This window comes from Hypanus sabinus, unplaced genomic scaffold (genome assembly GCF_030144855.1).
Source record: "Hypanus sabinus isolate sHypSab1 unplaced genomic scaffold, sHypSab1.hap1 scaffold_1713, whole genome shotgun sequence".
NCBI lineage: Eukaryota > Metazoa > Chordata > Chondrichthyes > Myliobatiformes > Dasyatidae > Hypanus > Hypanus sabinus.
In genome coordinates this window covers 1-71,786 of record NW_026779798.1, presented here as the reverse complement: position 1 = coordinate 71,786, position 71,786 = coordinate 1, and the positions used below count along the sequence as shown (strand labels likewise).

General features: G+C 47.1%; 1 protein-coding gene across 1 annotated transcript; it reads right to left on the bottom strand.

Moving 5' to 3' along the window:
- Positions 1-22,077: 22,077 nt before the first annotated feature.
- LOC132387303 (uncharacterized) lies at positions 22,078-69,630 on the bottom strand (the record flags this gene model as incomplete). Its single annotated transcript, XM_059959660.1, has 7 exons — positions 69,527-69,630; positions 52,234-52,392; positions 50,740-50,836; positions 46,784-46,950; positions 41,539-41,710; positions 41,366-41,431; positions 22,078-22,412 (listed from the first exon to the last, which is right to left on the bottom strand). Coding segments are annotated over exons 3-7 (750 nt in total), but the record flags the coding sequence as incomplete, so codon positions are not given.
- Positions 69,631-71,786: the final 2,156 nt, after the last annotated feature.

Below are 71,786 nucleotides of genomic sequence, written 5' to 3'. Positions count from 1 at the left end.
CGGGGCAGAGAGATCCCACAGGAGGAAGGGGGACGGGGAGGGGAGATACCACAGGAGGAAGGGGGACGGGGCAGAGAGATCCCACAGGAAGGGGGACGGGGGAGGAAGATACCACAGGAGGAAGGGGGACGGGGGAGGGAGATCCACAGGAGGATGGGGGACGGGGGAGGGAGATCCCACAGGAGGAAGGGGGATGGGGGAGGGAGATCCCACAGGAGGAAGGGGGACGGGGGAGGGAGATCCCACAGGAGGAAGGGGGATGGGGAGGGAGATACCACAGGAGGATGGGGGACGGGGCAGAGAGATCCCACAGGAGGAAGGGGGACGGGGTAGGGAGATCCCACAGGAGGACGGGGGCCGGGGGAGGGGAGATAGCACAGGAGGAAGGGGGATGGGGGAGGGAGATACCACAGGAGGAAGGGGGACGGGGCAGAGAGATCCCACAGGGGGAAGGGGGACGGGGGAGGGGAGATACCACAGGAGGATGGGGGACGGGGCAGAGAGATCCCACAGGGGGAAGGGGGATGGGGAGGGAGATACCACAGGAGGATGGGGGACGGGGCAGAGAGATCCCACAGGAGGAAGCGGGACGGGGGATAGCGATCCAACAGGAGGAAGGGGGACGGGGGAGGGAGATCCCACAGGAGGAAGGGGGATGGGGTAGGGAGATCCCACAGGAGGACGGGGAACGGGGGAGGGGAGATAGCACAGGAGGAAGGGGGATGGGGGAGGGAGATACCACAGGAGGAAGGGGGACGGGGCAGAGAGATCCCACTGGGGGAAGGGGGACGGGGGAGGGGAGATACCACAGGAGAAAGGGGGGATGGGGGAGGTAGATCCCACAGGAGGACGGGGGACGGGGGAGTGGAGATACCACAGGAGAAAGGGTGATGGGGGAGGGAGATCCCACAGGAGTAAGGGGTTCAGGGAAGAGAGATCCCACAGGAGGAAGGGGGATGGTGGAGGGAGTTCCCACAGGAGGAAGGGGGACGGTGGAGAGGGATCCCACAGGGGGGAAGGTGGACGGGGGAGGGGGGATCCCACAGGAGGAAGGGGGACGGGGAGGGGAGATACATCAGGAGAAAGGGTGATGGGGGAGGGAGATCCCACAGGAGTAAGGGGTACAGGGAAGGGAGATCCCACAGGAGGAAGGGGGAGGGGAGATACCACAGGAGAAAGGGGGACGGTGGAGGGAGATCCCACTGGAGGAAGGGGGACACGGGGGTCAGATCCACAGGGGGATGCGGGACGGTGGAGAGGGATCCCGGTGGGGGAGAGGGGGAGGCGGGAGGGAGAACCCACAGGGGGAAGGTGGACGGTTGAGAGGGATTCCACAGGGGTGAAGGGGGACACGGGAGGGAGATCCCACAGGGAGGAAGGGGGACGGGGATCCCAAAATGGGGAAGGGGGGAAGGGGAGGGGGATCCCACAGGGGGGATGGTGGACGGGGGAGGGGGATTCCACACGGGGTAAGGTGGCAGTACAGATGGATTCCACAGGGGGGATTGGGGACGGGGATCACAAAATGGGAAAGGGGAAAGGGGGAAGGATATCCCACGGTGGGAAGGTGGACGGGGGAGGGGGTTCCCACAGGGGTGAAGGGTGACGGGGCAGAGAGATCCCACAGGAGGAAGGGGGACGGGGCAGAGAGATCCCACAGGAGGAAGGGCGACGGGGGAGAGAGATCCCACAGGAGGAAGGGGGATGGGGGAGGGAGATCCCACAGGAGGAAGGGGGACGGGTCAGAGGGATCCCACAGGAGGAAGGGGGACGGGGGAGGGGGGATCCCACAGGAGGATGGGGGACGGTGGAGGGAGATACCACAGGAGGAAGGGTTACGGGGGAGGGAGAATCCCACAGGAGGAAGGGGGATGGGGTAGGGAGATCCCACAGGAGGACGGGGGACGGGGGAGGGGAGATAGCACAGGAGGAAGGGGGATGGGGGAGGGAGATACCACAGGAGGAAGGGGGGACGGGGCAGAGAGATCCCACAGGAGGAAGGGGGACGGGGGAGGGGAGATACCACAGGAGAAAGGGGGATGGGGGAGGTAGATCCCACAGGAGGACGGGGGACGAGGGACTGGAGATACCACAGGAGAAAGGGTGATGGTGGAGGGATATCCCACAGGAGGAAGGGGGATGGGGGAGGGAGTTCCCACAGGAGGAAGTCGGACGGGGGGAGAGGGATCCCACAGGGGGGAAGGTGGACGGGGGAGGGGGATACTACAAGAGGAAGGGGGACGGGGGAGGGGAGATACATCAGGAGAAAGGGGGATGGGGGAGGTAGATCCCACAGGAGGGACGGGGGACGGGGGAGTGGAGATAGCACATGAGAAAGGGTGATGGGGGAGGGAGATCCCTCAGGGGTACAGGGAAGAGAGATCCCACAGGAGGAAGGGGGATGGTGGAGGGAGTTCCCACAGGAGGAAGGGGGGACTGGGGGAGAGGGATCCCACAGGAGGGGGGACGGGGGAGGGGGATCCCACAGGAGGAAGGGGGATGGTGGAGGGAGATACCACAGGAGGAAGTGTTATGGGGGAGGGAGATCCCACAGGAGGAAGGGGAACGGGGGAGTGGAGATACCACAAGAGAAGGGAGATGGGGGAGGGAGTTACCACAGGAGGAAGGGGGATGGGGCAGAGAGATCCCACAAGAGGAAGGGGGACGGGGGAGGGGAGATACCACAGGAGGAAGGGGGACGGGGCAGAGAGATCCCACAGGAAGGGGGACGGGGGGAGGGAGATACCACAGGAGGAAGGGGGACGGGGGAGGGAGATCCCACAGGAGGAAGGGGGACGGGGGGAGGGGAGATCCCACAGGAGGAAGGGGGATGGGGGAGGGAGATCCCACAGGAGGAAGGGGGACGGGAGTGGGAGATCCCACAGGAGGAAGGGGGGATGGGGAGGGAGATAGCACAGGAGGAAGGGGGATGGGGGAGGGAGATACCACAGGAGGATGGGGGACGGGGCAGAGAGATCCCACAGGAGGAAGGGGGACGGGGGAAGGGAGATACCACAGGAGGAAGGGGGGACGGGGGGAGGGAGATCCCACAGGAGGAAGGGGGATGGGGTAGGGAGATCCCACAGGAGGACGGGGGACCGGGGAGGGGAGATAGCACAGGAGGAAGGGGGATGGGGGAGGGAGATACCACAGGAGGAAGGGGGACGGGGCAGAGAGATCCCACAGGGGGAAGGGGGACGGGGGAGGGGAGATACCACAGGAGAAAGGGGGATGGGGGAGGTAGATCCCACAGGAGGACGGGGGACGGGGGAGTGGAGATACCACAGGAGAAAGGGTGATGGGGGAGGGAGATCCCACAGGAGTAATGGGTTCAGGGAAGAGAGATCCCACAGGAGGAAGGGGGATGGTGGAGGGAGTTCCCACAGGAGGAAGGGGGACGGGGGAGGGGAGATACATCAGGAGAAAGGGGGATGGGGGAGGTAGATCACACTGGACGGGGGACGGGGGAGTGGAGATACCACAGGAGAAAGGGTGATGGGGGAGGGAGATCTCACAGGAGTAAGGGGTACAGGGAAGAGAGATCCCACAGGAGGAAGGGGGGATGGTGGGAGGGAGTTCCCACAGGAGGAAGGGGGACGGGGGAGAGGGATCCCACAGGGGGGAAGGTGGACGGGGGAGGGAGATCCCACAGGAGGAAGGGGGAGGGGAGATACCACAGGAGAAAGGGGGACGGTGGAGGGAGATCCCACAGGAGGAAGGGGGACACGGGGGTCAGATCCCACTGGGGGATGCGGGGACGGTGGAGAGGGATCCCAGTGGGGGAGAGGGGGAGGCGGGAGGGAGAACCCACAGGGGGAAGGTGGACGGTTGAGAGGGATTCCACAGGGGTGAAGGGGGACACGGGAGGGAGATCCCACAGGGAGGAAGGGGGACGGGGATCCCAAAATGGGGAAGGGGGAAGGGGAGGGGGATCCCACAGGGGGGATGGTGGACGTGGGAGGGGGATCCCACACGGGGTAAGGGGGCAGTACAGATGGATTCCACAGGGGGGATTGGGGACGGGGATCACAAAATGGGAAAGGGGAAAGGGGGAAGGATATCCCACGGTGGGAAGGTGGACGGGGGAGGGGGATCCCACAGGGGTGAAGGGTGACGGGGCAGAGAGATCCCACAGTAGGAAGGGGGGACGGGGCAGAGAGATCCCACAGGAGGAAGGGGCGACGGGGCAGAGAGATCCCACAGGAGGAAGGGGGACGGGGGAGGGGGATCCCAGAGGATGATGGGGAACGGTGGAGAGTGATCCCACAGGGGGGAAGGTGGACGGGGGACGGAGTGCCCGCAGGTGGGAAGGGGATAGAGATCCACAGGAGGAAGGGGGACGAGGGAGAGGGATCCCACAGGGGGGAAGGGGGATGGGGGAGGCATGATCCCACAAGGGGAAGGTGGTCTTTGGTAGGGAGATCCTACAGGAGGGAAGGGGGGACGGGGGAGAGGGATCCCACAGGGGGAAGAGGGACGGGGGGAGGTGGATCCCACAGGAGGGTAGGTGGACGGGGGAGGGGGATCCCACAGGGTGGAAGTGGGACGGGGAAGAGAGATCCCACAGGGGGATGGGGGAGGGGGATCCCACGGGAGTAAAGGAGTCGGGGGTGGGAGATCCCACAGGTGGACGGGGGACGGTGGAGGGAGATCCCACAGGAAGGGGGACGGGGGAGGGAGATACCACAGGAGGAAGGGGGATGGGGGAGGGAGATACCACAGGAGGAAGGGGGACGGGGGAGGGAGATCCCACAGGAGGATGGTGTACGGTGGAGAGGGATTCCACAGGGGTGAAGGGGGACACGGGAGGGAGATCCCACAGGGGGGAAGGGGGACGGGGGAGGGGAGATACATCAGGAGAAAGGGGGATGGGGGAGGTAGATCCCACAGGAGGACGGGGGACTGGGGAGTGGAGATACCACAGGAGAAAGGGTGATGGGGGAGATAGATCCCACAGGAGGACGGGGGACGGGGGAGTGGAGATACCACAGGAGAAAGGGTGATGGGGGAGGGAGATCCCACAGGAGTAAGGGGTACAGGGAAGAGAGATCCCACAGGAGGAAGGGGGATGGTGGAGGGAGTTCCCACAGGAGGAAGGGGGACGGGGGAGAGGGATCCCACAGGGGGGAAGGTGGACGGGGGAGGGAGATCCCACAGGAGGAAGGGGGAGGGGAGATACCACAGGAGAAAGGGGGACGGTGGAGGGAGATCCCACAGGAGGAAGGGGGACACGGGGGTCAGATCCCACAGGGGGATGCGGGACGGTGGAGAGGGATCCCAGTGGGGGAGAGGGGGAGGCGGGAGGGAGAACCCACAGGGGGAAGGTGGACGGTTGAGAGGGATTCCACAGGGGTGAAGGGGGACACGGGAGGGAGATCCCACAGGGAGGAAGGGGGACGGGGATCCCAAAATGGGGAAGGGGGAAGGGGAGGGGGATCCCACAGGGGGGATGGTGGACGGGGGAGGGGGATCCCACACGGGGTAAGGGGGCAGTACAGATGGATTCCACAGGGGGGATTGGGGACGGGGATCACAAAATGGGAAAGGGGAAAGGGGGAAGGATATCCCACGGTGGGAAGGTGGACGGGGGAGGGGGATCCCACAGGGGTGAAGGGTGACGGGGCAGAGAGATCCCACAGGAGGAAGGGGGACGGGGGAGGGGAGATACCACAGGAGGAAGGGGGACGGGGCAGAGAGATCCCACAGGAAGGGGGACGGGGGAGGGAGATACCACAGGAGGAAGGGGGACGGGGGAGGGAGATCCCACAGGAGGATGGGGGACGGGGGAGGGAGATCCCACAGGAGGAAGGGGGATGGGGGAGGGAGATCCCACAGGAGGAAGGGGGACGGGGGAGGGTGATCCCACAGGAGGAAGGGGGATGGGGAGGGAGATACCACAGGAGGATGGGGGACGGGGCAGAGAGATCCCACAGGAGGAAGCGGGACGGGGGATAGAGATCCAACAGGAGGAAGGGGGACGGGGGAGGGAGATCCCACAGGAGGAAGGGGGATGGGGGAGGGAGATCCCACAGGAGGAAGGGGGACGGGGCAGAGAGATCCCACAGGGGGAAGGGGGACGGGGGAGGGGAGATACCACAGGAGGATGGGGGACGGGGCAGAGAGATCCCACAGGGGGAAGAGGGATGGGGAGGGAGATACCACAGGAGGATGGGGGACGGGGCAGAGAGATCCCACAGGAGGAAGCGGGACGGGGGATAGAGATCCAACAGGAGGAAGGGGGACAGGGGAGGGAGATCCCACAGGAGGAAGGGGGATTGGGTAGGGAGATCCCACAGGAGGACGGGGAACGGGGGAGGGGAGATAGCACAGGAGGAAGGGGGATGGGGGAGGGAGATACCACAGGAGGAAGGGGGACGGGGCAGAGAGATCCCACAGGGGGAAGGGGGACGGGGGAGGGGAGATACCACAGGAGAAAGGGGGATGGGGGAGGTAGATCCCACAGGAGGACGGGGGACGGGGGAGTGGAGATACCACAGGAGAAAGGGTGATGGGGGAGGGAGATCCCACAGGAGTAAGGGGTTCAGGGAAGAGATATCCCACAGGAGGAAGGGGGATGGTGGAGGGAGTTCCCACAGGAGGAAGGGGGACGGTGGAGAGGGATCCCACAGGGGGGAAGGTGGACGGGGGAGGGGGATCCCACAGGAGGAAGGGGGACGGGGGAGGGGAGATACATCAGGAGAAAGGGGGATGGGGGAGGTAGATCCCACAGGAGGACGGGGGACGGGGGAGTGGAAATACCACAGGAGAAAGGGTGATGGGGGAGGGAGATCCCACAGGAGTAAGGGGTACAGGGAAGAGAGATCCCACAGGAGGAAGGGGGATGGTGGAGGGAGTTCCCACAGGAGGAAGGGGGACGGGGGAGAGGGATCCCACAGGGGGGAAGGTGGATGGGGGAGGGAGATCCCACAGGAGGAAGGGGGAGGGGAGATACCACAGGAGAAAGGGGGACGGTGGAGGGAGATCCCACAGGAGGAAGGGGGACACGGGGGTCAGATCCCACAGGGGGATGCGGGACGGTGGAGAGGGATCCCAGTGGGGGAGAGGGGGAGGCGGGAGGGAGAACTCACAGGGGGAAGGTGGACGGTTGAGAGGGATTCCACAGGGGTGAAGGGGGACACGGGAGGGAGATCCCACAGGGAGGAAGGGGGACGGGGATCCCAAAATGGGGAAGGGGGATGGGGAGGGGGATCCCACAGGGGGGATGGTGGACGGGGGAGGGGGATTCCACACGGGGTAAGGGGGCAGTACAGATGGATTCCACAGGGGGTATTGGGGACGGGGATCACAAAATGGGAAAGGGGAAAGGGGGAAGGATATCCCACGGTGGGAAGGTGGACGGGGGAGGGGGATCCCACAGGGGTGAAGGGTGACGGGGCAGAGAGATCCCACAGGAGGAAGGGGGACGGGGCAGAGAGATCCCACAGGAGGAAGGGCGACGGGGGAGAGAGATCCCACAGGAGGAAGGGGGACGGGTCAGAGGGATCCCACAGGGGGAAGGGGGACGGGGGAGGGGGATCCCACAGGAGGAAGGGGGACTGTGGAGGGAGATACCACAGGAGGAAGGGTTACGGGGGAGGGAGATCCCACAGGAGGAAAGGGGATGGGGTAGGGAGATCCCACAGGAGGACGGGGGACGGGGGAGGGGAGATAGAACAGGAGGAAGGGGGATGGGGGAGGGAGATACCACAGGAGGAAGGGGGACGGGGCAGAGAGATCCCACAGGAGGAAGGGGGACGGGGGAGGGGAGATACCACAGGAGAAAGGGGGATGGGGGAGGTAGATCCCACAGGAGGACGGGGGACGAGGGAGTGATACCACAGGAGAAAGGGTGATGGGGGAGGGATATCCCACAGGAGGAAGGGGGATGGGGGAGGGAGATCCCACAGGAGGAAGGGGGATGGTGGAGGGAGTTCCCACAGGAGGAAGGCGGACGGGGGAGAGGGATCCCACAGGGGGGAAGGTGGAAGGGGGAGGGGGATACTACAGGAGGAAGGGGGACGGGGGAGGGGAGATACATCAGGAGAAAGGGGGATGGGGGAGGTAGATCCCACAGGAGGGACGGGGGACTGGGGAGTGGAGATAGCACATGAGAAAGGGTGATGGGGGAGGGAGATCCCGCAGGAGTAAGGGGTACAGGGAAGAGAGATCCCACAGGAGGAAGGGGGATGGTGGAGGGAGTTCCCACAGGAGGAAGGGGGACGGGGGAGAGGGATCCCACAGGAGGGGGGACGGGGGAAGGGGGATCCCACAGGAGGAAGGGGGATGGTGGAGGGAGATACCACAGGAGGAAGTGTTATGGGGGAGGGAGATCCCACAGGAGGAAGGGGAACGGGGGAGTGGAGATACCACAAGAGGAAGGGAGATGGGGGAGGGAGTTACCACAGGAGGAAGGGGGATGGGGCAGAGAGATCCCACAAGAGGAAGGGGGACGGGGGAGGGGAGATACCACAGGAAGAAGGGGGACGGGGCAGAGAGATCCCACAGGAAGGGGGACGGGGGAGGGAGATACCACAGGAGGAAGGGGGACGGGGGAGGGAGATCCCACAGGAGGAAGGGGGACGGGGGAGGGAGATCCCACAGGAGGAAGGGGGATGGGGGAGGGAGATCCCACAGGAGGAAGGGGGACGGGGGAGGGCGATCCCACAGGAGGAAGGGGGATGGGGAGGGAGATACCACAGGAGGAAGGGGGATGGGGGAGGGAGATACCACAGGAGGATGGGGGACGGGGCAGAGAGATCCCACAGGAGGAAGGGGGACGGGGGAAGGGAGATACCACAGGAGGAAGGGGGACGGGGGAGGGAGATCCCACAGGAGGAAGGGGGATGGGGTAGGGAGATCCCACAGGAGGACGGGGGACCGGGGAGGGGAGATAGCACAGGAGGAAGGGGGATGGGGGAGGGAGATACCACAGGAGGAAGGGGGACGGGGCAGAGAGATCCCACAGGGGGAAGGGGGACGGGGGAGGGGAGAAACCACAGGAGAAAGGGGGATGGGGGAGGTAGATCCCACAGGAGGACGGGGGACGGGGGAGTGGAGATACCACAGGAGAAAGGGTGATGGAGGAGGGAGATCCCACAGGAGTAATGGGTTCAGGGAAGAGAGATCCCACAGGAGGAAGGGGGATGGTGGAGGGAGTTCCCACAGGAGGAAGGGGGACGGGGGAGGGGAGATACATCAGGAGAAAGGGGGATGGGGGAGGTAGATCACACAGGAGGACGGGGGACGGGGGAGTGGAGATACCACAGGAGAAAGGGTGATGGGGGAGGGAGATCTCACAGGAGTAAGGGGTACAGGGAAGAGAGATCCCACAGGAGGAAGGGGGATGGTGGAGGGAGTTCCCACAGGAGGAAGGGGGACGGGGGAGAGGGATCCCACAGGGGGGAAGGTGGACGGGGGAGGGAGATCCCACAGGAGGAAGGGGGAGGGGAGATACCACAGGAGAAAGGGGGACGGTGGAGGGAGATCCCACAGGAGGAAGGGGGACACGGGGGTCAGATCCCACAGGGGGATGCGAGACGGTGGAGAGGGATCCCAGTGGGGGAGAGGGGGAGGCGGGAGGGAGAACCCACAGGGGGAAGGTGGACGGTTGAGAGGGATTCCACAGGGGTGAAGGGGGACACGGGAGGGAGATCCCACAGGGAGGAAGGGGGACGGGGATCCCAAAATGGGGAAGGGGGAAGGGGAGGGGGATCCCACAGGGGGGATGGTGGACGGGGGAGGGGGATCCCACACGGGGTAAGGGGGCAGTACAGATGGATTCCACAGGGGGGATTGGGGACGGGGATCACAAAATGGGAAAGGGGAAAGGGGGAAGGATATCCCACGGTGGGAAGGTGGACGGGGGAGGGGGATCCCACAGGGGTGAAGGGTGACGGGGCAGAGAGATCCCACAGTAGGAAGGGGGACGGGGCAGAGAGATCCCACAGGAGGAAGGGCGACGGGGCAGAGAGATCCCACAGGAGGAAGGGGGACGGGGGAGGGGGATCCCAGAGGATGATGGGGGACGGTGGAGAGTGATCCCACTGGGGGGAAGGTGGACGGGGGACGGAGTGCCCGCAGGTGGGAAGGGGGATAGAGATCCCACAGGAGGAAGGGGGACGAGGGAGAGGGATCCCACAGGGGGGAAGGGGGATGGGGGAGGCATGATCCCACAAGGGGAAGGTGGTCTTTGGTAGGGAGATCCTACAGGAGGGAAGGGGGACGGGGGAGAGGGATCCCACAGGGGGAAGAGGGACGGGGGAGGTGGATCCCACAGGAGGGTAGGTGGACGGGGGAGGGGGATCCCACAGGGTGGAAGTGGGACGGGGAAGAGAGATCCCACAGGGGGATGGGGGAGGGGGATCCCACGGGAGTAAAGGAGTCGGGGGTGGGAGATCCCACAGGTGGACGGGGGACGGGGCAGAGAGATCCCACAGGAAGGGGGACGGGGGAGGGAGATACCACAGGAGGAAGGGGGATGGGGGAGGGAGATACCACAGGAGGAAGGGGAACGGGGGAGGGAGATCCCACAGGAGGATGGTGTACGGTGGAGAGGGATTCCACAGGGGTGAAGGGGGACACGGGAGGGAGATCCCACAGGGGGGAAGGGGGACGGGAATCCCAAAATGGGGAAGGGGCAAGGGGAGGGGGATCCCACAGGGGGAAGGTGGACGGGGGAGGGGGATCCCACACGGGGGAAGGGTGACGGGGCACAGAGATCCCACAGGATGTTGGGGGACGGGGACGAGAGATACCACAGGAGAATGGGGGACGGGGAAGAGAGATCCCACGGTAGGAAGGGGGATGTGGCAGAGAGATCCCAGAGGAGGAAGTGGGACGGGGCAGAGAGATCCCACAGGAGGATGGGTGACGGGGAAGAGAGATCCCACGGTAGGAAGGGGGATGTGGCAGAGAGATATCACAGGAGGAAGGGGGACAGGGGAGGCAGATCCCACAGGAGGAATGGGGACGGGGGAGAGGGATCCCACAGTGGGTAAGGTGGACGGGGTACGGAGAGCACGCAGGTGGGAAGGGGGAGAGAGATCCCACAGGAGGAAGTGGGACGAGGGAGAGAGATCCCACAGGGGGGAAGTTGGACGGGGGAGTGGGATCAGACAGGGGTGAAGTTGATCGGGGGTGGGAGATCCCACAGGTGGATGGGGGACGGGGCAGAGAGATCCCACAGGAGGAAGGGGGATGGGGAAGAGATCCCACAGGTGGAAGGGGGATGGGGCAAAGAGATCCCTTAGGAGGGTGGGGGAATGGGAAGAGAGATCCCACAGGAGGATGGGGGATGGGGAAGAGAGATACTACAGAAGGAAGGGGGATGGGGGAGAGAGATCCCACAGGAGGAAGGTGGATGGGGAAGAGATCCGACAGGTGGAAGGGGGATGGGGGAGAGAGATCCCAAAAGAGGAAGGGGGAAGTGGCAGAGAGATCCCACAGGAGGAAGGGAGATGGGGGAGAGAGAGGTCCCACAGGCAGAAGGGGGATGGGGGAGAGAGATCCCACAGGTGGAAAGGGGATGGGGGAGAGAGATCCCACAGGAGGAAGGGGGATGGGGGAGAGAGATCCCACAGGAGGATGGGGATGGGGAGATCCCACAGGCGGAAGGGGGATGGGGGAGAGAGATCCCACAGGTGGAAAGGGGATGGGGGAGAGAGATCCCACAGGAGGATGGGGATGGGAAGGGAGATCCCACAAGAGGAAAGGATGAGGGAGAGAGATCCCACAGGAGGAAGGGGGATGGGGGAGAGAGATCCCACAGGAGGAAGGAGCATGGCCAAGTGAGATCCGACAGGAAGAGGGGGCAAAGGAGCTGAGGACTCACAGGAGGAAGGGGTTAGGAAAGAGAGATCCCTCGGAAGGAAGGGGGATCGGGAAGAGAGATCCCACTAGAGGAAGGGGGATTGGGAACAGAGGCCCAACAGCAGGAAGCGGGATGCGGAAGAGAGATACCTCAGGATGAATGTGTATGGAAAAGACAGATCCCACAGGAGGAAGGGGGATACGGCAGAGAGATCCCACAGGAGGAAGGGGTTAGGAAAGAGAGATCTCTCGGAAGGAAGGGGGATCGGGAAGAGAGATCCCACTAGAGGAAGAGGGATTGGGAACAGAGGCCCAACAGCAGGAAGCAGGATGCAGAAGAGAGATACCTCAGGATACCTCAGGAAAAGACAGATCCCAAAGGAGGAAGGGGGATGTGGAAGAGAGATCCCACAAGAGGAAGGGGGATTGGGGAGGGAGATCCCACAGGAGGAAGGGGGATGCTGAGGAGAGATCCAACAGCAGAAAGGGGGAGTGGAAACAGAGAGCCCAGAGAATGAATGGGGGATGGGAACGTGAGATCCCACAGGTGGTTTGCTACCCGTGCCACGTGCTGGTGAGGCTAGAAATAATGCAGCTAAATACGTGGCTGAGGGGATGATACATGATGGAGGGGTTCATGTTTCTGGACAATTGGGCTTTTTCCAGGGGAGGTGAGACCAGTTCGAATTGGGCAGTTTGCACCTGAACTGGAGGGGAACTAACATCCTTATCGGTAGGCTAGCAAGTTCTGCTCTGGGGGTTTTAAACAAGGTTGCAGGGGGACGGGGCAGAGTTTTAGAGCAGATAGTGATGTGGAGGAGGATAATGGTCATGCGAGGACTGCCTGTTTCGACAGATATCAATGGTTTGTACGTGATAGAAATGTTCTCAGGTGCATCTATTTCAATGCAAGGAGTATTGTGTGTAAGGCAGATGAGTTTAGGGCGTGGATTGGCACATGATGATCTCGACATTATTGCTATTAGTAAGACTTGGTTTGCAAGAGGGGCAGGACTGGTAGCTTCATGTTCCGAGGTTATGTTGTTTCAGACGTGATAGAGGGGGAGGGATGAAAGGGGGAGGAGTGGCATTACTAGTCAGGGGAATCTCACAGCTGTGTGCAGACGGGACAGCCCGGAGGGCTCGTCTACAGAGGCCGTATGGGTGGAGCTGAGGAACGGGAAAGCTGTGACCACACTAATAGGGTATTATTATATACGGCCCAATCGGAGGAGCAAGTCTGTTGAGAGTTAGCACACCAATGAAAGAAACAGAAATTTGTAATCGTAGGGGATTTTAACTTCCCACATATTGACCTGGACTCCCACTCTGTGAAAGGGTTAGATGGCGTGGAGTTTGTCAAATGTGTTCAGGAAAGTTTTCTAAATCAATACATTGAGGTACCAACAAGAGAGGGTGCAGTACCTGATCGATTAGGGAATCAGACAGGTCAGGTGACAGAAGTATGTGTCAGCGAACATTTTGGGTCCAGTGACCATAATGTCATTAGTTTCAAGATAATTATGGATAAGGATAGGACTGGTCCACCAGTTAAGGTTCTGAATTGGAGAAGGGCCAATTTGGTGGAAATGAGAGAGGATCTGGGAAGAGTGGATTGGGATAAGTTGTTTTCTGGCAATGATGTATTCAGTAAGTGGAGTTAATGAACTGCGCTTACATCCTGAGTTTGCTTGTTCCTGCCAGGATTAAAGGCAAAGTTAACAAGGATAGGGAACCTTGTTTTTCAAGGGATATTGGCGATCTGGTTAAGTACGTGTTTAGCAGGTACAGGCAACAAGGAACAAATGAGATACTTGAAGAGTATAGAGAATGTAAGGGAATACTAAAGAAGGAAATCAGGAAGGCAAAAAGAAGACATGAGGTTGTGTTGGCAGATAATGTGAAGGTAAACCTGAAGGGTTTCTACAAGTATATTAAGAGTAAAAGGATAGTAAAGGACAAAATTGGTCCCCTAGAAGATCAGAGTGGTTGTCTATGTGTGGAGCATCACGAGATGGGGAAGATCTTAAACAGTTTTTTGCATCAGTGTCTACTTAGAAAACTGGCATAGTGGATATGGAATTAAAGGAAACAAACAGTAGTGTCATGGAACGCGGCCAGTGAGTGAGTGGGCCAGTGAAGGAGTGGAAATATGAGGCTTTGACTTGAGAGATTCTGGCAGTTTTGGCAATTGGTCTGTGCAAATCAAGACAACGAAGATTTGAATAGCTCAGACTCAACAGAAAGCAGCTGATTGACCAAGCAGTTTGAAAAGCTCGAACAAATAAATAGAGGGGTAGCTCAAGCTGAGCGGCCCGTGGAAAGCGGCCAGTGAGTGAGTGGAGATTTGAGGCTTTGACAGGTCTTTACAATGCCTGCTGAGACGGTGATGTGCCTGTCCTGTGAGATGAGGCAGTCTTGGGGGAACTCCCCTCTCCCGCAGAGTCACATCTGCCAGAAGTGCTTGCGGCTGGGCGATCTGGAAGACCGTGTGAGGAATCCGGAGCCGTAGCTGGATGACCTTCGGCACATAAGGGAGAATGAGGCTGCCATAGATGAGAGCTACAGGGGGGTAGTCACACCTAGGCTGCCGGAAGCAGGTCGTTGGGTGACAGTCCGAGGGGGGAAAGCGAAGGAGAGTAGACAGGTAGTGCAGAGCACCTCTGTAGCCATTCCCCTGAATAATAAGTTTACCGTCCTGGATACTGTTGGTGAGGACGACCGACCAGGTGTGAGCCACGGTGGCAGGGCCTCTGTCACTGAGTCTGACCCTGTGGTGTAGAAGGGTGGGACGGAGTGGAGGAGAGCTGTCGTCATTGGAGACTCTATAGTCAGGGGGGCAGACAGGAGATTTTGTGGACGTGAGAAGGAAACCCGCGTGGTTTGTTGCCTCCCGGGTACCAGGGTCCGGGTTGTCTCTGACCGGGTACATGACATCCTGGTACGAGAAGGAAAGCAACCAGAAGTCGTGATACATATTGGTACCAACGACGTAGGCAGGAAGAGGGATGAGGTCCTGAAGTGTGAGTTTCGGGAACTAGGCAGAAGGCCGAAGAAGAGGACCTCAAGGGTGGTGTTCTCAGGATTGTTGCCAGTACTACGTGATAGTGAGGGTAAGAATTGGATGAGATGGCAGTTGAATGCGTGGCTGAGGAGTTGCTGGAGGATCTGGAGGATTTTTGGACAACTGGGATCTCTTCTGGGGAAGGTGGGACCTGTTGCACCTGAACTCCAGGGGGAGCAATATCCTTGCTGGTAGGTTTGCTAGCATGGTTCGGGAGGGTTTAAACTAATTTGCAAGGGGGATGGGACCCAGAGCGATAGAGCAGTGAAGAAACTGCATGGAGTAAAGCCAGATCTGACACATAGAGAGGCTTTGAGGAAAGGGCAGCAGAATAAAGGGTATAAAGGCAGTAAGGTTGAAGGGCTAAAGTGCGTGTACTTCAATGCAAGAAGAATCAGGAACAAAAGTGATGAACTGAGAGCTTGGATACTTATATGGAATTATGATGTAGTGGCCATTACGGAGACTTGGCTGGCACCAGGACAGGAATGGATTCTCAATATTCCTGGATTTCAGTGCTTTCAAAGGGATAGAGAGGGGGGAAAAGGGCAGGACGGGTGGCATTACTGGTCAGGAATACTATTGCAGCTACAGTAAGGGTGGGTAATGTAGCAGGATCCTCTTTTGATTCAGTATGGGTGGAAGTCAGGTACAGGAAGCAAGCAGTTACTCTACCGGGGTATTCTACAGGCCCCCAGGTTGCAGCAGAGATACCGAGGAGCAGATTGGGAGGCAGATTTTGGAAAGGTGCAAAAATAACAGGGTTGTTATCATGGGTGACTTTAACTTCCCTAATATTGATTGGCACTTGATTAGTTCCAAGGGTTTAGATGGGGCAGAGTTTGTTAAGTGTGTCCTAGATGGATTCCTGTCTCAGTATGTTGACAAGCCGACGAGGGGGAATGCCATACCAGGTCTAGTATTAGGTAACGAACCGGGTCAGGTCACAGATCTGTCAGTGGGTGAGCATCTGGGGGACAGTGACCACCGCTCCCTGGCCTTTAGCATTATCATGAAAAAGGATAGAATCAGAGAGGACAGGACAATTTTGAATTGGGGAAGGGCAAATTATGAGGCTATAAGACTAGAACTTGCGGGTGTGAATTGGGATGATGTTTTTGCAGGGAAATGTACTATGAACATGTGGTCGATGTTTAAGGATCACTTGCAGGATGTTAGGGATTAATTTGTCCAGCTGAGGAAGATAACGAATGGTAGGGTGAAGAAACCATGGGTTACAAGTGAAGTGGAAAATCTAGTCAGGTGGAAGAAGGCAGCGTACACGAGGTTTAGGAAGCAAGGATCAGATGGGTCTATTGAGGAATATAGGGCAGCAAGAAAGGAGTTTAAGAAGGGGCTGATAAGAGCAAGAAGGGGGCATGAGAAGGCCTTGGTGAGTAGGGTAAAGGAAAACCCCGAGGCATTCTTCAATTATGTGAGGAACAATAGGATGACAGGAATGATGGTAGGACCGATTAGAGATAAAAGTGGGAAGATGTGCCTGGAGGCTGTGGAAGTGAGCGAGGTTCTCAATGAATACTTCGCTTTGGTATTCACCAATGAAAGGGAACTTGATGACGGTGAGGACAATATGAGTGAGGTTGATGTTCTGGAGCATGTTATTAAAGGAGAGGAGGTGCTGGAGTTGTTAAAATACATTAGGACGGATAAGTCCCCGGGGCCTGCCGGAATATTCCCCAGGCTGCTCCACGAGGCAAGGGAAGAGATTGCTGAACCTCTGGCTAGGATCTTTATGTTCTCGTTGTCCAGGGGAATGGTACGGGAGGATTGGAGGGAGGCGAATCCTGTCCCCTTGTTCAAAAAAGGTAGTATGGATAGTCCAGGTAATTATAGATCAGTGAGCCTTACATCTGTGGTGGGAAAGCTGTTGAAAAGAATTCTTAGAGATAGGATCTATGGGCATTCAGAGAATCATGGTCTGATCAGGGACAGTCAGCATGGCTTTGTGAAGGGCAGATCGTGCCTAACAAGCCTGATAGAGTTTTTTGAGGAGGTGACCAGGCTTATAGATGAGGGTAGTGCAGTGGATGTGATCTATAAGGATTTTAGTAAGCATTTGACAAGGTTCCACATGGTAGGCTTATTCAGAAAGTCAGAAGGCATGGGATCCAGGGAAGTTTGGCCAGGTTGATTCAGAATTGGCTTGCCTGCAGAAGGCAGATGGTCATGGTGGAGGTAGAACAATCAGATTGGAGGGTTGTGGCTAGTGGAGTCCTGCAAGGATCTGTTCTGGGACCTCTTCTTTTTGTGATTTTTATTAACGACATGGATGTGGGGGTAGAAGGGTGGGTTGGCAAGTTTGCAGACAACACAAAGGTTGGTGGTGTTGTAGACAGTGTAGACGATTGTCGAAGATTGCAGAGAGACATTGATAGGATGCAGAAGTGGGCTGAGAAGTGGCAGATGGAGTTCAACCCAGAGAAGTGTGAGGTGGTACAGTTCCGAAGGACAAACTCCAAGGCAAAGTACAAAGTAAATGGCAGGATAGTTGGTAGTGTGGAGGAGCAGAGAGATCAGGGGATACATGTCCACAGATCCCTGAAAGTTGCCTCACAGGTAGATCGGGTAGTTAAGAAAGTTTATGGGGTGTTAGCTTTCATAAGTCAAGGGATAGAGTTTTAGAGACGCGATGTAATGATGCAGCTCTATAAAACTCTAGTTAGGCCACACTTGGAGTACTGTGTCCAGTTCTGGTCACCTCGCCATAAGAAGGATGTGGAAGCATTGGAAAGGGTACAGAGGAGATTTCCCAGGATGCTGCCTGCTTTAGAGAGTATGGATTATGATCAGAGATTAAGGGAGCCGGGGCTTTAGTCTCTGGAGAGAAGGAGGATGAGAGGAGACATGATTGAGGTGTACAAGATATTAAGAGGAATAGACAGAGTGGACAGCCAGCGCCTCTTCTCCAGGGCACCATTGCTCAGTACAAGAGGACATGGCTTTAGGGTAAGGGGAGGGAAGTTCAAAGAGGATATTAGAGGAAGGTTTTTCACTCAGAGAGTGGTTGGTGCGTGGAATGCATTGCCTGAGTCAGTTGTGGAGGCAGATACACTAGTGAAGATTAAGAGACAACTAGACAGGCATATGGAGGAATGTAAGGTGGGCGGTTATATGGCAGGCAGGGTTTGAGGGTCGGCACAACATTGTGGGCCGAAGGGCCTGTAATGTGCAGTACTATTCTATGTTTTATGGAACATATAGAGATTAAAGAGGAGGAGGTGCTTACAGCCTTACAGCAAATAAGGGTAAATAAATCCTCCAGGCCCGACATGATATTTTCTTGGACCTTGAGAGAGACGAATGTAGAAATTGCAGGGGTCCTGGCAGAAATATTTAAAATGTCCTTCGCCACAAGTGCGGTGCCGGAGGATTGGAGGGTAGCTCATGTTGTTCCGTTGTTTGAAAAAGTCTCCAAAAGTGCACCAGGTAATTACAGGCCAGTGAGCCTAACATCGGTGTTAGGTAAATTATTGGAAGGTGTTCTGAGAGATCGGATTTACAAGGAGTTGGATAACCAAGGGCTGATTAAGGATAGTCAGCATGGCTTTGTTCATGGCAGATCGTGTTTAATGAATCCTGTAGAGTTTTTCGAGGAGGTTACCAAGAATGCACATGAAGGAATGGCTGTGGATGTTGTCTACATGAACTTTAATAAGGCTTTTGACAAGGTCCCACATGGGAGGTTAGTTCAGAAGTTTCGGACAGTAGGTATCCATGGATAGGTTGTAGATTGGATTCCAAATTGGCTGTGTGGGAGAAGACAGAGAGTCTTAGTGGATCATTGCTTCTGAGACTGGAGGCCTGTGACTAGTGGTGTGTCTCAGGGATCTGTGTTGGGACCATTGTTGTTTGTTGTCTATATCAATGTACTAGATGATAGTGTGATAAGTTGGATCAGCAAGTTTGCTGATGACACTAAGATTGGAGGCGTTGCGGACAGCGAGGAAGGCTTTCAAAGCTTGCAGAGGGATCTGCACCAACTGGCAACATGGGCCAGAAAATGGCAGATGGAAATTAATGCAGACAAGTGTGAGGTGTTCCATTTTGTAAGGACAAATCAAGGTAGGACATAGACAGTAAAGGGTAGGGCACTGAGGAATGCGCAGGAAGAAAGGGATCTGGGAGTTCAGATACATAATTCCCTGAAAGTGGCGTCACTGGGAGACAGGGTTGTAAAGAAGGCTTTTGGCATCCTGGCATTCATAAATCAAAGTTGAGTATAGGAGTTGGAAAGTTATGGTGAGGTTGTACAAGACAATGGTGAAGCCAAATTTGGAGTATTGTGTGCAATTCTGATCACTGAACTATAGGACCGAAATCGGTAAGACTGAAAGTGTGCAGAAAAGATCTGCGAGGATGTTGCCGGCTCTTCAGGAGTTGAGTTACAAGGAAGGATTGAACAGGTTAAGACTTTATTCCTTGGAGCGCAGAAGAATGAGGGGAGATTTGATAGAAGTTTACACAATTACGAGGGGAATAGACAGGGTAGATGCGAATGGGCTCTTTCCACACAGATTAGGAGAGATAAATTACAAAAGGACTTTGCTTCAGGGTGAAAGGGGAAAGGTTTAGGGGGAACGTCCTCTCTCAGAGAGTTGTGAGAATGCGGAACGAGCTGCCATCTGATGTGGAAAATGCGGACACACTGTTAGGTTTTAAGAATAAATCTGATAGATGCATGGATGGGAGCGGTCTGGAGGGCGATGGACTGGGTGCAGGTCAATGGGACTAGCGGAATAAAGTTTTGGCACAGAGCAGAAGGGCCGAATGGCTTGTTTTCTATGTTGTAGTGTTCTATGATTTTACGATTCTATGAAGGAATATGGGGAGGTCAGTTGCCACAGGAAGAAGGGGGATGGGGAAGATAGATTCCACAGGAGGAAATGGGAATGGGAAGGGATACCACTGGAGGGAAGGGGATGGGGAAGAGAGAACCTAGAGGTGGAAGTGGAATGGGGAAGAGAGATCTGACAGGAGGAAGGGGGATGTGGAAGATAGATCCCACAGGATGAAATGGGAATGGGAAGGGATACCACTGGAGGGAAGGGGATGGGGAAGAGAGAACCTAGAGGTGGAAGGGGAATGGGGAAGAGAGATCCCACTGGAAGAAGGGGGATGGGGAAGAGAGAACCCACAGGTGGATGGGGGATGGGGAAAAGAGATCTGAGAGGAGGAAGGGGGATGAGGCAGAGAGATCCCACAGAAGGAAGGTGGATAGGAAGATAGATCCGAAAGGAGGAAGGGGAATTTTTGTACGCGTGTGTTGGGTCTGAACAGAGACCCAGAGGAGATGCGGCCTCGCTCTCTGTGTATCTGGTAGTGAGCAAAGTCACAAACAGGAAAGGGCAGGGGAGGGCAATCTCACAATGGTATTTCTTTCCTTCTCACTGGGACAGTCTGCAGACGACCTCTTGTTCCTCACCGGGAAGGGGGTGTGAATCTTTGACCCATCTGCTGCAGTCAGTGTCGGTCTGGGTGTCAGTAACAGTGAGAAGGAACATTGTCAATGGACGTGTCACAGGCAGCAGGAAACACGGCCATTCCTGTGATTTACTACCATTAAACCAATGGTCGTTGTTCACTGATCTGATGAAGTCTCCAACATCCCTTCACAAGGAACCACAGAACCCTCCTGTCCTTGGGGAATTGCTGACCGATCCCCTGGGCATTTGTCACAATTCTTCACAATCTGATTTAACACAGTTTAACCCAAATCTCTTTACATTGAAATGACACAATAGAACAGTTTCACAGTTCCGAGTGAGAGATAAATCAAATTACCTCAACTCCTGGCACTTGTGCAGCCCGGGTCCCAGCCGCTGGATTACCTCACACTCAATGTGGCAGCCCTCCAGGTTGAGGTATTTTATTGTATCACAGAGTCCGATGACATGAGACAGGACCGCGCAGTCAATCGGGGTCAGTGTCAATCTACTGAATGAAAGTGTTTCCACACATCCCAGTGTTTCCTGAGCCAGTCCACGATTCTGAGACTCAAACAGGTAGTGCAATGTGTTCAGGAGGCTCCTTTTACCAGCTTCACTCCCTGTGTTTCCAATCTGACGTTTAACCTCCTCCTTCACCCAGTCAATCACCCGGCAGGTTGTTTCATGAGGAAATGGACCCAGAAACTCCACCAGGCCCCGAGCTGTCATTGGAGAGGAGAGACCAGCAACAAAACGGAGAAATATCTCAAATCGCCCATCTGCCGTGTTGTGGGCTTTAGTGAGGAATTTCAGGATATCCCCGGGATGTGGATTCAGGAATTGTGCGACTGCAGCTACAAACTCTTGGATGGTGAGGTGTGGGAATGTGTACACCACGCTCTGGGCAGAATCCTCTCTCTCCAAAAGCTCCATCAGGAACCCGGACAGGAACTGGGAAGGCTGCAGACTGTAGTTGACCAAATCTCCATCTGTAAACACAATCTTCTTCGCAGACACTCCTCTGAAGGCCATCTGACCAACCCTGAGTAACACATCACGGGGTCTCTCAATCTCACGGCCGTGGTTTTTCAGGATGTTGTAAATATAGTAGGAGTACAGTTGGGTGATGGTCTTGGGAACTCGCTGTGGGTCCCTGACTCTTTGTGTGAAGAAGGGGCCCAGTGCCAGAGCGAGGATCCAGCAGTAGGAGGGGTTGTAGCTCATGGTGTACAGGATCTCGTTCTCCTTCACATAATTGAAAACAGCTTCGGCCACCGTCTGATCTTCAAAATGTCTGATGAAATATTCCTTCCGTTCCTCACCAACAAATCCCAGGATTTCAGCCCGGACACTGATATTCGCCTTTTCCAATAAATGTAACGCAGTGGGGCGAGTGGTCACCAGCACTGAACACCCTGGGAGCAGCTTGCCCTGGATTAAACTGTACACAATGTCAGACACTTCACACCACCACTCGGGATCTGGGCACTGGTGCTTTGGTTCTGTATCTCTCTGACTGTCCGCAAAATCGATTTTGTGTTTGAATTCATCTAAACCATCGAATATAAACAGCAATCCCTCTGGGTTCATCAAGACTTCTCTCAGGATATTCCCAAAGTAAGGATACTGTTCCAGAATCAGTTCCTTCAGGTTTATTCGACAGTCAATACTGTTTAAATCTCGGAATTTGAAACTGAAGACAAACTGGAACTGTTGGTATATTTTCCCCATGGCCCAGTCATAAACAATTTTTTGTACCATCGTTGTTTTCCCGATCCCCGGGACTCCGGCCACTGCTGCTGAACTCCCAGACTTGGATTCACTCCGGGAAAAGCTGCTCTGGAATAACTGATCAGTCTGGATTTTTTCCAGCTGTCTGCGGAGTTGTTTCTCTCTATAATGCTCATGGTCTCTGCCTCTTGCCAGCAGCTCATGTTCCACCAGTGTCCGATCTCGAACAGTAGAAATGACCGTGAGCTCAGCGTATCGATCAGCCAGCTGGAAAACCTTCACCTTCTCCGTCATCAGGATCGTGTTCACTCTCAGTGTTTCAGTTCGTGTCCGCAGAGTCTCCTTGTGTTTCTGTTGGACATCTTCCATGGGAACAGAGAACATATTCAAAACGTTAAATGGCTCATCTGACAAAGAACTTTATAACGGTATTTCAGCATTCAGTGTTTGAGATTACATGAATCAATTCAATGCTTCCATGGATATTAGGACAGAAAGTAAAATTCTGTTCGCAGACACGGAATTGACAGCAATGGATGTCCCGGAAAATGTCCAGTCCTCATGTTCTGGTTCTAGTTATTTGTGAAGGTGAACATTCCCCTGATGGCACTTTCTGAGGAAGCTTAAACAAGCATCACTTCCCACTAACATCTTAACTACATTCTGCAGAGGCGTGGTTGAGAGTGTGCTGACCTTTTGCATCACAGCCTGGTACTCCAGCTGCAGTGCTGCCGACAAAAAAAGCCTTGCAGGGGGTGGTTAGGGGAGCAGAGAAGGTTATTGGGGTCTCCCTACCTTCTTCCAAGACCTCTTTCAACGTCGATGCCTCCATTCGACACGGTACATAATTAAAAAACCCTCACATCCTCTCCATGAACTGTTTGTTCTTCAGCCATCAGGTAAACGTTACAGGAGCATCAAAACTAAAACCACAAGGCTACTAAACAGCTTCCTCCCACAGGCAGTCAGACTGCTAAATAGCTGCTCTATCTGACTCTGCTTTGGACACTTTTAACTTGCACCGGACACTTATAACTTGATTTAAAGCGATATGTGGCTGTTGTGTTTTATTATTTATTGTTGTGTTTATTATTTAGTGTTGTGTTTGTTATGTTATGATTGCACTGCTCCTGGGAACCGCTGTCTCATTCTACCCTGCAGAGCTCATGTACGATTGGAACGACAATAAAGTTTTTGAATCTTGAATATCCTATTGCATTCCTGACTGCACCTCCCGTTACAACAACATTTCACTATATTTAAAGCATTGTTTGACTCATTAACAGACGATGTTAATGTTGATCTGGTGTGGAACTATGGAGAGCAGGACACTGTGCATTTTGGCAAGGCTGCACACTGGGGGTCACAGGTGTCCACTGCTCTTGCATCAAAACAGGAGCAGAATACGCGGGAAGTACTCAAGTCGGACAGCGTCTGGGGGAGAATCACAGTGAAGTTGTGGATCGATAACCCATTGGAATGACAGGAATGAAAAAGGGTAGTTTTCAATCGCAGTGATGGAGGATTGGTGGAAAGATGGAATCTCTGTTAATGGAAGAAGCCACAAGGGTCTGTCTCAGTGATGTACGTCGTGTCTGTGGGAAAGGGTGGTGAAGTCTTGGCAACTGCTACTCATCAGTCTTGCTGTGGGGGTATGGGGCTCTGTCTGATGAGGCCTCCATCTGTCAGAGTCGACCATGGATGTCCTGCCCCTGCAAGCCGGGACACTCCGATATGGAGAGGAAGCTTCTGCCGATGTAGCAAGCTCCCTCTCTCCATGCATCTGATGTGCACAAAGGAACGACATAGACTGACACAGCGTGGCACCAGAGGTGTCGCAGGAGATGCCAGTCTGCGTTGAACACCATTTAACACTGACTCAGGGACTCCAGCTCCAGGCTTTTCCCACTGGGTTTACTCCCAACCTCTTCCCCATGAGGGGTTACAGTTACAAGGCAGTGGAGTTTTGAGATCAGAGTTTTCTTGTTCCTGGGTGAGCTGCCAATCACAGCCGCCAAGCCCCATCTGCCCAAAGCGACTGGTTGTAAGGCACCAGTAACCCACCTCTGCCTCTTCGCCTGTCAGAAGAAACGGGGGGTGGAGTTTCAAGATGGCGACGTAAGCATCTGCCTTTTAGGCGCTCTTTATTTTTTTTAACTATAATCACCCTTTAATTAGACCTTTTCGAACTTAATCATATGAGTTGCTACCTTTGATTGACCCTTTTTTCCTAAAATAATAGTTGATCTAATCTTGTCAAACCTAAAATGGCTACAAGTAAGAAATCGGCTAAGGATCCTGTATCCATCGACGCAATTTTTGGTCTTTTGGACACTAAACTGGATGTTAAATTTGCGGGTATGGAAAGTAAATTGGACAATAAACTGGATGCTAAATTTGCGGCTCTGGAAGGCAGACTAGAAGGTAAATTGGACAGTAAACTGTTAAGTTTGGAAAGGAGGATTACTTCGAAAATATCCGATCTTGAAGGAGTTGTTAAATCGCTTGAAACTAAGCTTCAGTCGCAGGCGTTAGAGGTTCAACAGCATGGAAATAAGATCACGACTCTTGAACAATCAATTTGTGAAAAAGCACGTACAATTGAAGTGTTAGAGAAGAAGATAGAGTCGACTGCTAAAACTTTAGATCAGTACAAGTTTAAAATTACTGATCTTGAAAATCGTTCTCGCAGACAGAATTTGCGCATCATCGGAATTCCCGAAAAAGTTGAGTCCGGTGATTTAACTGAATTTTTCTCTAAATTACTGTGGGAAATTTTCGGTGGTGAAGGTTTGAAAAATGAACCTGTTATTGACCGCGCTCATAGAGTTGCGAGGTTTTCGTCTGTGTCTGATAAACCACGAGCGGTGATTGTTCGCCTTCATTACCCTCGTGAGAAAGAGCTTCTAATTCGATTAGCTCGTAAAAAAGGTATGATCTCCTACAGAAATTATTCATTTCGAATAGTTGAAGACTACTCGTATGAAGTAATGAAAGCCAGGATCGCTTTTAAACCAGTGATGGCAGAGATTCATTCGATTGGGTTTAAACAAGCTTTAATGTATCCAGCGAAGCTTAGAATGGTGCTGCCCGACAACAGTCTACACTTTTTTAACACTCCTGAAGAAGCGAAGAAATTTGTTGAAGAATATCGATCCTCTAGTGCAACTTGAACTATGAGTTACATTGAAGATTTTTTTTTGGAGAGAGGATGTCATTTCATTTTAAGTTTTAACCCTGGAAGTTGGGTTATAACTTTTTATTTTGAACTATTGGTCTGGGTCTTTTTTTTTTACTACTATTATTATTGCTTATAGATGCTGTTTTAATTTTTATAATATCCTTTTTTTATATACGTTTGTATTTTGTAATAATGAATTATTTTTTTTTCAAAATGTCGTTTCTTCTTCCCATAAGTCTTTACTTTTTATAAGCGTTTATTTGCTTGCCTGTATTTAGAAATGGAACAAAGGTTTTGAATTCTTTTTCTTTAGTTTTTTTTTAAATATGTTGTAGTGTCTATTAAATCTTTTTTTTTAAAAAAAAAATTCTATTTTGATAACTTTTTTACTATATTTTCTTATTAGATTGCTGAATTTATATTCATATTTTGTAATATGGCTTTCTCAAAATGTCGTTTCTTCTTCCCATAAGTCTTGGCTTGTGAAACGTCATCTTTGTATCTGAATATGGAATTTCTTTTTTAAAGGTGTATCACATTTTTAAACTTTAATGTGCATTTTTTTTTTATTAATGATTTTTCTGGTTTTACTATTTTAGTTTTTTTTGATTTGTCTGATATGGGTGTGTATGTGTAGGTGTATATATATATATATATATATGTAGGTATATATATATATATATTTTTTTTTTTGCAACTCTATATTTTAATTGGGGTGTTATATAGTTTTTTCTTAAAAAATTTTCTTATGGAGCTGCCATCTTGAAATGGGGGTAATATTAGTATTAGTTTATGCGCCTGCCGCTTGGCTTTCTTTCAAAGGGTGGGGGGAGGAGGGAGGGATCTTTTTTCATGCTTTTGCTTTTTATTTTTTTGCTTTTAGTTTATGGGCTGACTTTAAATTGTTAATATTGTTGAGGTGTCAGGATCTCCGGTTGCTCCTGAATCAATTTTCCTTCTTCCTAAATTGTGGGTTATGTGTCTTTTTAACCTTTTATGATACACACAATTAATATTGGTATGATGGATAAATCTATTAACTTTATCTCGTGGAATACTAATGGTTTAAATCATCCGATTAAACGTAAAAAAATATTTAAAGTATTCCATAGATTGAACGCTAATATTATTTTTGCACAGGAGACCCACATTAGGAGGGAGGATAATCAACGTTTTTTTAGGTTCTGGAAAGGTCAACAATTTCACTCAAATTGTACCGCTAAAATTAGGGGTGTGTCTATTTTTATAGACGCCTCAATTTCGTTTACACATTATGAAATTATTTCTGATCCACAGGGTAGATTTTTGTTGATAACTGGTTCACTTTTTAATCGGAAAGTTGTTTTAGTTAATATTTATGCTCCAAACTTTGATTGTCCTGAATTTTTTAAACGTTTATTTACTTCTCTTCCTAATTTGAATGAATATATGTTGATTATGGGTGGAGACTTTAATTGTTGTTTGAATCCTTCGATGGATAGATCTAAACCTATTCGAACTCTTCCGAATAGATCAGCTTTACTTATTAATTCTTTTATGGTTGATTCTGGAATTACTGAAATATGGCGGTTTTTGAACCCTAAAGATAAAGAATTTTCATTTTTTTCACATGTATATCATAGTTATTCTAGAATTGATTACTTTCTTATTGATCATCGTTTATTAACAGATGTTATTGATTGTAAATACGATTCTATTGCTATTTCGGATCATGCGCCTTTGAAGTTATCTATCAAGATTTCGGATTCTTCTATCAATACTAGATCTTGGAGACTTAATGCTACTTTACTTCAAGATCCAGAATTTATTACCTTCATAAAACAACAAATTGACTTATTTTTTTCAACAAACTATAATGAAGAGATTGATAAAGGAATACTTTGGGACTCTTTCAAGGCTTTTATTCGTGGACAAATTATTTCATATTCCGCTGGTAAAAGAAAACAAAGATATTCAGATATAGCTTTATTGGTGGATAAAATTAAAGAAATTGATAAGATTTATTCCGTTACTCCTACCAAAGAACTTTATAAGAAGAGAGTTGAGCTTCAAATGGAACATAGTTTATTATTATCTTCTTCAATTGAGAATCAATTAATTAAGACTAGGGCTCAATTTTATATTCATAGTGATCGAACTGGTAAATTGTTAGCTAATCAATTAAAAGCTATTTCGACTAAGCGACAAATTATTAAAATTCGTAAACAAGACGGTAATTTAACTACTGATTATAAAGAAATCAATAACACTTTTCAAGATTTTTATAAATCTTTATATCAATCAGAATTTGACGGTGACCGGTTTACGATGGATAATTTTTTTAATAATTTGAATATTTCTAAACTGATAGATGAAGATTGTAGCTTGCTTGATGCTCCTATTTCTATGGATGAAATAAGAGAGGCTATCTCATCAATGAATTCAGGGAAAGCTCCTGGTCCTGATGGTTTTATTGTAGAATTTTTTAAAACTTTTTCTTTATTGCTTTCTCCTTGGCTATGTGAAATCTTTAATGATGCGTTTGTTAAGAAGAGATTACCTCAATCGTTTTATGAAGCTACTATCTCTTTAATTCTTAAAAAAGATAAAGATCCTACCTTATGTGCATCTTATCGCCCTATATCATTATTAAATGTAGACTCTAAGATTCTTACAAAAATTTTAGCCATTAGATTAGAAAAGGTATTACCACAGATTATCTCAGAAGATCAAACTGGTTTTATTAGGAATCGATATTCCTTTTTTAATATTAGAAAATTGATTAACATAATTTATACTTCATCACCTACAACCCCAGAATGTGTTATCTCATTAGATGCTGAAAAAGCCTTTGTAGAGTTGAATGGACATATTTATTTAATGCATTGAGAAACTTTAATTTTAGTCCTAATTTTATATCATGGATTAAATTAATATATTATAAACCTGTTGCTTCTGTTCTTACAAATAATTATAGATCCTCTTTTTTTCAATTATCTCGTGGTACGAGACAAGGTTGTCCTTTAAGTCCTTTATTATTTAATATTGCATTAGAACCTTTAGCTATTGCTATTCGTGAGTCTCCTAATATTTTTGGTATTACCCGTAATGAGAAGTTATACAAATTATCGCTTTATGCTGATGATTTGTTGTTATATATTTCTAATCCTAGTAGGTCTATTCCTGCTATTTTATCCTTGTTGGCTCAATTTGGTAGTTTTTCTGGTTATAAGTTAAACTTAGATAAGAGTGAGTTATTCCCTTTAAACGCGCAAACTTTATTGAGTGATAGGATGCCATTTAAAGTTGTTACTGATAACTTTATCTATTTAGGTATAAAAATCACCAAGAAATATAAAGATTTATTTGGACTGAATTTTTTACCTATGCTTCATCAAATTCAGCAACTTACTACTAGATGGTCTCCCTTATTTTTATCATTAGTTGGTCGGATTAATGCTATTAAAATGATGATTTTACCGAAATTTTTATATTTATTCCAAGCTTTACCAATTTTTATTCCTAAATCTTTTTTTGATAATATTGATTCAAAGATTTCCTCATTTGTTTGGCAAAATAAAAATCCTAGGTTAAGCAAAAGGCAATTACAAAAGTCTAAAAAAGATGGTGGTCTAGCTTTACCTAACTTTAGATTTTATTATTGGGCGAATAATATTCGTAACCTAATGTACTGGAAACTAGATTTGGATTCACCTGTGTGCCCACAGTGGGTAAATTTGGAATGTAGTGAGGTTAAGGGATATTCTATATTTTCCGTTCTTGGTTCTTTTCTTCCTATTGATTTAGCCAAATTCAATAAACAGATATCTAACCCTGTTGTTAAACATACACTACGAATTTGGTTTCAATTTCGCAAATTCTTTAATCTGAAAAACTTTGCTCTGGACAGCCCTATTTTATGTAATTTTTTTTTCAAACCTTCATTGACAGATCAAGCTTTTAGTATATGGAAAAGGAAAGGTATAAAATGTTTTCGTGATCTTTTTTTTGAAGGTACTTTGATGTCTTTTGATCAACTATCCAACAAATTTGAATTACCTAAATCTAATTTTTTTAGATACTTACAAATTAGAAATTTCTTACATAAAATTCTTCCATCTTTTCCTAATTCAACTCCATCGGATTTTTCAGATTTGATTTTTACTTTTAATCCTTGTCAGAAGGGATTAGTAGCTTTTATTTATAACATGATTATGAAGATACAGCCAGAAATATCGGATAGAATTAGACAAGAATGGGAAAAAGAACTTCGATGTAATATATCAACAGATAAATGGGAAAAAATTTTACAAATGGTTAATTCCTCCTCTATTTGTGCTAAACATGCTTTAATACAATTTAAAATTGTACATAGAGCTTATATGTCTAAAGATAAACTTGCCCGATTTTATTCGCATATTAATCCTCAATGTGACAGATGTCACTTAGAAGTGGCTTCATTGACTCACATGTTTTGGACATGTCCCACTTTACATAACTATTGGAAGGACATTTTTGATGTCATTTCCTCAGTATGGAATATCGATTTACAACCCCATTTTATTACTGCAATTTTCGGTATACCAAATGAAGATGGCAATCAGCTTTCCCCTTCAATCAGACGAATGATTGCCTTTGTAACATTAATTGCCAGAAGGTCTATATTACAAAACTGGAAAGAAGTAAATCCTCCTACTACATTTCAGTGGTTCTCCCAAACTATTTCTTATCTGAGTTTGGAAAAAATCAGAAGCACTATCTTTGATTCTTCAATTAAATTTGAAGAAACCTGGGGACCATTTATTCGACACTTTCATATGAATTAATTTGGCTTATTTCAGATCCTTTTCTCTACTTATACTTGTTCAGGTATGGAGTTCTGGAGTTCTTTTCTTGACACCTTTAAATATTTATAAAGTGCTATTATTGCCCATGTTAGTTTTAGTTTAGTATTTTTTTTCATTATATATTTTTTCTCATATATAATTTCAATTTTTTTTTTCTTTTTTCGACGATTATTTTTGTTTTTCATATATATTTATATAGACTTGATTGATTTATGTACCTTTTGTTGATGGATGTTTTAATAGGATATTATTATCCTATTACTAATGTAATCTCAAGTTTATTGAATCTGTAATCTATTCATTATTTTGTGTTGTTTTTTTTTTATATATGAAATTTAATAAAAAGATTGAAAAAGAAAGAAAGAAAGAAAGAAGAAACGCTTCCACCGGGATTAGTGGCGAAATCTCACGTGAAGACCAAGAGCTGGACAGAGGCTACTCGCCACTGGGAGCATTTAATAGGTCGTAGCACCTCATCCGCACTGTCATCCCCCTTCCCCCCCCCCCCCCCGGTTATAACAATCTTAAGCAACCGAGGGGCGATGTATTATTGACAATGAATCGGTAAATTGGTTAATTGGTTTATTATTGTGACATGCACCACTGTAAACTGGAAAACTTTTCTGCATGCAATCCAAATAGATCATTGCAGAGCATTGTAATTGGCTGCATCACCGTCTGGTTCATGGGGAACTGAGTAAGGCGCAAACTCAACGATTCAGGAGCAACTTCTCCTCTACCATGCAGTTTCCGAATGGACATTGAACCCATCGATACTGCCTCACTAAATTTAAATTTAATGTTAAATTTCTATTTCTGCACTACTTATTTAGTTTAATATTTCATATAATCACACAGACATGCACAGCTATATATGTTCAACTTCCAGGTCCTGAAGCCACTTCGCTGCTCAGCCAGATCCACCGTCTGACAGGCCACATCTCGCATGGACAACTCCAGGTTACCGAAAGCAGTACACTACGGAGAACTCTCTCAGGGCAAGAGAGATCGTGGTGCCCCGTGCAAGAGGTACAAGGACCAAATTCAGCAGAGGCTCCCTCAGGTAAATATGGAGGTCAACGAGTGGCAGTCGCTGATCCACGGAAAAGACAAGAATTTTGAGGAACCCAGAAGAGCGACTGCTGAAAAGAAGATGGGATGCAAGAAGATTCCAGCTACCCAAGCGCCTGCATCCCAGCTGTCCCTCTGGCCCAACTGCTCCCGAGTCCACAGATTCGGAATTGGCCCCTACCGTCAGCAACAATCGTGTCGTCATCCAGTACCACCAACCCCCCCTCACAGACAGACAGACACACAGACACACACACACACACACACACACACACCCACACGCACACCCACACACACACACACACACAGACAGACACACACACAGACACACACATACGCACACACACACACACACACACACCTATTTGGGAAGAGAACAGGATTTAGGGTATGCTTCATGATCATTAATGCTTGGTGGAACCCCGGAATGTCCATGCCCTCAAACCCTTTTGTTCCCCAGATCTGGAGTACCTGGTGCTGCTGTGTAAACCTTTCCGGCTGCCAAGGGAGTTCCCGGCTGTTATTATCACAGCTGTGTAATAACAACATCCCCCAGTTGTGTGTTATTGTCACAGAGGGGAGATGATTTCCTTCAGAAATTGGTCAGGACTGCCCAAACCACAAAATTTGTATCAACAGTTCCGTGTGAACAGCACTTGCCGTGTGACCGACTGCTTACATTGCCGGTGATCAGCAGGAGCTCACGAAATTCAGCTCCGATCTGTGCAAAGTCATCCAGGCAGCGAAACGACAATACAGAGATCGTATTCAGGCACAGCTCTCCACCAACAACACACACAGCTTATGGCAAGCTCTGCACCCCAATGCAGACTTCAGAGCTAAGTGCAATGGTGCTGCCAACATCGCTGCCTGTCTCCCAGAGGATCTAAGTCTCTTTACGCTCGGTTCGATATCGCCAACACTGAGACCCCGGGGAGAGCCGACAAAGCGACCTGCACATTGGTCATCTCTGAGGCTGAGGTTCGCAGGTGTTTCCAACGAGTGGACAGTCGCAAGCCTGCGGGACCGGACGGCGTCCCAGGGCGGGTACTCAGGATGCGCGCGGCACAACTGGCAGGTGTATCTACGGATATTTTTAATCTCACCCTCTCCCAGTGTAGAGTTCCCTCCTGCTTCAAATCATCCACCATTGTTCCTGTACCTAAAACGACTAAGGCAACATGTCTGAACGTCTGGCGTCCTGTCGCACTCACCTCAATAATAAGCAAATGCTTTGAGAGACTGGTCAAGGACTACATCTGCAGCTTGTTACCACCCACACTGGACCCCCTACAATTCACCTACCGACACAACCGATCAACAGATGACACAACAGCCACTGCTCTGCACACCTCCTTAAACATCTGGAGAAGAGGGATGCTTGTGTGAGAATGATGTTATTAGACTACAGTTCGGCATTCAATACCATCATTCCCTCCAGGCTTGACAAGAAGCTCAGAGACCTCGGCCTTCACCCTGCCTTGTGCAGCTGGGTCCTGGACTTCCTGTCAGATCACCGGCAAGTGGTAAGAGTGGGCTCCCTCACCTCTGCCCCTCTGACCCTCAACACAGGAGCCCCTCAGGGCTGTGTCCTAAGCTCCCTCCTTTACTCTCTGTATGCGCATGACTGTGTCGCTACCCACAGCTCCAATCTGCTAGTTAAATTTGCTGAGGATACTATATTTATTGGCCAAATCTCAAATAATAACGAGGCAGCCTACACAGAAGAAGTCACCACCCTGACACAGTGTTGACAAGAAAACAACTTCTCCCTCAATGTCGCAAAAACAAAGGAGCTGGATGCAATGTTTCAAAGACAAGAGGAATGGAGACGGGCCAACCCCTATTGACATCAATGGATCTGGGGATGAGAGAGTGAACAGCTTCAAGTTCCTCGGCATTCACATCACTGAGGATCTCATGTGGTCTGTACACATCAACTGTGTAGTGAAAAAAGGCACAACAGCACCTCTTTCACCTCAGATAGAACCATAGAACATTACAGCACAGAAACAGGCATTTTCGTCCTTCTTGGCTGTGCCGAACCATTTTTCTGCCTAGTCCCACTGACCTGCACCTGGACGATATCTCTCCAGACCCCTCTCATCCATATACCTGTCCAGGTTTTCCTTAAATGTCAAAGTGATCCCGTATTCACCACTCCATCTGACAGCTCATTCCACACTCCCAACACTCTCTGTGTGAAGCAGCTCCCCCCTTAATGTTCCCTTTAAATGTTTCCCCTTTCACCCTTAACCCATGACCTCTGATTTCTTTTCTCCCCTAGCCTCAGTGGAAAAAGTCAGCTTGTATTCTCTCTATCTGTACCCATCATAATTTTATACACCTCTATCAAATCACCTCCCATTCTCCTACATGCCAGGGAATAAAGTCCTAACCTATTCAAACTTTCCCTGTAACTCTGTTTCTCAAGTCCCGGCAACATCTTTGTAAACCTTCTCCGCACTCTTTCAACATTATTAATATCTTTCCTGTAATTAGGTGACCAAAACTGCATACATTACTCCACATTCGGTCTCACCAATGTCTTATACAACCTCACCATTACATTCCAACTCTTATACTCAGTACTTTGATTTATGATTTATGATTTATAAAGCTCTCTTTATGACCCTATCTACTTGTGACGCCACTTTTAGGGAATTATGTATCTATACTCCCAGATCCCTCTGTTCTACTGCCCTCCTCAGTGTCCTACCATTTACCTTCTATGTTCTAACTTGGTTTGAGCTTCCGAAGTGCAATACCTCACACTTGTCCGCATTAAACTCCATTTGCGGTTTTCCAGTCAATTTCTCCAACTGGTCCAAATCCCTCTGCAAGCTTTGAAAACCTTCCTCATCGTCCACTACACCTCCAATCTTTGTATCATCAGCAAATTTGCTGATCCAATTTGCCACATTCTCATCCAGATCATTGAGATAGATGACAAATAACTGGACCAAGCACTGATCCCCGTGACACATCACTAGTCACAGGCCTCCACTCACAGTAGCAATCCACCACTACCACTGTCTGGCTTCTTCCATTGAGCCAATGTCTAATCCAATTTACTACCTCTCCATGTATACCTAGCGACTGAATCTTCCTAACTAACCTCCCATGCGGGACCTTATCAAAGGCTTTACTGAAGTCCATGTATACAACATCCACTGCCTTCCCTTCATCCACTTTCCTGATAACTTCCTCGAAAAACTCTAATAGATTGGTTAACCATGATCTACCACGCACAAGGCCATACTGACTTTTTCTAATAAGTCCCTGTCTATCCAAATACCTGGAGACCCTATCTCTTAGTATTCCTTCCATTAATTTACCTACTACCGATATCAAACTTACCAGCCTATAATTTCACGGCTTACTTTTTGAGCCTTTTTTAAACAACGGAACTACATGAGCTATCCTCCAATCCTCTGGCACTCGATCCGTGGATATCGACATCAGGTCATGCGGATTTATCTACTCTGATTTGCCGCAAGCACCTCCTCTTATTTAATCTGTATAAGTTCCATAACCTCCCTACTTGTTTGCCTTGTTTCCATAGACTCCATTCCATTTTCCTTAGTAAATACAGATGCAAAAAACCCATTTAACATCTCTCCCATTTCTTTTGGTTCCATACATAGCCGACCACTCTGATCTTCAAGAGGATCAATTTTATGTCTTATTATCCTTTTGCTCTTAACATACCTGTAGTTCTTAAAATTATCGTTCACCCTGACTGCCAAAGAAACCTCATGTCCTCTTTTAGCCCTCCTGATTTCTTAAGTATTTTCTTACTCTTTTTATACTCCTCAAGCATCTTATTTCCTCCCTGTTGCCTATACATGTTATACATCTCTCTTCTTCTTTATCACAGTTCCAATATCCCTCGATAGCCAAGGCTCCTTATTCTTATTCATTTTGTCTTCAACCCTGACAGGAACATACAAACTCTGCACTCTCAAAATTTCTCCTTTGAAGGTCTCCCACTTACCAATCACAATCACAACCTGTCCCAATCTACGATTTTTAGATCCCTTCTCATTTCTTCAAATTTGGCCCTTTTCAGGTTTAGAACGTCAAGCCGAGGACCAGATCTATCTTTATCCATGATCAAGTTGAAACTAATGACGTTATGATCACTGGAACGAATGTGCTCCCCTACGCACACTTCCGTCACCTGCCCTAACTCATTTCCTAATAGGAGATCTAATATTGCATCTTCCCTCGTTGGTACATCTATATATTGTTTTAGAAAACTTTCCTGAACACATTTTACAAACTCTAACCCATCTAGACGTTTAACAGTCTGGGAGTCCCAATACTTGTGTGGAAAATTAAAATTTCTGTCTCCTGCAGTTGTCTGTTATCTGTTTGCAGATTTGCTCCTCCAATTCTCGCTGACTATTGGGTAGTCCATAATACAACCCTATTAATGTGGTCATACCTGCCTGTTTCTCAACTCCACCCATATGGCCTCAGTAGACAAGCCATCTAATCTGTCCTGCTGAATCACTGCTGTAATATTTTCCCACCACCCACCCTTCATCCCTCTGTCTCTATCACGTCTGAAACATCAGAACCCTGGAACACTGAGCTGCCAGTCCTGCCCCTCCTGTAGCCAAGTTTCAGTAATGGCTATGATGTCATAACTCCATGTGTCAATCCAGGCCCTCAGCTCATCTGCCTTTCCCACAACACTCCACGCTTTGAAATATACACACCTCAGAAGATTATTACCAACACACACAACCTTGCTATTTGTGACTTTGCATGAACTACCAACATCATTTATTTTTACCCCCGTTCCACTATCGACTCTGGCACTCTAGTTCCCATCTAGTTTAAACCCTCCCCAATAAAACTAGCAAACTTCCCTGCAAGTATATTGGTGCCCTTGTAGTTCAGGTGTAACCCGTCTCTCTTGTACAGGTCCCACCTGCCCCTGAAGAGGTCCCGATGATCTAGAAATCTGAAACCCTGCCCCCTACACCAGTTTCTCAGCCACGTGTTCATCTGCCAGAGCATCGCACTCTTACCCTCACTGGCACGTGATCCAGGCAGCAATCCGAAGATTACTACCCTCTATCTCCTGTTTTTCAATTTCCTACCAAGCTCTCTGTCCTCACTCTTCAGGACATCCTGACTATTTCTACCTATGTCATTGGTACCGATGTGTACCACGACATCTGGCTGATCACCCTCCCACCTCAGAATGCTATGCACGCGATCAGAGATATCCCTGACCATGGCACCCTGGAGGCAACAAACCATCCGGGAGTCTCTGTCACAACCACAGTATCTCCTGTCTGTACCCCTGACTCTGGAATCCCCTATCACTACCGCTCTCCTCTTCCTCCTCCCTCCGTTCTGCACTGCAGAACCAGACTCAGTGCCAGAGATCCGGCTGCCGCAGCTTGTCCCAGGTAAGCCATCCTCCCCACGCCCCCCAACAGTATCCAAATTGGTATACATATTTTGGAGTGGAATGGCCACAAAAGAACCCTGCATTAACTGCCCTTCCCCCTTCACTCAACTGACGGTAATCCAATTACCTGTGCCCTGTTCCTTAGGTGTAACTACCTCCTGGAAGCTACTATCTATAACCTGCTCAGTCTCCCGAATGATCCGGAGGTCATCCAGCTCCTGCTCCAGTTCCCTAAAGCGCTATGTTAGGAGCTGCAGCTGGATGCACTTCTTGCAGGGATCATTGTCAGGAACACTGGAGGTCTCCCTGACTTCCCACATCCTGCAAGAGGAGCATTCCGACATCCTGCCTGGCATATTCTCTCGTCTGAACAAAAAAAAAAAACAGAAAAACAGTTCGGTGAGATGGTTGAGGACGTTGGGATGGGCCCCTAAATGCAAACGATTTTCTATAGGGGCACCATTTTGTGTATCCTGACTGGCTGCATCACTGCCTGGTATGGGAACTGTACTTCTCTCAATTGCAGTACTCTGCAGAGAGTGGTGCGGACAGCCCAGTGCATCTGTAGATGTGAACCTCCTACTACTAAGGTCATTTCGGACGGGGTAAAAAGGGCCCGAAGGATCATTCTGGACCCAAGTCTCACCAGGCACAAACTGTTCCAGCTGCTACCATTCGGGAAATGGTACCACAGCTGAATAGCCAGGACCAACAGGCTCCGGGACAGCTTCTTCCACCAGAGCATCAGACTGATTAATTCACGCTGATACAATTCTATTTCCACAATTGTGTACATAAATACAGACTCACTGCACACACTTTACTGTAATCGTGCTGATGGCGCAGAAAAACAACTTTCACGACATGTGTCCATGATATTAACTGATCCTGAAAATTTTTATCTGGCTGCTGTCTCATTTTTTTAGATCTGTTATTCATCATCCTCATACTGTCCTCGTTGATATCAATCCAAGTGCGCTCCAGTGCACATGGTGTTTTCCAGAAATTGTTATTTAAGTTATTACTTTTTTGTATATTTTCCAGATCTGTTTCAGAGCAGGATAATTTACCAAAATTACACATCAATATGGGCACAGTGAGTGTTTACTACCTTCGTTATATTTTTACTGTTCAGCTCTGATTGGCAGATTTTCTTGATCCTTGATGTAAATTCAAAGTTTGTTCAGCCAAGCAGTAAATTCGGATTTTCTTCAGCCTTGAAGTAAATTTTGTTAGAAGGTTTTCCTTTATCACACGATGATCTATTTTCTTTGCTTATTGATATCCTAAATATCCGTTTCATATTCTGTTGCATTGCATCCCGATGCTCTGTTTGATATTCTACCGGCTCTATTACACCTTTCTTTATGTTTAATCATGTTCTGTACTTTCCTAGTCTGAAGTTCATGCTTATATATTTGGAAATTAGTTCCAGTATTTGAAATGTTTGTTTCAGCTTTACTGATGCAAGAGCAAATAATTTCAAATCCTCAATGTATAGCTGTGTCAAGGTAAAATTTGTATTTTTTTCTGATTAGATACCTGATTTTTGTCTGTTTCAGTAAATTATGAGTGGGCTTAAAACCAGACAAAACCACAGTGGGCTTAGTGAGTCGCTTTGGAAAATCCCTCCATTTATTTTGATAGTGGTCGTTGTTCCTCTGTGGTTGCTACTAGGACGATTATTTTACGCGAATGCTTCATCAGTTCTAGAAATTTCACAAGCATTGTATGAATTTTATATATATTTGGAACTTCTCTTAAACACACGAGGAACAGAATCAGATGTGTTTTTTTTATTGACAATATAACACTGTAAGTTTTCTGCTTTCCACAGTGTTTGAAATAGAATTACATAATCTGTTATCTGTTGTTCAAACCCAAACGGTATTCTGTCTGCTCTCCTGTGAGTATATTGTGATTATCGAAGTTGTTATCTGAGTTGTTATTAGTTATGAGATGTACGATGCTATCATTTTAGATATAAAATTGTCTTATTTTTGTTGAGAGCCAATAATAACATAGTAGGTGACCATTTAGCAGTCTTATAAATGCAGAAAAAAGCTGTCTTTGAGGCTGGTGGTATATACCTTCAGCCTTTTATATGTTCTCCCCCATGGGAGTATGACAGAGAGGATGTATGAGGTGGTTTGGGGTTCAGCAGCAAGGCTTTGGTTCGGGTTTGTGTCTTGCCAGCTTGATTGAGTTCCTCCAGGAGGTGACAAAGGTGATGGATGCAGTTACACATGGATATTGTCTACTTGTATATTGGTAGAGTGTTTGACAAAGTTCCACATGGGAGGCTCATACAGAATATTAACATGCTTGAGAACTGTGGGGAATTGTCCTGGCTGCCGGGGACACAAACTGGGAGAAATTTCTTGGCAGCCGGGTGGTGAATCTGTGAAGTTATTGTCATAGACGGCTGAGTGAGACACTTGATTGAATATATTTAACATGCAGCTCGATATGTTCCTGATTATGAAGAATGTCAACGTTTACTGGGAAAATGGGGTAGAGAGGAATTGAAGAGTAAATTCACTGAGCCGAATGGCTTAGTTCTGCTACTAGGTCTTATGGTTTAGTGAACATCTGGAGTCTTGTGTTCACTTCTGATTGTCCAGCTCTTGGAAGGATTGGAGAGGGTGAAGAACAGGTTCATCAGGATCTTGCCTGGAGTCGGTGACATGTGCTACAAGTAGAAGTTCGATAAACTTGGTTTGTTTATTCTGGAGTTAAAATAGAGATCTGACAGAGGTGTACAAGTTTGAGAGATGAGAGTTTGGTCGACAGCCTATATTTTGTTGTTTTATTTTTACATATGACTGGTGTCTGGTACCAGAGGGCATTTGGTTAAGGTGAGATGGGGTAAATTTACAGCAATTGTGGGTAGTTTTTTAACATAGTTGTGGGTGCCTGGAATTTACTGTCTGAGTCAACATGGCTTTGTGAAGGGAAGGTCGTGCCTCACGAGGCTAATTGAGTTTTTTGAAGAGGTAACAAAAAGCAATTGATGAAGGTACAGTAATGTGGTCGACATGGAGACACTCACGAGAGACTCATCCAGAAAGTCATGAGGCACGGGATAGGTGGAACCTTGGCTGTTTGGATAAATAATTGGCTTACAGGAAAAAAGCAGAGGGTAGTAGTGGAAGGAAAGTATTCTGCCTGGAGGTCTGTGACTAGTGGAGTGCCGCAGGGATCTGTCCTGGGGCCCCTGCTATTTGTGATTTTTATAAATGACCTGGATGTAGAGGAGGAAGAATGGGTGAGTAAATTTGTGGATGACATGAAGATTGGAGGAGTTGTGGATGGAGCTGCAGGTTGTCGAAGGTTACAAGAGGATATAGACGGTGCAGATTTGGGCAGAAAAGTGGCAGATAGGGTTCAATCCGGATAAGTGTGAGGAGATGCATTTTGGAAGGACAAAACAGAATACTGTGTACAAGTTTAATCGTTGGTTACTTAAGAGTGTGAATGAACAGAGGGACATTGGGGTTCAAAACAATACATCCCTTAAGGTCGCTGCATGGGTTGATAGGATAGTTAAGAACTCCCATGGGATGCTAGGCTTCATTAATAGGGAGATTGAGTTCAAGTGTGGAGAGACAAAGTTGCAGATCTACAACTCTCTGGTGAGACCGCACTTAGAGTATTGTGTTCAATTCCGGTCACCTCATTATAGGAAGGATGTGGAAGTCATGCCGAGGGTGCAGAGGAGATTTACCAGGATGTTGCCTGGTTTGGAGAACAAGTCATGTGAAGCAAGGTTAGCAGAGCTGGGACTTTTCTCTTTGGAGCGCAGAAGGATGAGAGAGCACTTGATAGAGGTCTAAAAAACTAATAAGAGGCATAGATAGTGTGGATTGCTAGTACCTGTTTCCCAGGTCACCAACAGCAAACACTAGAGGGCGTATGTACAAAGTTAATGGAGGGAAGTTTAGGGGAGACATCAGGGGTAAGTTTTTTACAAAGGTTTGTGGGTGCCTGGAACAACTTGCCAGGGATGGTGGTGGAAGCTAAAACATTAAGGGTATTTAAGAACCTCTTGGACAGGCACATGAATGAAAGAAAAATAGAGGGTCACGGGGTAGTGTGGGTTTAGTACTCTTTTTAAAGGAATACGTGGGTCGGCACAACATCCAGGGCGGAAGAGCCTGTACCGTGCTGTAGTATTCTAGTGTCTAGAGTGTAGTGACTAGGGTCATGTCGGAGGTAACTGTGTGATAGATGCTCCTAGTTATACATGAATGTGCAGGAAATGCAAGGAAATGGTCAATAATATAAGAAAGGATACCAATGTATATACTTTTTTCTTTCCCAGATATATAAATAGTGAAAAAAGGGAGAGGGTCGATATCGGACCACTAGAAACTGCTGTTGTAGTTGCAGTAACGGGTGAAAAGGAAACGCCAGACAAACTCTTTGCAAGTCACTGGCAGAATTCCAAAAGGTAAAGAACATCAGCGAACAGAATTGCATGTAGTGCTATTACAGAGGAAAAGGGGCTTGGAAGATGAAAGGTCTGAAGATAGAAAAGTCACCTTGACTGGGTCAAGGAGTCTCCCAAGGGTGTGCGGGGATTCCCAGAGCGTTAGGACTTGGAGTGAAGGCTTCATCAGAACCAACAGCTGGATTAATAGAAAAATACAATGTAGAATATTCAAGTTGCAAGAGAGATTCTTTGAATTGTTACTTGAATCCAGATAGCGCAGAATGATTAATGGCGAATTTTGATTCCCAGGTTTTACCAAGTCACAGACTAACACTTGAGATGTGGTTTAAACTGTGCATTTGATCACTCACCTATCAGCTGAGTGGGTAATTCCGATAAACCTTGGGCGATGTTCATGTATTCCTGTGGATCAGGACCTGTTTAAATATAAAAATGAATCCATTGAAACAGAGCTGAAATAATTAAAATAACTAAATTGTTTATCTCATTGTGCCTTTGTGTTCAGTGTGTGGTTTTAACATACCGAGCTCCTGTATTTCCCTCAGTATTCTGTCCAACTTCGGTAACTCAGTCCTCCACATCAGGAAGGATTCCCACATCGCCCTCCGGGCCCGGGAGCCTTTGCCATTCACCAGACTGAGGAAGAGTCTGGAACTCTCTGCCCGGTTTCCCTTCTCTGTCAGCTCAGTGACTTTCTACAAATGGAAACAATGGACTTACTGTGGAGCAGACAGACAGACATGGAGAATGTGCAGGAAAGTATCTGTTCATGGCACCAGTAGCTTCAGAACAGATGCAGTCACTGGGCTGCTGCCTCATCCTCCCTGGGTTCAGTCATTAACAGAGAAACAGTAACTGAAGGAAATTCTAAATCAATAGTGTGTAAGAATAAGGATTTACTGACACTCTGCAGTAGATGCGATGTGATTAATTTCCTTGATCTGTCAATGTGCAGCATTACATCAACAAGATGTGACAACAAGAACGGAAGAGAGGGGAGAGAGAGAGAGCAAAATCAAATGGATGGCGGGCATCACTGAATCATGGCTGACAAAAGTTTATAGTTGGGTGGTTAAATCCAAGGATAAATATTGAAACGAAAGGATACGCAGGTAGGTGAAAGTGTTGGGTCGAAACTGCTGTCATTAAAAATGAGAAGTCCTGAGAAAGAGGTGAGGTCGGATTAGATGATTTGGATGTTAAGAAACTGCGTGGGTAAAGTGACCCTGAAGGAAATTATATACAGGCATGTTAACAGTAGCCAGGATGTGGGCTACAAATTACAACGGGGGAGAGGAGTGGCATGGAAAAAGGTCAATGCTAAAATTGTCACGGGGAGTTTCAATATCCAGGTAGCTTTGGAAAATCAGGTCGGTACTGAATCCCAAGTGAAGGAATGTATAGAATGCCTATGAGATGGCTTCTGAGAGAAGCTTATGGTTGAGCCCACTACAGGAAAAGCAGATCTGGATTCTGTGTTGTGTATTGAACCAGATTTGATTAGAGAGCTTCAGCTGAATAAACCCTTAAGAGGCAGTGATCATAAAATAGAAAAACTCAGCCAGCAGGTTGAAAGGGAGAAGGTAAGGTTAGAGGTATCAGTGCTACAGTCGAATAAATGAATTACCTCGGCATGAGAGCGGAGCTGGGCATTAATAAATTCGAAAATGACACTAACAGGGACAATGGCAGAGCAGGAATGGCTGAAGTTTCTCGGAGGACAAACAATCACAATGATGAAGAATTATTCTAAAGGGAGGATGATCAACCGTGGCTGACGAGGTAGTCAAAGCAGCACAAAAGCAAAGGTGAGGGCACAGAGTATTACAAAATATAGCAGAAAGCTGGAGGACTGGGATGTTTTTACTAATCAACAGAAGGTAATTCAAAAACCGTAAATAGAGAAAATATGAAATAGGAAGGCAGGCGAGAGAATAATGTAAGATAGCTTACCAAAATGTACGTCTGATATATGAAGATTGAAAGAGAGGAGAGTGGATATTGGACCACTGGAAAATGACAGTGTAGCGGTCCTGTCAGGGGACAAGGAAATGCCGGAAGATATTGGTCAGCATTTTGCGTCAGTCCTCATTGTAAAAACACTAGAACGTGCCAGATATTTGAGAATGTCCGGTGGCAGAAGTGAGTTTATTTGCAATTATTGCGGAGAAGTCGATCGGAAAGCTGAAAGTTCTGAAGATAGATGAGTCCAGATGAACTCACCCGATTGCTTCTGAAAGAGGAGGCTGAAGAGATTGTGGAGACATTAGTAATGATCGCTCAAGAATCACTAGATTTTGGAATGGTTCCGGAGGACTGATCATTTTTAAACTATAGGCCAGTTAGTCTGATCAGCGTTTGGGAAGAAGTCAGCAGCTGATAATCGAGGATAAGGTTTCGGGGTATTAAGACGCACATGATAAGAAAAAGGCCAACATCCATGGAAGGGAATCATGCCTGACAGAACTGTTGGAATTTTTTCAGAGAACAGCATGCTGGGTCGACAACAGTGGGCATATACTTTAGCAGAAATAATGAAGAAGTAGACTACTTTTGAATCTGGGAGAAAATTCAGAAATCGGAGTTGTAAAGGGTCTCTGGAGACCTGGTGCAGGATTCCGTGCAGGTTGAGTCTGTGTTAGGAAAGACAAATACAATGCTAACATTCACTTCGAGAGGATCAGAATATAAGCACAAGCACTGGCCAGACCGCACCTGCATATTTTGATCCCCTGATCAGAGAAAATATGTGATGGCGTTGTGAAAAATCCAGAGAGGAATCTAACCGAACAGAACCAGTGATATTAAACTAGATTTTGATGGGAATGGATCCTGGATGCACCTGTAGTGGCTGGAGTGTGGAAGGATGAGGGGGAATCTAATTGCAACCTGTGGAATATCAAAAGGCATTGAGAGGACGTGGAGATGATGCTTCTAAGTGGGGGAGTCTAGAACCGGACAGAACAGCCTCAGATTAGAGGGACGTCCATTTAGAGCAGAGATGAGGAGATTATTTAGCTGAGGAGTAGTGAATCTGTAGAATTCATTGGCAGTGACAGCTGCGGAGAATAGGTCATTGAGTATATTTAAAACAGAGGTTGATATCTTCTTGACTAGTGATCAGAAAAGTTCACTGGGCGAAGGCAGTAGAATGGGGTTGAGGGGGATAGTAAATCCCCATGATGTAATGGCGGAGCAGAATCGATGGGCCTAATGGACAATTGTGCTCTTATGGTCTCATGATGTGTAAAGACAAAATAAGATTAAGAAATGTCAGTGCGGCTATCTTATAATGGAGATGGTTACTGCCTGGCACTCATACTGTAAAATGGTAATGACTTCCTGAACGCAGGCATGGGCTTCCTGATTAACTGAAAAATTATGAATTAAACTTTGAATAGTCTTCAAGCAACATACACCTATGCTGGAATTAAGGTAACTGAATATGGATGGGCTTAGGACATTGCTCTGAGAAATAAGAGAGGCAGCGTTTAAGGGTAAGCACAACGTTGTGGGCCGAAGGGCCTGTACCGTGCTGTACTTTTCTATGTTCTATGTTCTCTGTCCCGGATTTGAATGAATGATCTCCTAGAACAGTTACCAGTAGGGAATTGGAAAGGTTTTCCATAACACGATTAATGGACAACAATTATGTAACAAATCTGCATAATTCCCTGATGGTCCACTGCACTGTAAAATAATCCCTCAGTTTCACTACTACCAGGTCTGAGGAGTTACCGTTGTGAAAGAAATTTAACCAGTAAAGCAGACGTCTCCAGATGACGAATTTATAGATCGGCATCATATTTACAGATTACCCATCTTGCCTTTGGATAATGCCTGTGTGATTCATTACAAACAGCGCCAATGTATCCCAACGGGAACAGAGTTCCTCACGGGTGCAACACACTTGGATTTTCTAATACCACTCATGGCTGAATAGGTCAGATCTAGGACAAGACAATCACTGTTTGTGAGCTCCAAGGAGCTGAAATGGTGTGTCCCTGTCTCTCATTAGTCAGATATTCAGCAAGTTAGCAGATTTATTTTTTGTTTGCCCCTTCCCTTTCAGGACAACCTGTTGATTTTTTGGGATCATGAGATATCAGCCAGTCAGCAGATTTATGTTTTGTGCTTTCTTCTGCACTTTTAGATCAAACTATTGATGTTTGTGGTCGTACGATATCAGCTTTCACATTCAATCAATCTCAGAGTTTTTCGTGGAAGTTAACAAGAAAGTTGATGCAGGCAAGGTTGTGGATATTGTCTACATGGACGTCAGCACAATATTTGTCAAGGTCCCGTATAGGAGGTCGGTCTAGAAGATTCAGTTGCTTAGCATTCAAGATAAAGTAGTAAACTGGATTAGACACTATAGATTGTTGCATTTCTGATTGGTGCCTGTATCTCGTGCAGTGTCACGGGGATCGGTGCTGTGCCAGTTGTTGTTTGTCATCTATATCAATGATCTGGATGAAATTACGGTTAACAGCATCAGCAAATTTGCTGTTGACTCCGACATTTGGAAGGTGCAGTGGACAAAGAGGAAGACTACACGACCTTGCAGTGAGGTCTGGACCAACTGAAGAATGCGCTTAAAAGGGGAAGATGCAACTTAATGCAGGCTGATGGACCAATCAGGGTAGATCTTACTGAGAGACCGGTAGAACAAAGTGATCTGGGAATACAGGAACATAAGTCATTAAAAGTGGCAGCAAATGTTGCTAGGCTCTGAAAGAAAGTTTCTTAGCGCATTAACCTTGGTAAATGAAAATATCGTGTACGATATGATGTTGTATAAGACGTTGGAGAGGCCTATGGAGAGACAGATGGAAATAAGTTTGAAAGAGTACAGAAAAAAACATTACAAGGATGTTACCTGGACTGGAAAACCTAAGTTATAAGAAAAGAGTGAACTGATTAGGACTTTATTCGTTGGAACATGAAAGACTGAGCGGAGATTTGATAGAAGTGTACACAATTACATTGGGATATAGATCGGATAAATGCAAGCAGGCATTTTGTACTGAGGTAAAGAGGTACTACAACAAGAGGTTATCAGTAAAGGGTGAAAGGTGAGAAGTTCAAAGGGTACAAAGGTGAAACCTGTTTACTCAGAGGGTGGTCAGAGTGCGAAACGAGCTAGCAGGGCAAGTAGTGCAAGTGCTGAAGAGAATTCTGAATAGATGCTTGCGTAATGAGTGTATCGAGCGCCATGGCCCGGTGCAGGTCAATGGGAATAAGTAGATTCTGTAGTCTGGCATGGAATAGATGGGCCAAAAGGCCTGTTTCTGTACTGTAATTTGCTGTGACTATGACAAGTCAGCCACACATTGTTTGGGATCTCACAGAGCCAAGACAAGCTGTGGTTAGCTGGTTTCCCTCCCTCAGGTACCGCAGTGAAGCCGGTTGACCCAATTGACAGTTTAATACTCATCCTGGATTAATGAGATGAGGTGAAGCTACCCGACGGTTCAGCCAAGTTTTGAAATTAGTTTCAGACTGAATGACTTTTGGAAGTCCAGATATGCAGCCACTGCTCTTACTTCACACTGATAAATACAACAGGTGACACAGGAAAAGGTGATGCTAAACCTGCAGTTCCCAGTGCTCCCCACCTTAAAAACTGAAACCAGATCTGCGAGAGACAAGTCAGAGCTCAATGTCTCCATTCCCAGGTCGATCTCCTAAAACGTGCAGGAGATTAAGGTTGATCACAATTCCCCCTGATACCAGCAGATCAGTGACAATACACGAACTGCACTCACCTCATTTTCTTCTCTACTGAAATGTCCCTCCTTTGTCAACATCAAACCGAGTCTCTCAACCTTTTCTTCAATTGCTTGTTTGAGTCTGTCCCTGTAGAACTTTGTCAGTTGGTACAGTCGATATTCCTCCCCCTCTGCCAGGAGGTCGGAGATTGTAAACTCTGGCTCTGTGAATATAAAAAGGTAAATGTAGGCGTGAACTCAGATATCCCTCGTCTCCACCGTTCTCACCCAACTCAACAAAAAACCATGTCTTGAACCTGCCTCCAGATACAAAATTGGATTAATTCTCCATCTCCAACACCATCACACTGAGCACGGAGTCTCCCTCTGGCTGTGTGCACAGACCACTGCTGTTCACTCTGCTGACCCACGACTGTGCTGCAACACACAGCAAGAACGACAAGTCAGCTTACAGAGAGGAGGTGCAGCAGCTAACGGACTGGTGCAGAGCCAGCAGCCTGTCTCTGACTGTGAACAAAACTAATTTCTTGGTGTACATCTAGCTGAGAATCTCAACTGGTCCCACAACACCAGCTCCACAGAAAAGAAAGCCCAGCAGCGTCTCCACTTTCTGCGAATGCTGAGGAAAGTCCATCTCCCACCCCCCATCCTCATCACATTCTACAGGGGTTGTATTGAGAGCATCCTGAGCAGCTGCACCACTGCCTGGTTCGGAAATTGCACCATCTCAGACCGCAAGACCCTGTAGCATATAGTGAAGCCAGCTGAGAAGACCATCGAAGTCTCTCTTCCCGCCATCACGGACACTTACGCCACACGCTGCATCCGTAAAGCCAGCAGCATTATAAAGGATCCATGCACCCCTCGTACAATCTCTTCTCCCTCCTGCCAGCTGGGAACATGCACCGAAGCATTTGGGCTCTCCCGGCCAGACTACGTAACAGTTTCTTCCCCCAAGCTATCAGAATCCACAATACCCAGCGCCTGGACTGACACCTTATTGCCCTATTGTCACGTATATAATGTCTGCACTGTTTTGTGCACTTTATGTAGTCCTAGATTGGTGTGTAGTTTAGTGTAGTTGTTGTGTGTGTGTTTCTTTTCCTCTGTGTTGATTTTTACGTAGTTCAGTCTAATTTGTGTAATGTGTCATGTAACACCATGGTCCTGAAAAACGACTCATTTTTACTATGTACTGTATCAGCAGTAATGGTCGAAATGGCAATATAAATCTGACTTGACTTGACTTGAATCTAACACTTGCCTTAAAGCCTAACCAACAATGTTCTAGGCATTACGTAATAGAAGAACCACATTTAATATAAACCAGTCCATCCCCCATCCGACCCATTCACCTATTTAAATTTGGATGGGCATAAATGTTGGGACTGTTGGTAATATTCGCTTCCCAGAGATACTCTCTCCATCCTGGCGAATACATTTCCCCTGATACACATCCCGGAAACACTCTCCTCATCTGGACAGCTGCATTTCCTCCAATTCACATCCTGGAAATCCTCAGAGCAGGTAGTACATTTCCTGTAGTGGGGTAATGGCTGCCCAGTGCACCACATGTACCACACCCACACATTTTCCCTCTCCTCCGACCAACCCTCCAACAAGGCCTCACCTTTACCCTCCACCCTGCCGCATTCTGTGAGCACATCACCCTCATATTTCACTCACCCGCTCCTTCTTTGGGACTTGACAGTTCTGTGTTCAATGAGCTTCCGAGCTGACAGGCAGTCGCCTCACTTGTGCCAGTTCCAGGGTCCGGATCTGTGTCTCTGACGTCACTGTCTCTGGGCTGAATTTGCTCCTCCTCCTCTGCGGCCGTACCGCATTCCATTGGGACACCGCTCTCAATCTGACTCTGCTTTGGTACCTTGCTTCCCGTGTCCAGATCATCTTCCCTCGATGATCTGCCTGTTAAAATCCTCTTCAGTCTTTTCCCTGCTCGTTTCCATTTCGCACCTGAAATAAGTGATGAATTGCAGGTTATACAAGTATGATTTAGATCTGAGCAAAACTGATTCAGTTTGCAATGGAGCCGAGACTCTGGCTGACCAGATTTGGAGTGGAACTCTGCTGGTTAATGTGACCCGTACATCCTGTCAGGTGACCATCACGATAAGCCGGTGACTGGACACATTTACTCCCAATAAAATAGCACGGCAAGCGCAGTAATACTAATCACAGCAGTTGAACACACGGGTGACCACGGGATCATAATGCACCGGTGTCCGGTGATACTGGGAAATATCACTGTGATTACCTTCCACAAGCTAAAATCTCCCTCGGTCACTAACTGTCCAGTAGTCTGTGTCACACAAAGACCAGGAACGGGATTACACATGGTCCAGTCTGCTGGATCACACATTCTCCACTTGCTTTGTCACACGAGGAGCTGGAGACTGGACAAGGGGACTGGAGTCCCCTTGGTCACCGACTGACCATTCCCTTGAGACACACGTCCTCTGGTCCCCTGGGTCGCAGGCTGTATATTCCCTTGCGATCTATGCTGTCCTCTCCCCTGGGTGCCATCTTCTGCCCTACCTGCTGATCATCATGTAACAACTATGCATGTCATTGGCAAAGTCTTGGTTCTAGAGCTTTGTGTGTAGTTGCAGTTGCTAATCTATAGGATGGAGGTGATGAAGCTGGAAAGTGTGAAGTGAAGAATGAACACTATGGTACTGGGCTAGGGTGTTGTTTTTTGTGTTATATGGTTGGGCTGGGACAGCTTGCCCTGGAGCTCAGGAGCTTGAAGGGTGATCTTACACACACACACACACACACACACACACACACACACACACACACACACACACACACACACATACACATACAGTAATCAGGTGTGCAGATAGGGTAGATGGCCACAGTCTTTTTGCCCGGGTAAGGAAGTCTGAGGCTCGAGGGCAGAGATTTAAAAGGGACCAAAGGGGCATTTTTTCACGTGGTAGCTGATGGGTATAAATTACATGCATCCGGAAGAGGCCGCAAACACAAATAAAATTACAAAATTGAGAGAATGTGGGCAGGAAAAAGGGGAGAAGAAGTTTACGAGGGAAGTTTGGGAAAACTGCAGGAAAATGGGACATTTAGATCAGCATGAATTATCTGGGCCGAAGGACCCGTTTCCAGGCTGGAGCATCGTTTTTATTCCACCTGGAATCTCAGATTTGAGCACAATCACATTGTCTACAGGTGACAGAGACATTTGGTCATTGGTTATGCCGGGTTTCCCAGCCAAGATCCTGGGAGTTTAAATTCAGGTAGAAGATCATATCAAGAAGGAAATATTTAGAAACTCAGGTTCACCATTTCTCCACAGCCCAGACATTCACTGGGGTGTTAAAACTCCGAAGCAGATCACAAATGTATCTACAATGAGCTGCCTCCTGATCCTCAGCCATTCCCAGCACCGGCAATGATCTCCGCTCCGCTGCCGAAAACAGATTTCGGTGACACCCCTCCTCCTTTGTGTAGCAGGCAAGAAAAACCAAGGGGGAGTTGGCAGCTTTCCCTCCAAAACCTGAAATGCTGTGTTATCATAGAATCTCTGAAATACCTGAAATGCTCCTATCATCTGCTTCTGAATTTTATGTGAAAGTTGAGGATGTCTTACACATCAGGGCCTGTCTGGAGGTGAAATGGACCCTGACCCTGAACATGGACATAAACCACAAGATCACTGTCACATTCCTGTCTGTGTTTCACTCACGACCACCTGATTCAGGAGCCCCTGCTCCTTTCACTCAGCTGAAGCTTTGTATGATGAGCGGAGTGATTCGACCATTACTGGTGTCAGGTCCCTGCGCTGGAACTGTTGGGTTGATCAATTACTCAAGGCCGCTTTACCAGTGGGATAAATGACACTGCTGGATGAAACTCTTCTATGCACTGTTAACACCTCTGTCATTTCTTTCATCTGAATTATTGTGTACAAACGCGATAAAAGTTTAATTCAAAGACCCCTGTGATCATACCTTTGTCCATTCTGATTCTGACTGACGATTGTTGATTGTCGTCGTCTTGTTCACACTTTGGTCGCTCTGCAGGACAGCTCCACCTGCTGGTGAGGCTCTAAATTTCACAACAAGCAGACAGTGAGTCAGAGAGTACGACTACTTTGCAAATATGACAGTATTTCCATCCCCTGTAGCATTTGGCATGGGGACCAAACATTCCCTGTTAGTAACCACTTCCACACCATACCTGTTCACTGATACCTGGCGCATCTACTGACAGAGTCACAGAGCAATAAAATGCAAATTCAGAGTGTTCAGCCCAACGAGACAATGCCAACCACAGTGCCCACTGAGATGGTCACAATTTCCTGTGATGGGGCCATCTCCGTTCTGGCCTTTTCACTCCATCTACACACCCCAAATGCTTTTTGAATTATGGAACTGCACCTGCCTCATCCACTTCCTCTGGTTGTTTCCTCCACATGATCCCCAACATCTGCATGAATCCGCTGCTGATCAGATTGGGTTTGCAATCTCTTTACCAGCCCCTGTCCATTTAGATCCCCTAGATGCTACGATAATCTTCTCTGTGAACAGCAACTACTAATGTTGTGCATTCTGCGAACTTACCAGTCAAGTAATCCTTGTGCAACCGCATCCAAATTATTGCTACAAAATAACGAATATCAAAGGTCCCAACTTGTAGCCCCACGGCACACCGCTAATTACTCGCCTCCATGGCGAGGAGAAATTTTCAACCACCACTCTTTGCTTGCTACTTTGAAGCTAATTTAGAATACATCCAATTTGCTCTCTCCGGACAGCGTGGAACCTGATCATCGAGACCAAGCTGCCATGTGGCACCTTGTCAAATGCTTTACTGAAGGCCCTTGCACAACATCCATGGGAACATAACTTTGAATTTCCACCTCTGCTTAATGTCACCTTCACAGGTTCTGACAATGTAATTAGCAGAAATGTACTTGATGAGGCCAAGGTATGTCAAGGGAAATTATGGTTTGCTATGTGCTAGTTAGGACTGAATAAAAGTCAGTGTTGGAATATTTTGCTTTATAAATGGTCTGTTCTCAGCAGAGGCCTACTCGACGATATATTCGAGGGTAAGTATATCACTGCAGATTGCAATAGCCAATGGGATCAAAGGCATGTTGCTGCAGTTCATGGTAATTCCACATTTCTACAATCACTACAACTCGACACACGTGGGACTTCCTATCAAGGGAGGAAATTGTCAACGCATTTTAAGATGATTATAACGTAACAAGGAAACATCAGAACTAACCAAAAGCTTCTTCAAATGATGCAGCACCTTCAAATGAGCAAACACTCAGAGAATGTGAGTGACTTTAAAGAGCTGGGCTTCTGAAAGCACATTACCAGACCTGGAGTGATTGCAACTTGCTCTGACCGAGGCATTCCACCTATTTCGTACCTTCCTTTGTAAAGATATGTAATGTTTGCAGGACCAGTGTTCGAGTGAATGAGACTCACCAGACTTTCTCCTGACTGAATCAATGAAAACTCTTTTTCTCTTCAGTTGGTACTCTCAGTCCTCGGGCTGGTTCACTTGTCGCTGTTCCCTCGTTCTCAGTCGTGGCTTCTTTCCAGCTGTCGGCTTTTCTTCCAATAAATCTCTCACCGCAGGTCTAACTTTAACCAGAGAGATAATGAAGCACATTAACAATACAAAGGAGAAACGATATTTCTGCTCATTTTTTTCAAAAGCGAATCTCACAGAAATTTAAACGCTGAAGACAAATAAAAAGATCTCATTGAACAAATCATTAATTGTCCCTCACACGTCACAAATCCTGATACGGGATACGAAGGACTCATCATTCAGTCATGATAAGATATCAGAGCAGAATGAAGTGATTCAGTCCATCGAGTCTCCTCCATCATTCAATCATGGTTGATTTTTTTTCGCCCCAATGCCATATTCCTACGTCCTCTTATAAAGTGCTGGAAACTCGGTACAGCAGATTGCATCTGTGGAAGACCCAGTATCAGAACTGGGATTATCCAGGATGATGCGTGATATGTTGAAAGCTTAATTGCGCAATTTGGCCCAGATCTCATCCTTGCTCATACCTATAATGGGGGTTGTACTACACACAGTGTTCTGAAAATGTAGTAAAAGTGATTATCGGGGCATTAATAGTCATATTTCGAGAGACGAAAACGAAAAGCTCTTGAATTTATAGTAAATTGACCGTCTAGTTGTTCGCTGCTCAGAATTAGTTCTATATTGTTAAGCAGCTGAGCAACATTGCCTCACAGTACGCTCCCACGGGCAAGGCGAAATGATTAATAATTTTTCTTGCGTTATTCATTATTATTTCCTGGATACCAGAGAGGTTCCCGGTGAAACTGTTTTGTCCACTCTATTGACTTTTAACATCTCCTCTATAACAGAAAGCACGATAATGTACAATATTCAATAGTGATTAATATGCATAGAATGCAACATGCTTCGTCTCCAATGTTCCCTCTAATTACTATTTTTGCAGCTGCGTGGATTAACCATTGCTCTGAGCCGGGAATTTTCACACAGCCTGAAAAAAGCACAACATCGTTGTTGTGTCCTCTTTTGTAAAATTCATCTATGAATATTTTAGGATGAAGACAGACGAGAAAAAAACAAACATTCTTTTGATTTTAATTACTAAATAAAGTATAGGATAAAAATGCAGTACAAAAAGAAAAAAAAATCAGGTTTCATAAACGTTTATCCGACAGTGTTTAATTCCATCTGCGCTACAACAAAGGCTCCGTTCGCGGGAGCATTTTGGTTATGCAGACGCGCAGTTTAGAGGGAACAGTGACGGGTCTCTCTCTCTCCAGATTATCCCCACCTTATAATTGTGTTTTGTCCACTGCCTTGCCTGAGACAGCCTGTTGTTAGAAACATGCAAATCGTCAACCATCAGGCCCTGATCTCATCCGTGTTCATATTCGAGATGGGTGAGGGTTTGCCTAAATGGGAAATGCACTAAATGGCCTCTTCGGTAGGTACAAGAGTATACCAGCTCATTAATGCGAATCTCTTAATCATCTGCTTGCAACTCAAAGCACAAACACATGCAGATACGGTCAACGGGTTCAGTTGTTATTCAGGCCAAACATCTGAAGAGGAAATAAATGTGATGTAAGTGACGTTGACCGGGGAATGATCGCTGGTGCCAGACCGGGAGGTCTGAGTGTTACGGAAACTGATCAGCAGCTTAGATTCTCAAGTATAAATCTCTTGGTTTACTGAGAATGGTCCGGAATCAAACCAAAGGAAACTCCAGTGAACAGCGGTTCTAAAGGCCCCGTTAATGAGAGAACTCAGTGAGATTGGGCAGACTGATTAAATCCGACAGGAAAGCGGCAAGAACTCAAATAACCACGCACTCCAACAGCGGAGTGCAAGAGAGCGTCACTGAGCACCGAACATAGAATGTGGACGGGGTGCAGCCGCAGTAAACCCCGAGCATTCACTCAGGGTCACATCATTAGGAACAGGGGTACATAAAAACGTGCCCATTGAGTGTAGACCTCCATACTTTTATCAACTGTCAGTGAGATTCATTATAGGAATTTCTATCCTAAATATCACTGCCAGATATATAAAGTATTTGTAAAAACAAAAAACACACAAACAGAATAAAACACACATATTCGTTAATCCACGCAACCCTAAGGACAATATTGAACTGACAGAAACAATAGCATTGCGAGGGCGACCAGTGGGCGTAATAAAGCACAATAGCATTTCCCCTATGACCCTGTCCAGACCTGGTGCTGGACTCCAGGTCTGAATATCTGAATTTTGGGACAGGTTTAAATCACTGATTCTGACACAGTCAGAGGGTTAGTTTTGCTGCAAGGAAGCAACATTAATCGATGAAGACAAAGGAACGTCGTCAATTGCCAGTTGTTTAGCTGACGTGTCCAATCTGTATGTTACGTTGACAGAAACAGATATTTGCAGTGGTGACAAAGGGATTCAGTCTGGTTTATTTCACGTTGGAGAGGTGTGTGGAGTTTTGAAATCAATGCCTTGTGGTGCCACCATCTTTAATTCAGCGTGTTCGGAGTGGAGGGTCACACAGCACGGGAACAGCCTTTGGCCGGCCTTACCTGTTCTGACCATCCACTCACTGTCTTCACTGGTCCCATTGATCAGTACTTGGTTCATAGCCGACTGTCTCTTGGCAGTTTCAATGTTTATCAGGATTATTCCCTGGATCACGTCTTGAATGACGGATCAATATGAAGTACCAGCCAGTTCTCCCGGAGTTTGCTTGTGGCTAGACTGGTCACAAGTGTATTGGTCAAGGCCCCAGCAATCTCTTCACTTGCCTCTCTCTGTAACGTGTGGTATATCCCATCAGGGCCTGGAGACTTTTACGTGTTAATGCACTCTAAGAGACACAACACTGTCTCCTCCCTTACGTTAAAATGCCTGTGTATACTTGTACTCTCCGCACTGGTCTCCCTATCCTCCTTGTCTGGGCGACCAGTGGGCGTAATAAAGCACCATAGCATTTCCCATCTGAACCTGTCCTTACCTGGTGCTGGACTCCTGATTCTGGTTCCAGCGAATCCGAACATCTGAAGTTTATGTCCCTGCAAGTACGTGAACACACCCTGAGCAATATTCAGTTGATAACACGCTCATAAACCTGAACTTCAGCCTCTTCAGCATGTAACGCCACACCTTGTTCCACAATGGTTGTGTTAAACCACATAAAAGCTTTATTTCCATGAACAATGTCACTTTTAACCAGAATTAATACTACAGTGCAAGCGGGGCAGTAATTTCCTCTCTCCAGAATACTTGATCTGCTCTGGAGAGGAATCACAACCCGCATCCTGGTCCGGTTGGGTTGGCGTCGTCACTTCAATTTATTGTACCAGTTAGGGCCAGTTTATTGTCAGATTATAAACTCCAGCGACAGCTCAGGGCAAAGATCGCTGTGGGTTTATTGCACTGAGACAGCAGAAGGAAGGGCGCTCTCAACTCTGATGGAATATTATGTATTTGGAATAATGTTCTCTTTTGAACAAGAGGCATTCCTTTTCTCCAGATTTAACTGTGCCCCCTCTGCCTGGAGCATACTTCAAGGTCACCCTGTTTATAACGAGCCATCTTTAACATTAGTCCGCAGTTGGACCATTGCAGTAATGGACCGACTGGAGAGCGGCTGTCCCGAGATAACCATCTCCCAGAGATAACTAACGGTCAATGTCGACAGCAAGATATGGACGCCCTTCTCCTTCAGCTTATTGCTCACTTACTGGAAACAAGTTACCACATCAGAGTAGCAATCATCATATCCCGCTGGCGAATTTGCCTGGCAACCCGTTTACTTCACACATGCATCCAACAGCTTCGCATTTATTTTAAAGGAACTTGTACCGTTCCTCGTCAGAGAACGATGGGTAAAAACATTAATTTCACTGCCTTTCTTCTCTGTCAGAGTGTGCTGCTGGTATGTTGAATTAGTAACAGGGCATTCGCCCCCTCTGTCCTGTTCCGCCATTCTCTGTGATCACAGCTGGACTCTGATCTCAGTGACACAACTCTGCGACAGACTGCAGAACTTCCCTCCCTTGCCTGTCAAGAATCTCTCCGCTGCAGAAGTTAACTCACAGAAAATAATCCCTGCTTCTCGTTACCTTTGAGGAAGAGCATTCCAAACACACACAAGTTCCACCACATAGAGTGTGGAATTAGTAACAGGACATGCACCCCCTCAGTCCTGTTCCACCATTCTCTGTGATCACAGCTGGACCGTGATCTCAGTGACACATCCCTGCGACCGTCTGCAACACTTCACTCCCTTGTCTGTCAAGGATCTGTGCGCTGCCGAATTTAAAACACTGAAAAAAACAAAACCCTGCTTCTCATTTCCTTTGAAACCAGTTCCACCTCATAAAAATAACCACAACTATCTTCACCTGTTTCAGCTTCCCCTGGAACAGCAACTGATAGTATTGATACGGTAGAAAAACTAGAAATACTTGCCGTGACAAGTGGGCTTATTGAAACACCATAACACAGCCCAGTACAGTCCCTGTTCTCACCTGGTGCTGGACTCCTGAGTCTGGTTTAAGTGAATCCGAGTATCTGAATTTTATTGTCCCTAACAGTAAGTGAACACACCCTGAGCAATGTTCAGTTGATAACACGCTCATAAACCTGAACTTCAGTCTATTCAGCATGTAACGCCACACCTTGTTCCACAACGCTTGCAGTGAACAACGCGAAGTCTCGTTTCTAACATGTGGTTCGAGCCAAAAGTGCGAATTCGCTGCCCGATGCTATGATTACCGTTCTGTCGAAAATTTGATCTGCTCCAGGGAGGGAGCACTACCCGTATCCTGGTTCGGTTCTGTTGGTGTTGTCCCTTTGATTTATTGTTCGCCTTGGGAGCAGTTTATTGTCGGGTTATAAACTCCAGGTACAGCTCAGGGCAAAGATCGTTGTGGTTTTATTGCACGGAGAGAGCAGAAGGAAGGGCGATTGTAAAATATTATGCATTTGGAGTCATTTATATATATATTTCCTTTTGAACACTGGGCATTCCCTAAGTCTTCCCCAGCTGCCTGGAGCTGACTTGAAGCTCAGCCTGTTCAGAGAGAACCATTTTTAACAGAAGTCCACAGTTGGTCCATTACAGTAATGGGCCGATTGTGGAGCAACTGTGCCGAGATAACCATCTCCCAGAGATAACAACCGGTCAAAGTCAACAGCGAGATAAGAACGCCCTTCCCCTTCATCTCATTGCTCACTTACCGGAAACAAGTTACCATGGCAAAGTAGAGTTATATGAAATTATGATCATATCCCGCTGGCCAATTTGGCAGGCATTGCACTTATTTTACAAATACATCTACCGTTCCTCGTCTGAGATCGAAGGAAAAACATCAAATGTTAAATACACCGGGTCTCTTATTTGTCAGAATGTGCTACTGGTCTATTGATGTAGTAACAGGACATTCGTCCCCTCAGTCCTGTTCCGCCATTCTCTATGATCACAGCTGGACCGTGATCTCAGTGACTCATCCCTGCGACCGGCTGCAACATTTCACTCCGTTGCCTGTCAAGGATCTGTGCGCTGCCGAATGAACCACATTGACAGAAAACTCTTCTTCTCTTTCCCTTTGAGGAAAAGAGACACTAGTTCCACCTCAGTGGATAAAAAACTGTTTCCCCTTACAGCAGCAAACATGTTCCCCACATTCCTGTTCGGAATCCAGGTGATGTTCGATGTCTCCAGCATAAGCTTAAATCATTTATGTAACCACCCGCGGATGAAATCTCCTCACCTTCATCTAAATGACAGCGAATGCAATCAACTCCCCGTCTTTATCGTGTTCCAGAGAACACAGAGTAGAGGTCAGCATTGAAGCGGCCTGGTAACAGCAGCAGATGCTCCCGGACATGCACTCAGTGGCCACATTGTTAGGTACAGGAGGTACACAGTAAAGCGCCCACTGAGTGTAGAATTTGCTATTTTGGTCTACGGCCAGTAAGAATTATCACATTATTTGTTAATATAAATATTACCGTCAGATCTACCTCGTCTTCGCTGAAAAAACACATACATAATCATCGAGCTCGCAGATCCGTAAAGCCGCGCGATTTCAATGGTAATATCGATATGGTAGAAATATTAGAAGTACTGCCGTTACAAGTAGGATTATTAAAACACCTTAACATTCCCGAATACAGTCCATGTTCCTACCTGATGCAGGACTCCTAGGTCTAGTTTCAGTGAATCCGAGTATCTGAATTTTATGTCACTAACAGTAAGTGAACACACCCTGAGCAATGTTCAGTTGATAACACGCTCATAAACCAGAACTTCAGTCTATTCAGCACGTAACGCTACACCTTGTTCCACAACGCTTGTGTTAAATCACACAAAGACTCACCTTGCTTGAATGAGTTTTTCTAACTTGTGGTCCGAACTAGAACTAATACTTCAGTGCGCGACGTTTTACCACCTCCAGAGAGGAATCATAACCCGCATCCTGGTTCCGTTCGGCTGGTGCCGTCGCTTTGAGATATTGTTCACCTTGGGACCAGTTTATTGTCGGATTATAAACTCCAGCGACAGCTCAGGGCAAAGATCGCTGTGGGTTTATTGCACAGAGTGAGCAGAAGCAAGGGCGCTCTCAACTCTGATGAAATATTATGCATTTGGAATAATGTTCTCTTTTGATCAGCGGACATTCCCTTTCTACAGATTTAATTGTGCCCCCTTAGCCTGGGCTTGCACTGATTTTAAGTTGGCCAATTTAAAATCCATCTTTAACAGTTGTCCGGAGTTGTAAACTTCGGGTAATGAGCAATGGGGAGAGACTGTGGTGAGATTGCGTCTCCCAGAGATAACTACGGGTCAATGTCGACAGCAAGATATGGATGCCCTTCTCCTTCAGTGTATTTTTCACTTACTGGAAGCAAATTGCAGGATCGCAGCGCCATCATTTGCATTTGAGACCATTTCCCGCTGCTGAATTTGCCTGACATCGCATTTACTTTGCACATACATCAATCGTTTTCAATCAGTGAACGATTGAAAAACTCGAAACATTAAATTCACGGGGTCTCTTATTTGTCGGAGGTTGTTGCTGGCTTATTGAATTAGTAGCAGGATGTTCGGCTATTTTTTATTTGAAGAAAGAACAAGCAGGACAGAGAGAGGTGACTACGTTGATGTTGTGTACTTGGATTTTCGAAAGGCCTGTGACCAGTTGCCACACTTGAGGCTGCTAAGCAAGCCAGGAGCCCATGGTATCACAGGAAAGGTTCCAGCATTGATGAATCAGTGCCTGATTGGAAGGAGGTCTTCTGGTCTTACGGAAATGCAGCTTCCCTGGAGGTGGAGGAAAGAGGTGGAAGAGGCAGTGGGAAGACATGGTTTGTCAGCTCTGAGAACGAGTTGAATGTACAATAACCTTCAGGGTGAATCGGAAAACCATCTGAGGGAATTGGAAATGACAGAAGCAGGGGAGATGTGATCACATGTGTTGAGGGCAGGGGTTGTGTCTCCATCAGACCCTCAGTGAAATGGTTCAAGTTACAATTTGCAAGTAATGTGCAGGTGAAATCATAGTGTTTGGGACAGGTTTAATCACTGATTCTGACCCAGCGAGAGGGTTAGTTTTGCTGTAAGGAAGCAACATTAATCGAAGTAGACACAGGAACTTCATCAATTGCCAGTTGTTTAGCTGAAGTGTCCGAACTGTATATTACCTTGACAGAACCAGATATTCGCAGTGGTGACAAAGTGGTTCAGTCCGGTTTATTTCACGTTGGAGAGGTGTGTGGAGTTTTGAAATCAATGCCTTGTGGTGCCACCATCTTTAATTCAGCGTGTTCGGAGTGGTGGATCACACAGCACGGGAACAGCCTTTGGCCGGCCTTACCTGTTCTGACCATCCACTCACTGTCTACACTGGTCCCATTGATCAGCACTTGGTTCATAGCCGACTGTCTCTCGGCAGTTTCAATGTTCATCAGGATTATTCCCTGTATCACGTCTTGAATGACGGATCAAGATGAGGTACTAGCCAGTTCTCCCGGAGTTTGCTTGTGGCTTGGCTGGTCACAAGTATATTGCTCAAGGGCCCAGCAATCTCTTCACTTGCCTCTCTCTGTAACTTGGGGTATATCCCATCAGGGCCTGGAGACGTATACGCCTTAATGCGCTCTAAGAGACCCAACACTGTCTCCTCCCTTACTTCAAAATGCCTGTGTATACTTGTACTCTCCGCACTGATCTCCCTATCCTCCTTGTCTTTCTCCTTGGTAAATACTGATGTGAGTTACTCATTAAGGACCTCACACACATTCTCGACGGCTCTGTTTGATTCGACCTTCCTGAGCTTTACATACTTTTCCTTTTCCTGATTGACTAAATTCATCACTTCTCACGATATTTTAGGTTCTCTGACGCTGCCAATCTTGTCATTTCGTCATACTGGAATATACCCGTCCTATACTCGGTGCAGATGGATTATAAACACACTCCCTATGTCAGATGTGGACGCCAGAGTTACGAAGAATGAACAGCTCTGATGGGCAGAAGGTTGCAGAGTTGCCCATGACCCCCCGCCCCTTGGAGAATCACAAACCGTTACTGTTGCTATCCTGCTAATGAGAGAGAGAGAGAGATGTAAGAGAAAACATGCTAAAATTGGAACATCTGCTACAGATAAGAGAGATAAAGCAGGGGAGTGAACTTGTTGATCTACCATATTATGACTTCTGAAAAACTTATGGGTTCTGAGAGGGTTGTTCACCTTGTACCATCCTGTTCATTAAAATTCCTCAGTGGACAGCTGGAGTGGGCTGGTTTGATGGACACAGTCATTCAAAATTGATGGACAACTGAGACCACGTGAGTAAGGATAAAAGTGAGGTCTGGGGAGACTCCCTTCAGACACACCAGGAGAAAAACTATTGAGCGCTGCTTGAGTGTTGGAACCCACGTGAAGGTGTGGGGCATCGGAGACCGAACAAAGGATCGGTCAGTTTAACCCACAGCTTTATAGCAGGGCCGGTGGGGGCTTGTGTGTGTGTCCACTCATGCCAGAGTGACGAGTCCACCACAGGAGAACGGTCTAGCTGAAGGACAGAGGGGTGATACCTGAATGGCCACAACACATCGACGGATCAAGAACGTAAAGGAAGGTTTGCCTGCCTGTAGTTGTTACATCTTGCTCTCTCTCTCTCTCTCCAACAATTACAACACAACGACCAACATCTACCTCAGCATTTATGAACTGAACTGAACCTTATATTGACATATGACAATTCATTATCCACTAGACATTGGCAGAGCTTGTTTATTATTGATTATTATTATACCCACACTTTTAGGTTTAGTTTTGCTAACGTGTATTATCAATATATTTGCATTATTGATATTGATTTGTGTATTTTACTAATAAACACTATTTGAAAATAGTACCAGCAGATTCCAACGGATACTTCCTTCTCTGCTGGTTAGACACCCAGTTAAGGGGCACGTAACAAATTGGGGGCTCGTCCGGGATTTATTTAACAAATAGGGAGCCAGTGATTCGGGATATATGTCCATTATCTGATCTGGTTGCGTAGGTAACCAGACGGGAAACCAGAAGAGATGGAAATAGACAAATTTATAAAGAACCCGACTTTGGGGACATTGGAGAATGCCAGGAAGGTTGTTTTGGAGAGTGTTGCGAGACGATTAAATCTCTCGGCGGTGAAATCGTCGATAAGAAAGTGGGAGATAAAGAGGGCCATTGCCCTGAATTATATATCCAAGGCTGTGTTCATGCCTGATGCATTGAACCTGTTCCCTGAGAAGAAACCAGTTGATGGGGGAGGGGGGGGGGGCTCAGTTAGAGATTGAAAAAATAAGGTTGGAGATTTGGAGATGGAGAGGAGGAAAAGGGAGTATGAGATCCTGCTAAAGGAGTTGGAGGCGAAAAGGGAGAAAGAATGTGCTGAGTTGGTTGAGAAGGAGAAGCAGAGGCAGCATGTACTTCAGATGAGGCAGCTGGAAGCAGAGGAGGAAGGAAGGAAAGCTGAAAGGAGGAAAGAGGAAGCTGAAAGGAGGATAGAGGAGGAAGAGAAACAACGGCAGTTCGAGAGGGAGAGATGGCAACATGTCGGTAGCGGTGCAGACCGAGCGGAGAACTTTAATGTTAGTAGGGTGTTTAGGTTAGTAACTCCGTTCGAGAAGTCGGACGTTGATAGTTACTTCTTGCATTTTGAAAAGGTGGCAGTGAATCAGAAGTGGCCCAGAGATCAGTGGGTGGCGTTGTTACAAAGTGTATTAAAAGGAAAGACTCTACAGGCATATGTGGCATTGTCCATGGAAGAGTCTGAGGATTATGAGGAAGTAAAACAGGCTATCCTTCGGGCCTACGAGTTTGTACCTGAAGTGTATGCACAAAAGTTCAGAGGTTTATAGAAACTGTGGAATCAGACGTATACAGAGTTTGCCTATGAGAAGGCTGAGCTCTTGGATCGTTGGTGCGCTGCAGAAAGGGTGGAGGAGGATTTCTATCGTTTAAGAGAGTTAATTCTGATTGAGGAATTTATAGGTTGTGTTTCGGATAATATCCGGACGTATCTGAACGAGAAGTCGAATAAGTCTATAACGGAATTTGCCAGGTTAGCAGATGAATATCCCCTAACCCAAAAGACAAAGTTTCCCCCAAATAAGAGTTACCAGAAAGGCAGGAGGGACGGTAGAGAAAGTCCACCGGCGAAGGTAGAGAATAAGCTGGGAGCTAGTGGTAAAGGTAAGGAGGAGGACAAGCAAGCTGGCAGGAAGTTTCCTGGCTTAACCTGTTATAATTGTGGAAAGGTTGGTCATATTGCATCTAAGTGCTTTGCACCGAAGAAGGAGACAGGAAAAGGGAAAACGGCAGTCCCTTTGGGGTGTATTGAGTCGATCAGCAAGTCGACGAGGAAGGCAAATGTAGTTAGAGTACGAGAGGGCCGTCAGAAATTTATTTCGGAAGGGACGGTGTCTGTGAAAGAAGGAGAAACCCCAGTTCCAGTGAGAATCTGGAGGGATACTGGGGATGACCAGTCATTGATCCTAAGTAAGGTGCTAGATTTCGGTCCTGAAACTGGAGAGGTGGTATTAAGAGGCATAGGAAGAGTGACAGAAGCTGTACCTTTTCACAGGATCATTTTAAAATGTGACCTGGTATCTGGACCTGTCGAAGTAGGGGTGAAGACGGAATTACCGAGAGACGCTGTGGACGTCCTTCTTGTAATGATTTAACAGGTGGTGACGTGTGTTCGGCAGTGAAGCTGACAAGCAAGCCTGTGAGTGCTGAGGACCCGGCCCTAGATTCTAAGATCTCTCCCGCATGCGCAATCACTCGCAGCATGTCGAGAAAGGCGGCTGAGAAAATGAGACCATTGTTTATTTTGCTGAGACGTTTTTGCCGACCCTGTACCAAGAGGGGATAGGGGATGTTAAAGCGGGGAATAGGGAGGTGAAAGAAGGTAAATGAGAGGAGGTAGATTTACCCTTAGCCAACAGGGAATTTCTAGAGGCACAGAGTAAGGATGAGAAACAAATGAGGCAGCTAGAAGGTCCAGGATAGGACATGGATGATCTATCTGGCTTGATTTGACAAATTTAAATGTGTTCCCGATAATGATGTAAGGGCAGTCCTAGATGAAAAGGATGGCATTACCTTGAAGGAGTCTGCTGGGTTAGCAGATGAAGTTGTTTTAGCCCGCAGGGTTGAGTTAGCTGCTGCTAGGAGTTGCCCAGAGAGTAACTGGGAGGATCAGTGGAACTTACAATTTGAAAAGGAGACTGGTATTGGAAGCCTAGAAGAGGCAGATGTCCCGTTTGCTTATGATCAGTTTGTTGAAGTACCTGTGGAGTCACAGGATACTGAACATTGTGTTGAAGCTCAGAAAAAGTCTGAGGTATCTGATTCAGTTGACAAGGAATGCAGTCCTTTTGGGTCAGATGGACTTGGTTTAGTGAAGAAAGGGTTAAACTTGGTACCAGCGGAAAGTGCGAATTCTCAGTTGTTTGTATTAAAAGGTGTGTTAAATGTTAGTGAGGAGATGAAAGCTGGTGATCTGAATATTATTGAAGGAGAAGGGAAAGGTGTTGTTCCTAAATTGAATAAAGAAAATTTAAAGTCTGGATTGGTTTTAGAAGCAGTAACCAGGCTGAAGGAAAACTGGCTTGTTAGCAAGGTGCCTGTGAATCAATTACAGTTTGTTTTGGAATTTAAAGGTAAACAACTGCCTGATGTTATTCAAGGAGGTGATTTGGAGAGACAGAACCAAAAGTGTTGTTTTGACAAAGAGGGATTTTAAACTGAAAACTAATAGAACGAAGGGTCCTGAAGATAGAATTAATGACTTGCTCAAAAATAAAGAACTGTGTGGAAGTTTAGAGAATGGGCTAAGTTTGGAAAACATTGTTGATAATATAACTCCTATGAAAGGAGTATGTGAAGGCCTATTCCACACTGGTCAGCAAGCTAACCATGTGAGAGTTCAGTGGAAAAGGGGCAAAGGTTGACCAGGTGCCACGTTGAATGACAGGATCTTGTTTTGAGGGAATTTGACAGAGCATGTGAATAATCAAGACAACACCATGGAAGATTGACTGTTGGGTTTGAAAGTAAAAGAGAGGTTGGCATTTGCACAAACTTCTGTATGTACCACAGTATAGTTACACATGCATTGGTTCACATTTTGTAGTGTGCACTTGGGCTAGGATCACAGCCCTTTAGTATTTTATTTTGGATGACGAAAAGAAAGGAGATGTGTGATTGTTGGACTGGAGACTGATGCTACAGGAATTTGATGCTGAGATACAACATATTAAAGTTGATGCTGAGTTGAATCTATAATTGTATTACCTTTGTAGTTAAGAACACTTCTGTATTTTTGTTAAACTCTGTAATCCTGTAAAACGCTGTATTAGTTAATTTTCATCCTAGTGAAAATTCTCAGAATGATGGGGGTGTTACGAAGGAAGAACAGCTCTGATGGGCAGAAGGGTGCAGAGTTGCCCATGCCCCACCCCCTTTGGAGAATCACAAACCGTTACTGTTGCTATGCTGCTAATGAGAGAGAGAGAGATGTGAGAAAAAACATTATGGAATTGGAACATCTGCTACAGATAAGAGAGAGATAAAGCAGGGGAGTGAGACTTGTTGATCCACCATATTGTGACTTCTGAAAGACTTATGGCCTCTCAGAGGGTTGTTCACCTTGTACCATTCTGTTCATTAAAATTCCTCAGTGGACAGCTGGAGTGGGCTGGTTTGATGGACACAGCAATTCAAAATTGATGGACAACTGAGACCCCGTGAGTAGGGATAAACGTGAGGTCTGGGGAGACACCCAGAGACAACCAGGAGACACACTATTGAGCACTGCTTGAGTGTTGGAACCCACCTGAAGGTGTGGGGCATCGGAGACCAAACAAAGGATCGGTCAGTTTAACTCACAGTGTTATAGCACTGTGGTGGCTTGTCTTTGTGTCCACTCTTGCAAGAGTGACGAGTCCACCACAGAAGAACGGACTTGCTGAAGGACAGAGGGCTCGCACCTGAATGGCCACAACACATGGACGGATCAAGAACGAAAAGGAAGGTTTGCCTTCCTGTAGCTGTTACATCTTGCTCTCTCTCTCTCTCTCTCTCTCTCTCTCTCTCTCTCTCTCCAACAATTACAACACAACGACCAATATCTACCTCAGCACGTATGAACTGAACTGAAATTCATATTGACATATGACAATTCATAATCCACTAGATATTGATAGAACTTGTTTATTATTGATTGTTATTATACCCACACTTTTAGGTTTAGTATTGCTAACGTTTTTATCTATATATTTGCATTATTGATATTGATTTGTGTATTTTACAAATAAACACTGTTTGAAAATAGTACCACCAGACTCCAACGGATAGTTCTTTCTCTGCTGGTTAGACACCCTGTTACGGGGTACGTAACAAATTGGGGGGTCATCCGGGATTTAATTACCAATTTGGTGTGCCTGTGAATGCGGCTATGTCCATTATCTGATATGGTTGCGTGGGTAATCAGACGGGAAAGATGGAAACAGACAAATTTATAAAGAACGCGACTTTTGGTGCATTGGAGAATGCCAGGAAGTTAGAATTGGTGAGTGTTGCGAGACGATTAAATCTCTCGGCGGTGAAATCGTCGATGAGAAAGTGGGAGATAAAGAGGGCCATAGCCCTGAATTATATATCCAAGGCTGTGTTCATGCCTGATGCATTGAACCTGTTCCCTGAGAAGAAACCAGTTGATGGGGGGGGGGGGGGGGCTCAGTTAGAGATGAAAAAAGTAAGGTTGGAGATGGAGAAGTGGAAAATGGATTATAAGATCCTGCTAAAGCAGTTGGAGGCGAAAAGGGAGAACGAAAGAGCTGAATGAACTTCAGATGCATGAACTTCAGATGAGGCAGCTGGAAGCTGAGAAGGAAGAAAGGAAAGCTGAAAGGAGGAAAGAGGAAGCTGAAAGCAGGATGGAGGAGGAAGAGAAACAACGGCAGTTTGAAAGGGAGAGATGGCAACATGTGGGTAGCAAGGCAGACCGAGCGGAGAAGTTTAATGTTAGTAGAGAGTTTAGGTTAGTACCTCCGCTCGAGGAGACGGACGTTGATAGTTACTTCTTGCATTTGGAAAAGGTGGCAGTGAATCAGAAGTGGTCAAGAGATCAGTGGGTGGAGTTGTTACAAAGTGTATTAAAAGGAAAGGCTCAACGGGCATATGCGGCATTGTCCATGGAAGAGTCTGAGGATTATGAGGAAGTAAAACAGGCTATCCTTCGGGCCCTCGAGTTTGTACCTGAAGCGTATAGACAAAAGTTCAGAGATTTAAAGATACTGTGGAATCAGACGTATACAGAGTTTGCCTATGAGAAGGGTGAGCTCTTGCATCGTTGGTGCGCTGCAGAAAGGGTGGAAGAGGATTTCTATGGTTTAAGAGAGTTAGTTCTGATTGAAGAATTTAAAGGTTGTGTTTCGGATAATATCTGAAGTGAATTTGCCAGTTTCGCAGATGAATATGCCCTAACCCACAAGACAAAGTTTCCCCCAGATAAGAGGTACCAGAAAGGCAGTAGGGACGGTAGCGAAAGTCCACCTGCATGTATCCATCCAGGAGTCTCTGAAAAGAGCCTAACGTCTCCGCCTCCACGAAAGCCGCCGGCAGCCCATTCCTCGCCCTCACCATTCTCTCCGTAAAAAAACATACCCCTGACATCTCCTCTGTACCTACTTCCAAGCAAGTTAAAACTATGCCCTCTCGTAATAGCCATCTCAGCCCTGGGAAAAAGACTCTCTCGATCAACACGATCAATGCCTCTCATCATCTTAAACTCCTCTATCAGGTCACCTCCCATCCTCCGTCTCTCCAAGGCGAACAGGTCGAGTACACTCAAACTGTTCTCTTAAGGCATGCTCCGCAATCCAGGCAACATCCTCGTAAATCTCCTCTTCACCCTTTCTATGGTTTCCACGTTCTTCTTTTAGTGAGGCGACAGAAATGAGCACCGTACTCCGAGTAGGGTCTCACCAGTGTCCTTTCTAGCTGCAACATTACATTCAGCTGTAAAACTCAGTCCGACGGTTGATGAAGACCAATGCACCGCCCGCTTTCTCAACCATAGAGTCAACCTGGGTAGCGGCTTTGACTGTTCTTTGGACTCGGACCACAAGATCCCTCTGGCCATCCGTACTACCAAGATCCTTGCCATTAATATGCATATTCTGCCGTCACTTTGACCTACCTCAATGAACAACCACACACTTATCTGGGTTGAACTCCACCTGCCACATGTCAACCCAGTTTTGTATCCTGTAAATGTCCTACTGTAAACTTTGACAGTCCTCTATACTATCCACAACATCCCAACCTTTCTGTCATCAACAAATTTACGAGCCCAACCAACCAGTTCTTCATCCAGTTCATTTATAAAAATCGCAAAGAGTAGGGGTCTGAGAACAGATCCCTAGGGCACTCCACTGGTCACCGGTCTCTGTGCAGAATATGACCCGCCTGCCAATACTTTTTGCCTTCTGTGGGCAGCCAGTTCTGTATCCACAAAAGCTTTGTCACCTTGGATCCCATGCCTTCTTACTTTCCCTATGATTCTTGCATGGGCTACCTTATCAAATATCCTGCTCAAAAATCCATACATTCTACATCTACGGCTTCATCAACGTGTTTCGTCATATCTTCAAAAAATTCAATCAAGCTGATGAGACCCACTGGTCTCTAATTTCCTGGGCTGTCCATACTCCCTTTCCTGAATACGAGAGCAACATTCGCAGGCGCCCCAATCCTCCAGAATCCCTCCCGTCCTCATTGATGATGCAAACATCACCGCTAGAGGCTCAGCAATCTCCTCCCTCGCCTCCCACGGTTTCCTGGGATGCATCCCTTCCGGTCCAGGTGACTTATCCAACTTAATGATTTCTAACATCTCCAGTACATCCTATTCCCTAATATTTATGGGCAAAGGGTTTTCAGTCCTCTTCAAATCATCCCTACAATCGCCAAAATCTTTAACCGTAGTGAATACGGAAGCAAAGTTTTCATTAAATACCTTTTCCGATCCCATACACCTTTTTGTACTGTCTCACTTGATTGGTCCTATTCTCTCACGTCTTATCCTCTTGCTCTTCACATACTTGTAGAATGCCTTGGGGTTTTCCTTAACCCTGTCTTGCAAGGCCTTCTCATGGCCCCTTCCGGCTCTCCTAATTTATTCTTAAGCTGCTTCCTGCTTATCTGACAGGTTTCTAGATCTCTATCATTACCCTGTTTTTTGAACCTTTCGTAAGCTCTTTTTTTCTTCTTCACTGGATTTACAACGGCCTTTGTGCACCAGGGTTCCTGTACCGTGTATGCTTGTACTGCCCACTGGTCCCGATGAATGGAACACAGTTAGCCAACCTCCAACCTTCGCAATTTTTCCCCGAGCCCTGTAACGTCCATCTCAAAACATCATGTCCATCAAATTGAATAACTTCTTAATGTTTACTATTCATGGATTAATAAATGTTTGATTTCATTTTCAGATTCGTAACGGAACTCATAAATCTGCAGATTCTATTCTTGTGTCGTGCACTAACCAATCCCCTATCTTTCAACAGGACCTGTTTCCAATGTCGCTGTTACATCTGATGCCACCATGCTGATTGAGTACAGCGACACCGTCAGACTAACCTGCTCCGCAACAGGCACGGATGTCTCTTACCTGTGGCTTGAGGAGAATAACAAGATCATTCCCGGCGGCAGGTTTGAGCTGAGTGCCGGTAACAGCACACTCACTGTTTCTGGAGTGCTACGGACAGACGGAAGTTTCACCTGTAGAGCAAGCAACGTGATTAGCGAAATCACAAGCTCTCCGTTTTCTCTTCATGTCAACTGTAATTTTCCCGAGTATCCAGTAGTTACATATAATATCACAGTTCCTCCGAGATACGGGATTCCGGGAGTGTGTGAGTACATTAGTGATCGTTGCCTGAGGTATTAACCACTATCGACTAACACTGGGACAACTGAACAGTTAATTAGGAGACAGATCCAGGTCTATCTCGGACGCTGGGGAATTAAAATTAAAATTTTAAATTTCAAATCCGAGACACATTACGGCGGCGGTTAAACTACCACTATGTCGGTTCAGATCTGTACTTCAGGTACTTCCCCTTTATCCTTAAACTGTGACCCCTCGTTCAGGACCTCCCCGACATCGGAAACAATCTTCCTGCATCTAGCCTGTCCAATCCCTTTAGAAATTTATACGTTTCAATAAGATCCCACCTCAATCTTCTAAATTCCAGTGAGTATAAGCCTAGTCGATCCAATATTTCTTCATATAAAAGTCCTGACATCCCACGAATTAATCTGGTGAACCTTCTCTGTACTCCCTCTATGGCAAGAATGTCTTTCCTCAGATTAGGGGATGTATCTGCCTTTAATCCTTTCAATTTAACAAACACCACTTCCCATATCACATGTATTTCCCTCAGTTCTTCCATCTCACTAGACCCTCGGTGCCTTACTATTTCCGGAAGATTATTTAAGTCCTCCTTCGTGAAGACAGAACCAAAGTAGTTATTCAATTGGTCTGCCATGTCTTTGTTCCCTATGATCAATTCACCTGTTTCTGACTGGAAAGGACCTACATTTGTCCGGAACAATCTTTTTTTCTTTTCACGTATCTATAAACAGTCAGTTTTTAAGTTCCCTGCCAGTTTTCTCTCATAATCTTTTTCCCTTTCCTAATTAAGCCCTTTGTCCTCCTCTGCTCGTCTCTGAATTTCTCCCAGTCCTCAGGTGTGCCGGTTTTTGTTTTTTTTTGCTAATTTTTATGTTTCTTCTTTGGACTTGATACTATCCCTAATTTCCCTTGTCAGTCACGGGTGCACTGCCTTCCCTGGTTTATTCTTTTGCCAAACTGGGATGAGCAATAGTTCTGTTCAATTATATTGAAATTATCTCTTTAAATTTCTAATTCAGGTTTGTGTTTTTTTTCCACAACATAACGGAAGCTGATCCGGACTTGGTAGAGTGAGGGCAAAGATCTTACTTTATAGACAAATGGACCATTGAATCTCCGGCGCAGTGTAAGGCCGTGTAGGGAGTTTGATAATAATTCCGTTCACCGGAAGGGACAGTGGAAGTTCAGAGTGTAAAACGCCCACTGCCCTTATCAGCCACACAACCCTTCTGGCAAATGTCCATAGATACGACGAGGTGGGGATACATTGCTTTAGTGCACATGTGGAAGCGGGAAGTTACAGCTGTTAGATCTGGATGAAAATCACAATGTGCAGTGGTGTTACAGCCACCGGCCCTCACTGATAGAGACTAAACCTAGAATATTGGAACTGAAAACGTGTCCTACCGTAACACGCTGTAACTGGAGTGTCCCGATAATTGCACACGTGGTCAGAGACTTGACAGTATAGTATGTGCCCACATGACATTAGGCCCGAACCCTGGTTACATGAGTTATTGTATCTACACACTGCAAGTTGCCTTACCTATCCCTGCAGAGCAACGCTTTGTATTTTGTCTGGAACGATATGCTGAACTCTCTTCCACAAAACACACACTTAGGGAAGTTGTACAAAACGATACGCTTATGAGCTGCGTGCATTGTATCCAGCTTGGAGGAGGAGACGGGTTTTGGGGTATGAGGTAATTGTGCAATCCATAGTTTCGGAAGACGTGGATAATCTGGCACTGTGTCCCGACTCTCCTCTTTCCCGCGCGTGGCTTCCAGACGGATGCATTCTCCGGTGTGTGGGGCGCTTTCTCTGGTGGTGGCTGTTCTTCTTCTTCCGCTGAGGAACGCTGTTGTATCTCCTGTCTGATTTGTTGCAACCCCTTTTGTCCTTTTCTTTAGACGGACCGTATCGCCCATCCAACATCACTCAACCGCACTCGTCTTTTTACATTGCCGGATGCACGATCAGGTTAACATGTTTCACAGAGTTCCGCCCTACATT